The 60,948-nt window shown below is 34.1% G+C and overlaps 2 protein-coding genes across 2 annotated transcripts; both read right to left on the bottom strand.

Moving 5' to 3' along the window:
• Positions 1–21,163: 21,163 nt before the first annotated feature.
• LOC149409306 (MORN repeat-containing protein 4 homolog) lies at positions 21,164–23,204 on the bottom strand. Its single transcript, XM_089649873.1, has 3 exons — positions 23,011–23,204; positions 21,740–21,849; positions 21,164–21,318 (listed from the first exon to the last, which is right to left on the bottom strand). Exons 1-3 carry the CDS (start codon positions 23,202–23,204, stop codon positions 21,164–21,166), a joined length of 459 nt encoding a protein of 152 aa, XP_089505999.1.
• Positions 23,205–25,487: 2,283 nt separating this feature from the next.
• LOC149409305 (periodic tryptophan protein 2 homolog) lies at positions 25,488–28,431 on the bottom strand. Its single transcript, XM_089649764.1, has 5 exons — positions 28,342–28,431; positions 28,087–28,230; positions 26,740–26,992; positions 25,838–26,057; positions 25,488–25,659 (listed from the first exon to the last, which is right to left on the bottom strand). Exons 1-5 carry the CDS (start codon positions 28,345–28,347, stop codon positions 25,488–25,490), a joined length of 795 nt encoding a protein of 264 aa, XP_089505890.1. The 5' UTR covers positions 28,348–28,431.
• Between the last annotated feature and the right edge of the window lie 32,517 nt (positions 28,432–60,948).

The raw sequence follows: 60,948 nt of genomic DNA, 5'->3' as shown, positions 1-60,948 counted from the left end.
AATGAAATATCCACCGACATTCAATCAACGTTAATTGAAAAATTAAGGCTAAGTGGAGTTTTCGCGCTACAAGTCGACGAGTCTACTGATATCAGTGGTTACGCGCATCTCATCACAAATGTGAGGTACACGGATGGATATGAAATAAAAGAGGAGTTTTTTTTGTCTGCCACTACCTGGTTATACCACCGGAGAAGAAATATTCAGAGTAACAAACCAGTACTTCAGTGAACATAATTTGGAATGGCGCAACTGCTTAAGCATTTGCACAGACGGAGCAGCAGCTATACAGGAAAAAATAGGGGATTTATAACCAGGGCTTTTGAAAAAATCCTAATATTAAAAATTTACATTGCTTTTTACATAGAGAGGCACTGATGACGAAGTCTCTGCCTGATGAATTGTTGTCTGTCTTACAAGAAGTCATCAAAATTGTCAATTACATCAAGTCACGACCGCTTAACTCTCGTCTGTTTAATGCATTGTGTCAGGAAATGGGAGCAGATCATCAGTCACTTCTGTTTCATACAGAAGTACGATGGCTTACTCGCGGAAAAGTGCTTTCTCGGATTTACGAGCTGAAAAATGAGACCCAGACATTTCAAGAAACCCAGGGTTCAGACTTTGCTTCTCTATTTAAAAAAGAAGAATGGGTAGCAAAACTTGCATATCTGGCGGACATATTCGCTCAATTAAATGAGCTGAACAAAAAAATGCAAGGAAGAAATTGTAACATTTTAGCTGCTATGGATCAGCCACGCTACCAATGGTAGTAACGAAATGTTTCCAAATGTCATGGCTGCCGATTCAGAAAAAAAAGTGCAGGCTTTGATAGAGAGTGTGACCTGCAACCTATGGACTGGAAAAGAAATCCATTTTCGGAAAACATTTCCCTTGGACATTTACCAATAAACGAGCAGGAAGAATTCATGGAGCTTAAAACTGATCGGACACTAAAATTAAAATTTTCTGAAACAGAGTTAGCACATTTTTGGCTCCACGTAAAAAATGAGTATCCACTGCTGTCAAAGCGAGCTATTGCAATTCTATTACCATTTGCCACGACCTATTTATGCGAATTGGGGTTTTCAACTCTCACAACGATAAAGTAAAAAAAAAGAGAACGCCTGAGGACGATCGACGAAGAGATGCGAGCAGCTTTATCAACGATTGTTCCAAATTTTGATCGTCTGTGTTCAGTTAAACAGGCTCACATTTCGCATTAAACATCTTTTCATGTTATATTGATTTTAATAATAAATATTAATAAAATATTTTTTTTGGTAAATTTTGGTTCGGAGTGGCCACGTTAATTACGAATAATTTTTAGAAAAAAAAATTAGATATGCCGTAATTACTATAAAAGGAAACTTTTTGGCTTGGTGGCGGCGGAAAAAGATGCATTTTAATTATCAATTGCGTAAAATTAAAATTCACTTCTCGAACCGATTCGGTGACAGTTCGCGGTCATTCTGTCACTGTTATGTGATAAACATCAATCATAATTACACAAACCCGGCTAGACAAACCCTGCTTTGCCAAACAAACCATTCAAAACCTGGGATGTTTTTTTAAATTATGATGACATGCAGCTTTCGTAGTTTAACCTCAAAGTTCGCCGTAATTCGTAATAAGCCTAGCCAATCCTATCCAAAATTAACCTTGTTTTTTTTTCTTTGGTGTACCGTTAAAATTTCTTGATTAGTTAGGTGTACCGTGAACATAAAAAGTTTGCGGAACACTGCCCTAAGTGACGGTGCTAGAATAACCATATCATCTGCGTAATTAATATTGTTTACACATACTCCTTGAACATGGCAACCTATCTTACTGTCTTTGAATTAATTCATCAGTATATATATTAAACAGTGTTGGAGACATGCTTCCTCCTTGCATTACGCCACTTTTCAAATAAAATGGGTTGGATAATTCGCCAGACCATTTCACCACATTTTCTTGCTGCGTGTGACAAATTGAAAGAATCGCTATTATATCTTCCGAAACTGCTCGTTTCCTGAGTTTTTCCCAGAGTTTATTGTGACAAACACGACCAAACGCTTTGCTTAGATCTAGAAAGCAGGTATAGATTGGCTTTTTCCTTTGTTTATAATAGCTGATGGTTTCTTGGAATATATTGCCATAGATGTTGACAGTGCAGATTTAAATCCGAACTGGTTATCCTCTGTCTTTAGATGGTCTGTTACGACCGTCGATAAAATTTTTTCAAATATTCTTGCCAGTGCGGTCGAGAGTGAAATCGGTCGGTAGTTATTGATAACGGATGGATCAAGTTTATTAGATTTAATTATGGGTATAATTACCGTTTTTGTCATTTCGTTCGGGATGTACCTATAACGCATAATATTTGAAAATAGTTTTGCTAGGATAATATGTATCGCTGGCCCAGCATACTTAATGTGCTCAAGAGCTATTGAGTCATGTCCTGTGGCTTTTCCTGCAGCCATTTCTCTTACAGCTCTTTCTACCATATGTGGAGTAATGCTGTTAGTGGTAATATTACCTTCGGTTTTCAAACTAAAATTTACATTCAGAGATTTTTCTGCTACTTCTTCACCTGCCATGGAGGGGAAGTTACGAAATTCATTGATTCGAAGAGGTTTTTTGCCAAAATTTATAGAAATCTTTATTTATTAGTGAGGTGGCAATACCATCCATTCGCTGTTAAATTTCTCTTTGTTGGCATTTTTTCAGAGCTACTTTGAAAATCGATCGGTACTTCTTCCTGCCTTCGGCAGCCGGCCCTGAGAGTGGGTTTTCCGGCCTCGAGCCATGAAAGAAAGTCGCGTCTCGATGCTGCAAATTTGGCTGCAACCATATGATTCCATCCTGCGTGCAGTTAAATAGATCTGCCACATCTGCGTATCTATTACTAACTTCATGCAACCTAGGTACAAGCGAGTGTTTGGAATACTCAGTCCTGATATTGTTGCATTTAAACAAAATTTTAGAACGAGTAGCTCTCGTGGGTATATGAAATTCAATGAGGTTAATTAAATCAGGACTGTCTATACTACCATTTACAATTTTGAACATAAATATTAAGTCGGATATAATTCTTCGATCTGAGAGTTTTAATAAATTTAGATTTTTCATCAATTTTTCAATGAGAATACCGAGTTTAAAATTAATGTGTCTTAGGAATTTATGTTGATTTTTTTCGATTGAATCTGAATGTAATTTGTAGTGGGGGGACCAGATCGAGGAGTTATATTCGACTTGACTACGAACCAGGGATGTATACAAAATTTTTAATGTTGAAATATTCTTGAAACCTCTGGAATTTCGAAGAATGAAGCCTAGCATTTTCATTCCTTTATTATTAATATTATTTATATGCGATATTAAGTTTAATTTAGAGTCGAAAGTTATCCCCAGGTCGTTAATTTGTTCGACAGAGTTAAGGATTGAGTTATTGAGTTTATATGAATGAATAATTGGTTGATTTCATAGACATATGAATATTAGTAGACCTGCCCTAAGTGATTAAAAGCGTATTATCCCCACTCCCCATACCGGTTCCATTGGAGCCGGCTGTGCTCGCGTATGGCCTCAAGTGAAATTTGAAAACGTGACGTCATCATTCTTGTGCGAACTATGGTCGAGGCATCATCGGTTCATTTTACGAAATAACACGGCAAAATGTTGACTTGTGATATGAAAACTTGTAAAAATAGATGTGAAAAAGAGAATAAACCCAATTGTCGTATTACATTCCATATATAAGCATTATTTTACTTTATTTTAAGCATATTCACATCGTATAATATGGATCAGTTGTAGAAACATATACTATCACATCGAGAAACGTCTGGACGCGAAACACAAAGCTGGTTGGTTGCTGAGAAGTAAATTATGAACATTTATAAAAGTGTCTTAACTAAATACTTAAACGAAATATTCGACTCTGAAAATAGAAGAAATTTTTTGCCGAATTTGGACTTCGCAAATTTGTTCATAACGTGGCGAGTAATTTGCGCTCCCATGTAAAAATGTCTATTCATTCAAAAGCAGATTTTAATTTTAAGAACTAAATGGTGATATTATAATGCGAGATGCCTATTTACTGTCAGATTGATTTATTGACGAATCACAGTCAGCTTTACCCCCTTCGTTCTTCAACAGTTGATTTTACCCCTCGCCATTATCTTCTCGTCTATTAATTCCTATGTCTGTGGTTGATTTATTCTGTAAAATATTATTGAATAACACTTATTTATGTTCAGATGAAGTTTGTTAAGAGAACACCAATTAATTAACCTGTTCAAATTATTTTGTAGACAGATACAATCTTCAGCGCTTTTGATTATTTTAAATATTTTTAGATCATCTGCGAAAAGTAACGCAATAATATCTTCATCAAATATATTTACAATATCATTTATAAACAGGAACGGTATATAATAATTAGTTAAGGTTTATTTTTTTTATGCTTCCGATTTTGTTGTCCGGGTTAAATCTTCCCCATAGGAAAAACTAAACCCTTCCACTCACTTTTCCACAAATGATCATCTAGTCCAGGGGTGTCCAAACTAGATGGGACCCAGGGCCAATAAAAAAGACTAAATACATTGGTGGGCCGCAAAATATTTATAAAAATAAAATACTGGTAATAATACGTAATATCGTTATTTTATTATCTACTTTTTCATTAATTTGTCTTTTACAATTCTGTCAACATCAACCTCAATACTAGTGGTAGCTAGGCGCAGTGCATGTACCTCGTATGCCGGGACCGCATATGCGCGGCCCATACAACTTAAAAAAAAAAAAAAAAAAAAATTATATGCGATTTTAACCCTTATGTACAAAGAATTTGTATGGAAAACAAGGTCTCAATCGCTTGGGCTATTCTCGTTCTTTAAGCATCATATTCTGGAAACACTTGTAGCTCCTTCGACATCTACATTTTAAATTTTCTATGGGATGCCACTCAACAAATAATAACTGTCGCAGGCAGGGGCATTTAACTAAGCTTTGGCCTCGAAACTCATTTGAAACCGCCACGCCCACCTCAAAATTCTTATAGAAAACGAATAATATGGCTAAAAGCTCAGATCTCATTGGTGAGAACAGAAGGATTGGTTTGATCTCTCGCTCTCTACCATAATGACTCGTGTAACAGAAAGAGATGACGGAATTTTGACGTTTGACAGTTCATTCAAACAAAATGACAGTGGTTTATTTATACACGCGGGTTGTCATTTTCTGCCGAAATACTATCATTTCCGTCGAAAATATTGCGTGTTAAAGTTGTTCGTGATAAAAATACAATATAAGCCAGTATAGTGTTAGCGAGTTACAAACATATTATATTCAACCTACCTACGTAAGTTCAAGTTTAAAGTGAATTAACAGTTTTAGGTTATTCGTTCGGTTTTTTGAACAATGCTTCATACTTGACATTATGTCTTCCTCCACAACGTATAAATGTTATTTATTATATCGATAAACTTATTCATGTTATTGATTAGTGTTATCCTGTATTATCTTATTGTTTTGGTGAAATTAAAGATTTTTAAACATATGTAACCATGAGTTCATGAGGCTGAAAAATGTCGGAATTTTTCGTCGTACTGTCGGACAATCATATTTTGGAAATTTTCTTCAGTGTTTTTGCAAATTTCTTGTCATTTTGGGTTTCTTCTTCTCAGATTAACAAGTTTCATCTTAAGGAAATGCATTGTAAAAGTTTATTTTCTTAGTCAGATGAACCTTGCCCTTGGAAAACATTTCGACATTTTTCTGCTTCAAGGACATTTTTATTTTTATAATAGTTTTTTTGGGCTAGTGAATGAATAGAGTAGGCTGAGAGCAATTATGTTGTCTATGGTCGCATCTTTTTTTAAATGGCCTTGAGTTTCCTCTACCTTGTCTACTGTTTTGCTCCGCACGGTAGGTACTGCTTGTATATCTGTGGTTAAGTACTGTATAATTCTGTTGGATACAAAAAGCCGGAAGATATCGATCTAGAGAGTGGTATATTTATGGTCGCAGGTGTCGCATCGCGGTTCTATTTTAAAGTGCCAAAACGAAGTAATTGATCAATAAAACGTAAGTAATGTTTTTTTTATACATAGTTTATTGTTCACGGCATGTGTTTCGGTAAATTTAAAATACGAAAACTCAAAATAACCGACAAAATATTACGTCAAAGTATAAGCCATGTTTTCGTGATAAAAATGTTCGTTTTATTTCTAGCTATGTTGGATCATATATTGTGTGATTTGCTTTGTTTCGTATCTCATTTTGCAGATAAATCAATTGAGAACATATAACACAGCCTTCGATTTGTCCATATTTAGTAAATATTTTACTAAAAATGATATTCCGATGTCTCCGACCGCTAAAAATCTGCCAACAAATATTTTTATGTTTCTCTATCGATATTTACGTAAATATTGCATAATCTAATAAGGATTGTACATTATTATGTAACGAAAACTATTGAGATTGTGTATAAAAGCCCTAGTTTCGTCAATATTTAGTTAATATTTTTTAATTAAATAAATACGAGACATCGGAAACCTGCACAAATACACGTGAACTGTTTATATGTATGTGTGAGAGGCCATCTTGAAATGACATTTGCGCGTGCGCCTAGCTGCGCGCGCAGATATCAACGTTTTTTACAAATTCAAATTTTGTATGGGACGTACAGGGTTCTTAAAAAATACATGATTTATTAGAAATATTTATTTCGAATAATTTTTATTAGAAATATTATTTTTTATTTATAAAAATAGTGATAAATATCACAAAATTAGATCAGTTATATAGGGTGTGCAAAAAAGTACTAACAAACTTTTTTTTGTTTAGGTATAAAATATTTATAAATACAGGCGTATTGATGATTATATTATATAATGATATACATGATTGTTTCTATTGTTATAGAATGGAGATTCCAAGCGTGTCAACGGAGGAAGACACTACAGAAGAAAGATTTGCAGTCATTGCGACGGTATGTTGTGTATTAGTAGTAGTTCTATAGTGGTTGTACGCTTCATCCTTTCCAAAATTGAAAGACATTCGTGTAACAATTAATGTTTACAGTTTCAGATTCCGGGATGGCAGGCTGACCCGAGACCATCAACCTCCTCTACGCATCGGGCTCCAAATACTCAGGTAATTATAATAACACTTGGCTAACTTTTACAGCGCCATTTTTGTCTTGTATTACCTCAAGGACGCTTTACATAGCTGTATATATATTTTTTTTTCTTTTCTTTCTGTCTATAGGAAACCGACCACATCGTTGCGGAGTTCTACGGATTCACTGATAGCGAGGATGAATCCCTCGCCGGTGATGTAGAACTTCCGTCAATGGTGGATATGGATGTTCCTGAGGATGAGTTGGAGCCTTTGGAGGAGGGGGAGGAGGAGAATCCAGAGGAGCAGACCTTCACCTGGTCCGAGGATTTCTCCACCTTCACGGGTCAGCGTGAGCATTTTGCCGTCCTTCAACCTGGCCCATCACCCGACGTGTTCCCTCCGACAGTCGCTACATCTCCATATGACATCTTCTCCAAAATATGGGACTTGGAAACAATGTCCTATATCGTGGAGGAGACCAATAGGCAAGCATGGAGCGCACTGGACGAGGTGAACACTGAGGATGGACTGTTGGATTTAACAACTTATTCCAGGCTGAAGGACTGGCAAGATGTTACAGTCGCTGAACTGTATGTATTCTTCGCGATGCTTATATACATGTCCATTTGTTACAGAGCTCAGTTATCAGAATACTGGACAACAGACATTTTAGAGATGCCTAAATTTAGGACTCTAATGTCGCGTAATAGGTTTCTTCTGATAATTCGGTTCCTACACTTTGTTGACAATAACACAATTTCTAAAGTCGGTTACCAAAACAAGCTTGCAAAAGTTAAACCACTATTGGATATAATGAATGAAAAGTTTTCCAGTCTGTATACTCCCTACGAAGATATTAGCATAGACGAGTCCCTGTTGCTCTGGAAGGGTCGCCTAGGTTTCAAGCAGTGCATTCGCACTAAGGCGGCTCGGTTCGGCATTAAAACCTATGAGCTGTGCGAATCGTCAACAGGGTACTTGTACCGCTTTATTATGTATGCGGGGAAGAATACAGAAGTCGAAGAGAACCATCTTGGGTTTTCGGGTAAAACTTCAAAAGTTGTACTCAAACTCATGGAGGGGCTCTTTGACAAAGGGTACTGCCTCTACATGGACAATTTTTATAATAGCATGCCATTGACTAGGTACCTGAAACAAAGGAATACCGATCTTATCGGTACCCTCAATCGCCGCCGAAAGATGGTACCTCAAATCATTAAAAGCATGAAGAAGAGTGTGCCACGGCTTACTATCATTGGTAGACACTATGGTGACATGTCAGTCGTTGCCTGGAATGACATTAAAATTGTCACCATGGTGTCTACCTACCACAACAGCGACACGGTTGAGGGTAAAAGAGGGTTAGAGAAATACCAAATGCCTCTATCTGTGGTCCAGTACAATCGCTTCATGGGGGGAGTGGATACCAAAGATTCGCTGTTATCCACTTACCGCATGGAGAGAACGCGGGGTTACAAATGGTACATTAAGGTATTTCGTCGCCTGCTCAATGTCAGCATCCTGAATAGCATGGTGATATTTAGGCAGCTTCACCAAGAAGACCCAGGGAAGCCAATATTGCACCGCGCATTCAGGATGAAATTGGCATCTGAGCTTGTAGAGCGACACTATCCCTCTTTGATTAAACCCGCACCGAGCGCTTCCATCGTCGGAGCCACTCTTAGATTAAATCGTTCTCTTGACCATTTTCCAGATGAAACCCCAAAGATGGACAGTAAGAATCGACGCATTCGCAGAAGGTGCTTACTATGTTCACATCGTAAAATACGCAAGGATGTTTCTACGATTTGCGTAGCGTGCGATGTTTTCCTTTGCATTGGGGGGTGTTTTAAACAATACCACACTCTAGAACATTTATAATTTATTTTTTCAAATCGTTTTTTTCCATTTAGATTCTTTTTTTTATACAAAATTTTAAAAATTGCCATGAAGAGGAAATTCATCATACCTAATAGTGGCAGTCCCATAATTACAGTTCAGGAATTGTATCGCTATTTCTTGCATTAGTGTTGTTGTTTGTTATAATGTTATTGTTTGTTATAATGTTATTGTTTGTTATAATGTTATTGTTTGTCATAATGTTATTGTTTGTTATAATGTTATTGTTCTTTGAATGTTGGTTGCGGTTGTTATTTGTTGAATGTGTGTTATCATTTGTTACTTGGATTTTGTTATCTGTGATTGTAATTTGGTACTGGTTGTTGTTATTTATGGTTTTAAATATTTATTGAATGGGTGTATTTGTGCATTATTTGAATAAAAATGTTTACTGAAACAAGTGCATTGTGCATCTTTGCATTGTTTGAATTTTCGTTTCCATTCATTGTATCTTCCACTTTTGAGGAGGACAGAAACAGTGTCTAAAAATTTGAATATTATAATAATAAATTTATGTATGTGAAAAATGATTTTTTTCGCAGTCTCTCGACCAAAGATTAAAAAAACGTGTTTCATGTACCTGTTCTAAAACTGAAATAAATATGATGATTTTTTTTTCTTATTTATTTTGAACCACACAGTATCTGAATTTAAAAAAAAACGTATTTAAATAAATAAATAAATATTAATAAAAAAATATTAGCAAATTTTATTTTTATTCCTCGAGTCATGATTTTTTTGTCACCCTGTTCTTTCGAACACATCTGTACACGGATGCCGGCGGCCATTTATAGCGGGCGAATTGACAACAATGCAGAAACGTCGCGAATTTTTATAAGGTAACCTCTTACTTCTTTCATTATTTTTTATATAAATTGATTGTGGAAATAATAGATTTGAGGTATCATCAGAAAGATAGTTTTATCTACATTATTTTGATGTAATTTTTATAATATTTCACCCAAGAAAAGTGATGAAAATTTACTTCGTAAGAAATGTCAAAATTTTTACGTCCTAATGAATAATTTTATTATTAGCATTATTTATTTACAGGTTTCTTGTACAAAATAATATTATTAGTAACAACAGTTGTATAAACTACCGAAATCTGGAAGAATTGTTATCATATACTTATAAAATACGACACAAAAAATTTTTAAGTGGACACTTGACGTTTGATTTTTTTTTTGAATAAATGAAAATATTTTACATTTTCAAAGAAGTGTCAATGGCATTACTTCTTCGAAAAAACCTTTGGATTATTTTTTTTCACGAGGGGTTTATTCAGGTTTGTGTAGAAATAAAAAAATCAGTTAATTTTCTTATGAATATATTTTTTTTACATTTGTTTGCCGAATGGGAAAATTTTTACACTTTTTTTTTGTTAAAGTTAGCTATTCTGGGAAAACTTGTAACAATATTATCATGTAATATATATGAATAATAAGATACATTATCTGATAAACAGAAAACAATCGCAAAATAAACAATTTCTTTGTTTTTAAACGGATGTTTGACCAAAAGGCAGGAGAGTAATTTGCGCGCGGCTTTTTTCAAAAAAGCTTGGAATTTCCGGGCATTCAACAGGTTGTGAAGTATCTGTCAATGAAGACCTGTATTTCGATTTAATAAACTTCATTGTTGAATATGCACTTTCACAAAGGTAGGTACTGCCCATCATCGAGCCCATTTTTTGCCCGAAATTCGTCAGTTTCGGGAAACGTTCAGCGAGGAGCTTAAAAAAATCAATTCCTGTTTCTGTTCTGCCCTTGTAAAAGGGGTCTGATTGCAGATCACACAGTTCCAATTGATAATCAATCTTCACACTCGCAACTGCGATCGTTAATGGATGAGTAAAGAGAGCTATATCACTCTCAATTTTTTTAAAATCTGCAAAACGCCGCTCAAATTCGACGATTATTTCGTCCATGTATTTGAGGTGGTCCAAAAAATTACATTCTTCAAAATTTTTCATCTCTAAATAATGTTCTTTACAACTTGAAAAAAAAGAAAAATCATTTTTTTTTTTTTTTTTTTTTTTTTTTTTTTATATTTACTCCACACAGGAGGCCCTGAAGAAAATAATTTCCCTCAGGGCCTATGTCATCTTTGGGGATGCTGTGTGGAGGGTCTTTTTGTGGAGAGGAAGGAGTGAACATGGGTCTTGAAGAGTCCCATGTTGTAGGAGGGAGGAAACACAGAGGCCGGCAGTTCGTTCCACAGCCGAGCTGTTGAACTTAAGAACGAATCGTAGAAGCGACCCGTTCTCATGTGACAAGTGTCAACTGTGTACAAATGTTGGGCGCGCGTTTGGCGTGTATCCCGGCTACGCACCGGTGCCGAAGGGATCAATGACGCTAGTTCCTCAGAGCATCTTCCATTGTAATACCGATAGAACAAGGACAGCATACCTACCTGACGCCTGTGCTCTAAAGAGTCCGTTTGTTAAGATTGGGGAATCTATCAAACGGACCGCCCGTTTCTGCACAGAGTCAAGGGTTTTTTTCAGGTATTTTGGGGCTCCAGACCAGAGATGGCTGCCAAATTCGACAGTAGGGCGCACTTGCGATTTGTACAGGGTGAGCAGTTGTGTACTATTAAAGTATCTGCGGGCCCTGTACAGTACGCCCAGCTTCTGAGAGGCCAACTTTACTCTGGCTTCGATGGAGCCCCCGTACCTGAGCTGGTCACTTATAGTTACACCAAGCATATCAATGGAAGGCCTGTTCGGAAGATTGCTTCCGTTGAAGGAGACTAGATTATCATTTGGATCCCTTTTAGACGTAATCAGACAGGATTGGGTCTTTGAAACATTAAATTCGACGAGATTATTTTTACCCCAGGAGGAAATACTCTCGAGATAACCGTCCATTCTCTGCTTCAAAGCCCTCCGAGCCGTTGGAGTTTGTGTGCCCTTTGGGGGCTTGTCAAACAAAAAGCTATCATGAACTGTACTGTCATCCGCGTAACAATGAATCGGTGCACATGTCAAAAGGTCATTGATGTGCAACAAAAACAAAGTCGGAGACAGAACCGATCCCTGTGGGACGCCAGCATTTATGGAGTGCGAGGAAGAGGTGAAACCGTCAGCAACCGCCTGAATCGACCTATCCCTTAAAAAGTCAGCAATCCACGTACACAGGGATGCGGGAAGTCCGTAAGAATGCAATTTGTTGACAAGTCCTCGGTGCCAGACCCGGTCAAAGGCCTTGGATATGTCTAGTGCGACCGTTTGGGTCTCACCGTGACGTTCCAGGCACCGCCCCCAAACATGCGTCACATACGCGAGAAGATCACCGCACGAGCGGTTCCGCCGGAATCCGTATTGACGGTCGTTGATAATTTTGTTCTTCTCGAGGTATGTGAGCAGTTTGTCGTTGATCACACGTTCCATCACTTTGGACAGAACTGATGTGATCGCTATGGGGCGGTAGTTGGCCGGCTGTTGTAGAGACGTTTTGAACAATTTCAGTTTACTTCTGAATCCATTCACATTTCCGTACATGTTGGCTATATTGAGGTTTTTACCTTGCAATTTTAAATTAAATTCATTCAAGTGTTGCGTCATATCAGTTAAAAACGCAAGATCAGCCAGAAACTGAGGATCTTGCATTTTATCTTGTAGTTCAGAAGTGTCAGATGATATCTCATTTTTTAGAAATAAAGGTATTTCTTTTCTTAAGGCGAAAAAGCGTTGCAAGCACTGGCCAGCACTTAGCCATCTGATTTCCGAATGCAATAGTAAATCTCCATAGTTTGCATCGATTTCACTTAAAAAGTCTCTAAATTTTCTATGTGTCAATGCCCTGTTTCCACCTCTAATCAAATTGGTTATCCTTATAACAACTTTCATAGCATTCATTTGACGCAAAGATTTTCCACACAAGGCTTCCTGATGTATAATACAATGCAACAACGGGCAATCAATGCCATTTTGTGTTAGAAGTCCCGCGAATCCTGTCACTGTCCCGGTCATAGCTTTTGCCCCATCGGTCACAATACAAGAACACTTACGAAATCCTCCATATTCTACTATAGTTTTGTTAACCGCTTCAAATATATCACTGCCTTTAGTTGTTCCATGAAATGGTATTAAATCCAGCATTTCTTCCGTGATTGTAAAATCTTTGGAAATGCAACGTATAAAGATTATTAATTGACTGACATCGGTCTGGTCGGTACTTTCATCCAAACATATTGAATAGTATTCGCAATCTACAAAGTAATCACATATTTTTTTTGTAATATAATTACCCATGTCCTCTATTCGTCGCGCCACCGTTTGATGAGATAATGCAACAGATTCAAACTTTTCCGCTAATTTCGGCTGCATAAAGCGTTTAGCCATTTCAACTGCGCATTTTTTTATTAAAACTCCATCACTAAATGGTTTTTTTGCTCTGGCTAATTGTAATGAAACTTCATATGAGGCAGCCAAGCTTTGTTCATTCTCAGTACTTACTTTTGAAAACATACTTGTTTGCTGTATTAGTTTTTTTTTGTACTCAGCCACCATAACTTTTCTTGCTTCACCGACATGTTTTTTATACTTTTCTTCATGTAAAGAAGTATAGTGTCGCTTAACATTATATTCTTTACTTACAGATAAAACTTGCATACAAATCAAACACTGAATTTTATTGTTATTGTTGGAGATAAAGTAGTCTAACTCCCATTTCGCATTGAATGTACGATTTTCTTCACTTAACTTCCTCTTCTTTGTAGACATGATGAAAAGTTCAATATACTCAAACACAAAGCGAACAACGTAATACCAAACTTTAAAATAATGTAAAAGTCTTTAATAACCTGAGAGTAACCTTGCGCAATCAAAACTTTCATTGCGTTGAATGACAAGTGACAAACAAATGCCCAATGAACGATGCGCGGTAGGTACCTATTTTGAGTTCGGGGAATTCCCCGAATTCTCGAGTCAATAGTGATGTGAGCGACGTGATCGAACATACCCAAAACGTTTGAATTTCGTCGCGAGAAAAATAGTTTGCTCATTAATGTATTTAAAACTTCGAACAAAGAAGATAATGAACTAAAATCTGAATAATAATTGCTTTCATACAAAATGTGACAAGAAATAAAGGTAAATTTTGGATAGGGCCTGACACGCTTATTACGAATAATTTTTAGAAAAAAACTTTATATTCGCCTTAATTACTATAAAAGAACACTTTTTGCATTTCGGGCGGCGGAAAATTATGCATTTTGATTTTCAATTGCATAAAACCAAAATTCACTTCGCGAATCGATGTGGCGACAACGCGACGCCATTAGGAACGCACTGTTATGTTGGTATCACTGATGCATTCAAGAGCTAAATACGACCGTTGCTATCTTCAATATGGTTTGTGATACAAAGGAAAGTGCCCCTTAATAACGCCTGCTCGCGTCAAGGCAAGAAAAACATCCCAGTTTTCAACTAGTTTACCGGCTACGCTAGGTTTGTGTAACATGGTTTGTGATACAAATCAATGTATCAGGGATACCAACATAACAGTGACGTACCTAATGGCAGCTGATTGCCGCTGCATCGATTCGCGAAGTGAATTTTGGTTAACGCAATTGAAAATTTAAATTCATAATTTTCCGCCGCCCGAAATGCAAAAAGTGTTCTTTTATAGTAATTAAGGCGAATATAAAGTTTTTTTCTAAAAAATATTCGTAATAAGCATGTCAGGCCCTATCCAAAAATTACCGAAATAAATAAAGGACTAAGTTAAAGCAATTATTAATTAAAATAAATATAGTTTAAAAAAACTAAAAAACACGCTTTTAAATAATATCGAACTAAAAACTTCAAAATAATTTTTAAAATAAGCTTAAAGCAATAATGAATGAAAAATGATAGTATTATTGTTAAAAAGCGTGGGCGCTTTGTGCCATATTTTTCGTATATCGTGCGCCCGACGCTTTTTCACAATAATACTATCATTTTTCATTCATTATTGCTTTAAGCTTATTTTAAAAATAATTTTGAAGTTTTTAGTTCGATATTATTTAAAAGCGTGTTTTTTAGTTTTTTTAAACTATATTTATTTTTCACTTTTTAGTTTCGTATGCTACAAAAGCGTGTTTTTTTAGTTTCTTTAAACTATATTTATTTAATGGTAGTTTCTTTATTACCGACTATGGTTCTAACAGGTAACTTTTATTCCGGAGAGGGAGCCTGAGAAACGGCTACCACTAGGGCCGAGGAAGGCAGCAGGAGAGTTACATACAAGCAAGCAAACAAGCAAGCAAGCAAGCAAACAAACATACATACAAGTGAAGTTAATAAAGTATTATTATATGCAGTGGGTACACCTACAGACCTCTTTGTAGTCGGTGTAACCGAACCGGACTTTTTTTTGAAGTCGGTTAAAAAAAGGTTCAATGGGCCGCAATAATCTAAACCGCGGCCCGCGGGCCGTGGTTTGGACAGCCCTGATCTAGTCAATCAACATTATGTAAGTGCATTATATAAGCAAAATAAATACAAGAACAACACGTCAACTCACAAGAGATCAAATGGGAAAATAATTCACCGACTCCAGATATTTTCATATCAGAGGGTTCGGCTCGGTAGAAATTCTAACAGGGCCTATAAATCCTACTGATCCCTCAACATAAATATTTAAAAAATCTTTTGTTATCCTACATGTATTCAAAATGACCGACTTTTGCATCTTTATATATAATTTTTTGAAAGATCTAATACGCCTAAATTTTTAATTAGAGAGCTAGGTATAATGCCAGTAGCCGAAATAACGAATGGTAATATTTTTATAGTCTGAGAATGCCAAATTCTTTTTATTTCATTTCCTAAATCTGTGTATTTTCTTAATTTTTCGCTAACAGATTTTTGAATATTACAGGAATTTGGTATAGCGACATCAATGATATAAGTTATTTTTTTAATTTTGTCATGTAAAACTATATCGGGTCTTTTATGACTTTATTTATTATACTGTTATACTTGGTGGAATTATATATTATTAAAATAGAAAATAAAACATTTTTTAACTTATTTCCACTTGTTTATTTTACCACTACCGGTTTCATCCTATTATGGACATCTTCAGGCTGGCAATTGAAATTCTTTTGTTACAGAATTTATACAAAATTAGGTACACAATGTCAAGGTAGGTACATATGATTGGGTTATTAAATTACAATGGTTCTTTAAGGTTAATATGTCATAAATAAGAAATAATATTTCTTCATATGAAGCTGTTACTTTGTGATGTGACATTATAATTTAAAATTAAACAGTAACTTTGTAAACACAAAGTTACTGTTTAATTTTAAGAAATAATAATATAACAATGGTCACTATAGCAGAATAATCGATAATTTAGTAAATAAAATAATGAATTTTCCTGCATACCATGCAGGACAATCCGGAAGAGAAGAATCAAACTGTACAAAAGAACACCTCCTTAGTTGAGCAAATCAAAAAGTGGGGGGGGGGGATTATGATCTATTGAACATAATTTTGCATTTACCAGAAAACAAAAATTATTTCTATCAAGATAGAGATGTCAAAACTCTTAACGTTTGTAACAAAGGATCAGAAGATTACATAATTAAATTACACAACTGTTATTTAAGGTAAATAAGTCATGAATATCAAAATGTTCAATAATCATCAATACATACATCGCAAATTACTTAGAATAAAATGTTACCTCAGAGTCTAAGGTAACATTATTAAAATTAATTACAATGGATATATTAATGGTGACTGAGCACCATGTTCCAACTGTTTATTCATGACATATTTACGATCAATTTTCTTCGTTAGGCGATTAATTTCTAGTAATTCTAATCTGTCTAATTTCTGTCCCTTTTCACAAACGTGAAGAACCTTGACATCTCTATCCTTGTCAAAAGTATGTTGGTTCTCTAGCAAATGCAAGGCTACGTTCGATAAATCTCCCTTTCGATTTACCCAACATGCGAAATGCTCCTTTATACGGGTCGATACTGCTCTTCCTGTCTGTCCCACGTAACATGCAGGGCAATTCGAGCAATTCACTTGGTAAATTCCAGAGTTCTCCAATTTATCTCTCTTATCCTTATTGTTTATTAATATCTTACCCAAAGAATTCACGCTACAAAAAGATGTCTTACACTTCTTGTCACTGTCTATCAATTTCGAAACTTTATTTGATACTTTCCCAAGGTATGGTATTTTACACCATTGTTTTGTTTCAATTTCATTTTCTGGTGTAAGGCCATATGTAATTGAAGTTATAGTGAGTTTTTTATTTTTCTTTTTTATTAAATTATCTATTATTCCGCTATCGTAACCATTATTCACCGCAATAGCTTTGATAACATTCAATTCATTATTGTAATCTATATCATTCAATGGTACATGTAACAGTCTATGGATTAGACAATGGAATATCGACATTTTGTGTGAGATGTGATGTCTCGAAGAGCTGTGGATGATATTATCACTATATGTAGGCTTCCTGTATATTGAAAATTCCAACTTGTTATTAACAATCCTAATTCCTACATCTAAAAAGTTGATTCTATCTCCTCCTATCTCCATAGTGAATTGAATCGACCTATTGATTTGATTTATCTCCTTGATGAAGATATCCAGCTGCCTCTGTGTACCAGTCCATACGATCAAAATGTCATCCACGTATCTCCGATAGAAAACAACATTCTTAAAGGACACTAACCTCTCAATGGTCTCTTCTAAGTGGTCCATCATGATCTCTGCTAAAATTGGAGAGATTGGGCTACCCATTGCCAACCCTTTCGATTGTAAATAGAATTTATTATCAAATCTAAAAAAGTTTTGTTTTATGCACACATTTATTATTTGATTAATTTCTCTCTTTTTTATAATATTTATGTTGGATTTCTCCATGTAGTTATTGATTATTATTTTTAATTCATCTGTAGGTACACTTGTGAATAGACTAACAACGTCAAATGACACTAGAGAGGCGTTGTTTGGTATATTTATATCTTTTATCAGGTGTATTAGTTGTAAACAATTTTTAATACCATATTTTGGTTTGAAATTTAAAGTATTTTTAATGATTCTATTGGCGTATTTTGCTAGTTTGTAGGCTGGTGCTGAGTTATAAGCTACGACGGGTCTCACTGGTATATCTAATTTGTGAACTTTAGGTTGTCCATACAATCGTGGACATTGGGGGTTCATGACAGTGAGGTAGGATTTTTGGAATTTATCTTTAACAAGTGTTTTGCATGTACTAAGAATTGAATTTATTTCTGCGGTAAATTTTGGGGTTGGATCTTTATTCAATAAAATTACATCACTAGAGTTTAGTACATTTTGCACTTTTTCAATATAAATATTTTTTGGTAGAATTACTGTGCTATTCCCTTTATCAGCTTTTGAGATAATTAAATTATTGTCTTTAATTTTATTTTTAATTGATTTTATTGTATGAGCTTCATTTGAAAACTTATTATTAATTATAGCATTTTTTATTATTTTTGAAAGTGACCATTGTTATATTATTATTTCTTATTTATGACATATTAACCTTAAAGAACCATTGTAATTTAATAACCCAATCATATGTACCTACCTTGACATTGTGTACCTAATTTTGTATAAATTCTGTAACAAAAGAATTTCAATTGCCAGCCTGAAGATGTCCATAATAGGATGAAACCGGTACTGGTAAAATAAACAAGTGGAAATAAGTTAAAAAATGTTTTATTTTCTATTTTAATATATCGGGTCTATTATGACTAATCGCTCGGTCTGTTAGTATAGTTTTATCATAATATATTTTATAAAATTCGTTTTCTATCTACCATCTTTTGAGACTCTTCGTACGAATAAAATTACTTTCCCTGTCTCATATCCAGATCATTATAGTTTGGTAAATATTGAAATAGTTTGCTAAATCATTACAATCCGCATAGCTTCTTAACGGGAATTGCATGGAAATTAGGCCTAGAAGGAGGCGATTACTCTTACGATGAACTTGTAGTAAAATTAATTATTTCTTCTTCAGAAAAAACTTAGGACGGACTTTGATCTCATCTGCATTTTGTAAATTATTAACAGTATGATTGACTCATATCCATCAAAACCTTCACTTGACATTCTCTTTAATTATTATAAGTGTTTTGGTGCCCTATGCTGTATTGTAACATTTCTCCTTGCAATTAACTTCCCGTAAGTTAGTAAATACATAAATAAGTCATACAGCAGTCAATTCAAATCTCCCGGTAAAATGCGGACTTCAAGCTACGACTTTCTAACCAATCAGCGATCTACACCATGTATGAGCGAACCTTGTTTAATATTCTTTCGAACCTTGAGCTTACACCGTGGACCTAAAATGCCCTCAGATAAGTTTGCAAGTCGGTAAATTATAATTAACGTTAAGTAAATATAAGTACTAACCGGCTACAACCAGAAAATCCAAAATGGAAAAATCGATCAAATTTTTGGTCATCACGGCACACGCAGCAAGATATAATGGCGTGTCTCCTCTCGATGTCGTGGTATTTATATCCGCACCTAAATATATTTAAGTGATAAACATTGCCTGCATCTAAGCACAACATTTACGTACCTATTAGAACTTATTGTGAAACTCTGCAAAATATTTTCACAAGGGAAATATTTTTAAATACCAGATAAGAAATTTTTATTCCTTTACCTTTTTTAAGCATTAACAGCACTATTTCTTTGCACCCGGAGGCGCATGCTTTCTGAAAAATAACATGTCAGTAAACAAATAAAACAAAATAATAATCAATTAGTCCTAGGATGTGGCAAATGAGTAACACAACATATCTAAATATTATTAAATTTTGTAAAATAAATATTATTTTTTTACCAGGAATGGCGTGCTGCCTCCGATTTTAAAATTAATTGTCTCTGGACGTGTTCCAATGTGGTATAAACAGTGTTCTTTTTGATCATGGTTGTGGAAAGATAGCTGAAAACAATAGTAGTAACAAAAAATTAAAACGATAACATGTATAAATAAATCGATAAACTTGTTACAAAACGATTTACTTACACCAATGGTTCTGATCATTTTTGATGCATTCTTTCTCAATATTTCAGTTTTTTTATTTTTATTTTTATTAAATTCTATAACCTTTTGAATAATTTTGAAAAGTGCTGCAATTATAAGTAATGAAATAAGAATATTCAAAAACATATTTCTTTAGGCCGGAATTTGCTGTGGAATAAAACATTAATTATTAATGTTTCTTTTTTGTCACTTTATTGAAATATTTAAAGAAAGATTATGTTTGCCAAACAATCTACCTGTGTATATGTTTATAAATTGTTTATAAAATGCTGTGTATATGTTTATAAAAGCACACACGAAGATGTGAAAAATAAAAAATAAAGCTAACTCGAAAATAAATAAATATGTAAACTGTCAGAAATATTGAAAAAACATTCTCGCTTTAGGTACATTCGATTCCAGAGAAATGTTTTGAAAATACTTCTAAATAAAATACTGACATTCAAAACAAGTACTGTTTCTGATTTTAGTATAACAATCACATATTATGCAACTGAAAATATTCTGCTTGTTTTTGCGTTTATTATGGGCCGGTATGTCAGTTGCTCTGGCTAGCTAAGATTCATATTGCCCGTCGAGGTGCTCTCCCGTAGAAGTCATTAGCCTAGTTATACTATTACCAAGTAAGTATAGTAAATAATATAGAGGCAAAAAAAATAGTGCTCGTAGATTACATTCCTGAAAAACACAACAAAAATTAATCCAACAACCCTCCCACGTGAATGCTACAGCTATACGCCCTTGACAATTGCAAAAAATACCTTTGTTCCGGGCCATCAGGTCTATAATATTCGCCATTTTTTTCTGTATTATGGGCCGGTACGTCGGATTCTCTTTATCCTCGTTAGCGAGATATTTACGTCCGTCAAGTTGCTATGTGGTAGGAGCCCTGGCAAGGTAAGCCTGGTGATACTATTACGAAATTTTAATGTAACAGACCATGGTATAAGTTCGTTAACAATACAATAGTTAATTAATATTTTTGTTTTGTATCTTAAATTGGGTATACTTTTTGTGAACAGACGAACAATTTATAACTACCTTATATAAGTTAGGAATGATTTACGAATCCCAGATATAAATAATACGATGTTTGTTTGTTAAATAGGTTGGCATTGCGCTCTGGCCATGTATGCTACTTTCTGTGCACGCTGAATTATTTCTGCACATCGTTTCTTTCTCATGAGTCGACAGTCTTGGAAGAAACCTTCGTTTCTAGGGAATCCATTGCTTCCGTCACTGAATGTGACTATGCCTGCAATCCAAAAGATTTAATGTGTTAATTTAGACCTTAACAATCATTTTTATAACAATAATTTGATACCTGGCTTTGCCGGAGTTTTAAAACCTACTTTTTCATAATACTTTCTTACTGCACAGTGAAAAAATATTGAATAATAATATAAAATATAATGTCTCATCTTATTTTTTATTTAAACGGTTATTTCTCAGCTACACAGCTTATATTGGGATTGAATGATCTTGCGGGCTGAAAGTTCCTAATGAACCTTAGAAATTATCACAGCAAAAACACTATGCAAATTTCAGACAGATAGATTATAATATCCTTTATAGATAAGTAAATTATTATCAATTTGGACATCAATGTCAGATTTAAATGTGGATTAATTTTCAAGGATTAACTATCAGATTTAAAATAAGAAAGACAATATTACCAAGACCCCAAATCCTCCCTCCTCTGAATTCCCCTTCGTACTTCATTCCATCTGCTCTCCAAAACACCCCGTGGCCGTGGAACCACCCCTGCATGAACTCGCCTTCAAATCTAATCAAACAAACACAACATGATTACAATCAGCTGGTGGTTGGGCCAATTATTAATAGTGTCACATTTCCCCTCAAACTCTATTGTCACTGACTGTTTGCCTTTATTTGGAACAACAATACGTGACCGCACCAGGACTAAATAAAGTCCTTGAGTCGTTTTCCAACATAAAGTCTTCCAAGAAAGTCTAGAATTTTAATAAAATGGCATTAAAATTTTACGTTACTGTGGCAACACTGAGTAACACCGATTTGGAAAAAATTTTAGAACATTCAGTGTGAGGTTATGCTTGACTCCAGAATTTGATAATTGACATTTACAGGAAAATTATCATAATTTTTTTTTTTTTGCTAATGCTGTGTGTTTCTTCCACTCAATTTAATTAATTTATATTGAACTTCGGAATGCCGAGCTCCTGTCAACTAATCCATATGGATACGCCAGCGCTCAAGGGATACAATTTTTTTATCCAATGGGTACTTTTGGCGCTTGAGAAGTTAAACATCTTAAAATTGCTTCATTGATAAATTCATTATGTACCTACATCAAAAAAAAACTTCCATGCAATGGCCATTCTACACGCTAATATAAAACAATGAGGTAGTTAGAATATGATGTAGGATTATTTCCTTTTAGAAAGTGGCACTAATTTCTAAACCCCGTTTTACGTTGATGTGAAAAATATTCACTTGGACCGTAGTTCTTTTTTAAAGTTACAAGTGCTGTTGGCTGTTCAACACACTTCGTTAGTATGACAGAAGTAAAAGTTCCCATAGCCGTTCCGTACAACGAGCACATAAACCAAAAAAAAGTGTGGGACGCGGACTAGCATCACCAGATCCAACTTCGGGTAGGTGGATTTATTAACCTAAACTTCCCATCTCGATAACACGAAATTTATTTACAGTCAACTCCTTTAAACTACCACTGGCAGGTTCCTGCTTTTTGACATACCTTAATACTAAGGTTTAAGAATCATAATATGAAACAGAAACATTGACATAACGAAAATATGCACACACAGTAAAACAATCTGATAACAAAAGCAGTTGTGATCTGTTAACAAGTCATCAATAACGAATAATTATTGTATGAAAAACAAATGTGAAATCTACGCAAGTTTAAGGGCAGTTTATTAGTACGAGAAACTTTAAAACTTACTTGGCACCATCGGGGAATGTCATAACACCCAAGCCGGAAGACAGTCCATTAGTAAAGGCTCCGTCGTACCTAGTACCGTCTGGCAACACCAGGTGTCCCATCCCGTGCTTCTGTCCTCGGGAGTTCCATTCCCCGATATAGCGAGTCGTATCCTCGTATTTATAGGCCCCTGTCTTTGCCACTCCTGGATCCATCACTGCCAAACAGATTTATATACATAAACACGTCACTATTCAACTATCTCAACCGTTTGGAGCCAGTGAGACTACGGCATATGCAATTGGCGTATTTTGTGAGGTGGAAGGTAGTGGGGAAGGGAAGGTGATGGGGAAGAAGAAGGTTGGGAAGTACCTACCTGGCTATTCAGACCTGGTCACCAAACAAAGCTATTTGAAGCAACATTTTAATTCTGAACGGTGGTTTTACATATTTTAAATATAGTAAAAATATATTATTTTTAATTGATAAATTGTAAAATGAAAAAAAGTAATCAAAGAAAATTTACTTGCGACCTCCGAATTCGTAGCCGAGGATTGTAACCACTCGGCCACGGAAGCCGTTAGATAAATGTAAGTATGAAGTGAACGTCTTCACTAATCAGAAGTTTACACTAACAATCAATTGAAGATTATTAGTTAATATGAGCTACTACCTAGTACCGTCTGATTTTTATCTTTTTAATAAAGTAAATTAATGTAACAACACACACCACAATAAATTTATGAAAAAATCTTCAGAATGTATTTTATTTCACCATCTGAATGCTTATAACTATTCAATTTTAAATATTTGCAAAGAAAGTTAATGAAAATTTTCCATACCTTCAACCATTTTGGATGTTTGTAGGTTAGCTGCACAAATGACAGTGGATATTCATCGATACAAACATTGAAGTGTTTTTCTAAGGTTTCCCAGCGGACAGCCTTGTAATCGAATTAAGTACACAGACTTAGCCCATGTAAACTTCATCACCCTACTTTAAATAATGCTACTAATTGGAAACATTCATATAACTATCTAGAATATTGCTTTTTATGTGGATATCATTAGTTATGTATTAGACAAGGATGGGTTGTTTCACAGAATTTGAAAAATTCATCAAATTTATAAGTTTCCTATTTACGTTCTGTTTTTATCGAAGTCAATTTTGTCAATGTTTAATTAATTATTTATCACATAAAATATTAACTGAATCGGAATTGTATAACTCACTATAATTATGAATAATATTAAAATCTTCAATCTGTAAAATTCACTCGCCATAACAGAGGCATCCATCACATGGCGGTTGAAATAATATTCAAAATGTATCATCCAATGCAAATTTTCTTTGAAATAAAAATAAATAAAAAACGGCGTAACAACCGCCCCATGACTTGTATTTTAACATTGAAATTTGATGAATTTTCCAATTCTGTGAAACAATTCGTTTTTAGTGTTATCTATGGGTTGTCTCGCAAATTTTTTTAAATAATCAACATCTAATAATTTCCAATGGTATTTACCTCTCAATCCCTGCATTATAGACAGCTTTTGGTTCTTCGTACGCAAAGATTTTTACAAGACTGTTACGCAACCTACCAATATATGCTACTCTTTAAAGCTGGTTTCTTTACACGGCACTGCCTGAATTATACTGAACTTGATCATTCTTTAAGTGCAGTCATGGAATTAATACAATGTCAAGGGACTCTAGCGACGAAGACAATAATATTGTTCGTCTTCATACATATTTACAAGCATAAAAAACGATATAAAGATGATTTAAGGTTCATCCAAACAACGAAATAAATGTTAATTGGAGGACATTTGTCGCCACCAAGGAACTACATGAGAATGATGTCAAATTGACTTTTCTTTCGAACCTCAATCCACAACATGTATTCTGGTAAATTATAGTTATATAAACATGGATATTTTCCTACCTCCAGAATGAATTTAACATTCAAATCGTGTTCGAACATCATCTCTGACAAACGAGTAGTAGATGCGAATGCAAGACGTGTAGTGTGCTACCAGTACTATCAGCAGCGTGCAAGTGACGTCAAACCAATAGTCAATGCGTAACATTGTGTGCGAACACTAGCAAAATAGTATGAAGGACACTCACGAGCAGCATGTATGCTACACGACAAACTCGAGTCGCTTGTAAGTATCTCCTTGTATGAATGGCCTTATTGTTACCAATGCCATCTATAAGTAACCTCTTAAACTACTATCTAAGATATCACACCTAGTATTTTATATTTAAGAATATTCTCAGAGGAGCAAATTCCCTTCAATAAAGCTCACCCAGGTTGTACCTGGATATAATTATGGTAAAAAAATTTAAAATAAAAACACAACAGGTTAATAAAATTAATAAAAATACTAGATAGAGATTGAGAAGTAAAAAAATATATAATTTATGTTTAGTTTTTTACACAATACATAATGCCTTTTCATATATTTTTTTAATTAAGATGCAAGTAGCCTATTCAAGTAGATTCTTCATCAACATCATCTTCTTCACTCTCCGAATCAGCAGTTCCTCTTCCACTAGATTCACTTCCCGAATGGTGCTCATCTACTTCCATTTGTTCTTCATTCTGTCGATTGCGTTTCCCGAGATCCTGAATGTATTGCATTGTATACTTGTTAAAATCGCAGCTGTAAAAAAAAAGACAAATTTGTAATTAAGATCTGGGGTTCAAATGTCAATTTCACCAGTTTCACAATTTCAGAAAAATGAACATTTGATGCCTCCATTCGACAGACAAGCATTCAATCATCGAGTCAGCAAGTAATAACAAAATATTATCTGTTTAATTGTGCGGGAAGAACTCACATTTCAGACAGCTGTTGATATTTTCTAGAAAGTGTTTTTTCTAAAGCCAGAAGTGTGGGCATAGCGAACATTCCCTGCAGACGAGAATTGTGTATTGTTGTCGCATAGCTGATCCAATGCAGGTATAACTCTATGTGGCGGCTGTCCTCAAACAAAGTGGAAATCGCTTTGAGAAGCCGGTGCAAGTATTCATCGGGAAGACTTGCAATAGTAAGCTGGACTGAAATAAATTAAAAAAACTAATAAATAAACAATAATTAATTTATTTGTATTAAAAACTAAATCGGTTGCAAGTTCGATGTTACAACAAGGTGTCTGCGGGAAAAGTTGAATTGTTTATATGGGAAAATAAATAATCTTCTACAGAAAAATATTATGGGAAAAAAAGTTGGAATTTAAAAAAACTTATTTATACATTTTACTTGTACCATCATGTAAAATAATCACCTACCGAAGTCAGCGCACTTTACCCCTGGACACCCTGTATAATAATTTAGTGATATTCCATTTATAGATGGTTTTTAAGAAACAAACAGGAAAGATCTGTTCCAGAGCATGGAAAATACTAAGTAATGTGAAACAGTGTAATTTTATTTATGTAACCCTTTGCTTGTCCTTAATTACTATTGATTTATCTGCCACCAATTCATAATTAATAATTAATGAAGAATTTGACGTTTTTAGATTGTGTTACAAAGAATTCGGATATAATAAATCAGATTTAAACATTTTTAAATATTTTAAAATGTCGAGTTAGACTCGACATAAGAGTAGACGGAAGTGACAGCGACAGCACTATGTAATTCTACTATTGTTACTGATTTATTGTAATGATTCGATTTATTTTGGGATGGTTTGCAGCCATAGGTATACAAAAGTATTAACTGTTTGTGCAAACTTACTATCACTGATAGATACTCGTTCAACAGCCTCCTGAATGATTTTCATCTCATTCAGCTGCAGAGCGGCCATCAAGGCCTCCGTCCACTCCTGCTTATTGAGGGCCTCCTTCACCATCTGAGGAGTGGCATTGAGCTGAAGTTCAAACGGCTGGAACACTCCACCTGTGTTCAGGGAATACTGCATCAATCCTTCTGTTGTAGCCACTGAGAAGCTCTGACCAGTGGGAGAGAATTGTACACAGAATACTCGCACCTGAAAGGATTAAATTAAAAATAGTATAATTTACATTGCTATAAAATTAAATTTATAAGGCTGATATCGTGCAGAACAGAACTAAGAAATAAGCAGGGATTTCAATTAGGGAGGCGGGTATGGGTACCGCCGCTCCGGAACCATTTATTGGATAACCGACACATCTGTCATAGGTCACCTCAAGCAGTTCGTTTGGTGACTTAACAGGGCTTGCCGGGTTCATGGGATGAGGTTTATCCGGATCTTGGCGAGCGACGCGTCTGTCCACCAAACGCATGGTGGGCCAGATCAGGAGACTGGTTGAGGGAGAACTTTTGACCACTCCAACAGGGCTTTTTCGGAACAACGCATTCATGAATTTGTAGCAGAAGAATCCAGATTAATTCATTAATAATAAGCAGCTCGACGCTACTTAGGTACGTACTTGCTACTTAGGTACGTACTCGCAGTCGAAATCAAAACAGAGCAACCTACGTACTACAAGCACCTACTTGTCTAACGACGACAATAATATCGCAAGTCGGTCTTTCACATTATGAGAACTCGCCAGAAGGTTCAAGTCTGCCGCCTAGGCATAATTGCCACGCCGCCGAAACTTCGGGAAAGGGCCAGACCGAGCGAGTGGCCTCGATTTAGTTGCCATTTAACTACCTGCTGTTGCCACCAGCCGAACAATATAAATAAGCCCGACGCAGCGAGCATAATTATTAGTATTCAGTATTTACTATCGTCAACAGCTGCTACCTACGAGTACTACGACCTAGTTTCGCGAACATTCCATAGTATTTGTGCATAAATAAACGTGAAATATTGTGAGTGTAAATCAGCTTTCAACTTATAAATAAACACTATACCTGAGTTGGAGAGATCTTTCATTTATACACCACGATAACCACAAATTCATATGTCTGTCAATCCTGGACACACTCCTTCTCCTTCTTTTACTAAAAATACCCTCCACACAGCATCCTAAAGATGACATAGGCCCCGAGGATAATTATTTTCCTCAGGGCCTCCTATGTGGAGCTAATGTAACAAAAAAGAAAATGGCATCTAAAAGAGCCTGATTGATTCTATAATATTATTTAACAAACCTCTGGTTTAAAGTTTCTATCGGCCATGTCGCCTTGCTTCACCCCTGGTAACCTTAGTTTAACATCGCCTCCTTCTAATTCACTCCTTTTCTCCACAAGCATCAGATTTCCAAATTCCGTCAGGTTGCGCCGACTCACAAAATCCTGAAAATATTCAATATTAATTTCTAAATAAAAACATTACATGGATGTAGGTTATAACATGTTATGTTAATGTGAATTTACGGAATTTGTAAAAATAAACTGTATACTTACGCCCATTGCATCTAATGATTTGTTTAATGTGATTTGGAATTTCTTTAAAAGTACTGATTCGTTAATACTGTAAATGCAGATATTCTTGGATTGTCCTCCGGCTAAAACACATTTCCCGTCAGCCGAATAACATAGAGATGTGTCCAAATGGACAAAATTCAATTGTATCAATGTCCAAATGGACAAAGTTCAATTGTATCAATGTCCAAATGGACAAAGTTCATTTGTATCAATGTCCAAATGGACAAAGTTCCAATGGATGAATGTCCAAATGGACAAAATTCAATTGTATCAATGTCCAAATGGACAAAGTTCAATTATATCAATGTCCAAATGGACAAAATTCAATTGAATCAATGTCCAAATGGACAAAGTTCAATTGTATCAATGTCCAAATGGACAAAGTTCAATTGTATCAATGTCCAAATGGACAAAGTTCAATTGTATCAATGTCCAAATGGACAAAGTTCAATTATATCAATGTCCAAATGGACAAAATTCAATTATATCAATGTTCAAATGGACAAATTTCAATTGTATCAATGTCCAAATGGACAAAGTTCAATTGTATCAATGTCCAAATGGACAAAGTTCAAATGGATCAATAACCGAATGGATAAAGTTCAAATGGATGAATGTCCAAATGGACAAAGTTCAATTGTATCAATGTCCAAATGGACAAAGTTCAATTGTATCAATGTCCAAATGGACAAAGTTCAATTGTATCAATGTCCAAATGGACAAAGTTCCAATGGATGAATGTCCAAATGGACAAAGTTCAATTGTATCAATGTCCAAATCGACAAAGTTTAATTGTATCAATGTCCAAATGGACAAAGTTCAATTGTATCAATGTCCAAATGGACAAAGTTCAATTGTATCAATGTCCAAATGGACAAAGTTCAATTGTATCAATGTCCAAATGGACAAAGTTCAATTGTATCAATGTCCAAATGGACAAAGTTCCAATGGATGAATGTCCAAATGGACAAAGTTCAATTGTATCAGTGTCCAAATCGACAAAGTTTAATTGTATCAATGTCCAAATGGACAAAGTTCAATTGTATCAATGTCCAAATGGACAAAGTTCAATTGTATCAATGTCCAAATGGACAAAGTTCAATTGTATCAATGTCCAAATGGACAAAGTTCAATTGTATCAATTAATGAAGGTCTAAATGGACAAAGTTCAATTGCATCAATGTCCAAATGGACAAAGTTCAATTGTTTCAATGTCCAAATGAGCAAATTTCAATTGTATCAATGTCCAAATTGATACAATTGAATTTTGTCAAGTTTTGTCAAATTTTGGACAAAATTCAATTGTATCAATGTCCAAAGACAAAGTTCCAATGAATGAATGTCCAAATGGACAAAATTCAATTGTATCAATGTCCAAATCGACAAAGTTCAATTGTATCAATGTCCAAATGGACAAAGTTCAATTGTATTAATGTCCAAATGGACAAAGTTCCAATGAATGAAGGTCTAAATGGACAAAGTTCAATTGTATCAATGTCCAAATGGACAAAGTTCAATTGTTTCAATGTCCAAATGGACAAAGTTCCAATGAATGAAGGTCTAAATGGACAAAGTTCAATTAAATCAATGTCCAAATGGACAAAGTTCAATTGTATCAATGTCCAAATGGACAAAGTTCAATTGTATCAATGTCCAAATGGACATATTGATACAATTGAATTTTGTCCATTTGGACATTGATACAATTGAACTTTGTCCATTTAGACCTTCATTCATTGGAACTTTGTCCATTTGGACAATGATACAATTGAACTTTGTCCATTTGGACATTGATACAATTGAACTTTGTCCATTTGGACATTCATTCATTGGAACTTTGTCCATTTGGACATTGATTCCATTTGGACATTGATTCATTGGAACATAGTCCATTTTGATACAATTTAACTTTGTCCATTTGGACATTGATACAATTGAACTTTGTCTATTTAGACCTTTATTCATTGGAATTTTGTCGATTTGGACATTGATACAATTGAACTTTGTCCATTTGGACATTGATACAATTGAATTTTGTCCATTTGGATATTCATTCATTGGAACTTTGTCCATTTGGACATTGATACAATTGAACTTTGTCCATTTGGACATTGATTCATTGGAACATTGTCCATTCGGACATTGATACAATTTTACTTTGTCCATTTGGACATTGATACAATTGAACTTTGTCTATTTAGACCTTCATTCATTGGAACTTTGTCGATTTGGACATTGATACAATTGAACTTTGTCCATTTGGACATTGATTCAATTGAATTTTGTCCATTTGGACATTCATTCATTGGAACTTTGTCCATTTGGACATTGATGCAATTGAACTTTGTCCATTTGGACATTGATACAATTGAACTTTGTCCATTTGGCAATTGATTCAATTTAACTTTGTCCATTTGGACATGATCTTTCAACTGTCAAAAAAACAAAATGGCATTTGATGACAAAGTTACATTTGAATTTCTCTGAAACAACCCGCCTTAAATCTTTTAGAAGTGAGCACTTCTTCCATGGGAACCTTATGTGCGGTTTTAATTAATACTCACTGCCAAAATGGAAAGTCTCCAATTAGCCTCCATAAAAAAGATGGTTTTTCTAAAAATACAACTTTATGGAGATTTTGTGACTGAGTTCGATTTGGATAACGATTCTTATCACTATTCCAATATTTCAGCCAGTTTGGTCCCATAGAACCTGAAAAAACTGCTTCTAAAGTTCGAACCCAAGTCTGAAATTAGCGTCCATAAAAATCATGATTTTTCTAAAAATACAACTTTATGGAGATTTTGTAACTGAGTTCGATTTGGATATCGATTCTTATCACTATTCAAAAAATTCAGCCATTTTGGTCGCATAGAACCTGAGAAAACTGCTTCTAAAGTTCGAACCCAAGTCTGAAATTAGAGTCAGTAAAAATCATGATTTTTCTAAAAATACAATTTTATGGAGATTTTGTGACTGATTTCGATTTGTACCATGCTTCTTATCACTTTTCCTAAATTTCAGCCAATTTGGTCCCATAGAACCTGAGAAAACTGCTTCCAAAGTTCGAACCCAAGTCTGAAATTAGCGTCCAAAAAAATTAAAAATTTTCTAAAAATACAACTTTATGGAGATTTTGTGACTGAATTCAATTTGGTTAGCGATTCTTATCAATATTAGAAAATTTCAGCCAGTTTGGTCCCATAGAACCTGAGAAAACTGCTTCCCAAGTTCGAAGATTTTGTGACTGAGTTCGATTTGGTTAACGATTCTTATCACTATTCCAATATTTCAGCCCGTTTGGTCCCTTAAAACCTGAGAAAACTGCTTGCAAAGTTCGAACCCAAGTCTGAAATTTGCGTCACTAAAAATCATAATTTTTCTAAAAATACATTTTTATGGAGATTTTATGACTGATTTCGATTTGTACCATGCTTCTAATAACTTTTCCTTAATTTCAGCCAATTTGGTCCCATAGAACCTGAGAAAACTGCTTACAAAGTTGGAACCCAAGGCTGGAATTAGGCTCCATAAAAAAGATGGTTTTTCTAAAAAGTTAACTTTATGAAGATTTTGTGACTGAGTTCGATTTGGATAACGATTCTTATCACTATTCCAATATTTCAGCCCGTTTGGTCCCTTAAAACCTGAGAAAACTGCTTGCAAAGTTCGAACCCAAGTCTGAAATTTGCGTCACTGAAAATCATAATTTTTCTAAAAATACAACTTTATGGAGATTTTGTGAATGATTTCGATTTGTACCATGCTTCTTATCCTTTTTCCTAAATTTCAGCCAATTTGGTCCATAGAACCTGACAAAACTGATTCAAAAGTTCGAACCCAAGTCTGAAATTAGCGTCCATCAAAATAATAATTTTTCTTAAAATAAAATTTTATGGAGATTTTGTGACTGAATTCAATTTGGTTAGCGATTCTTATCAATATTAGAAAATTTCAGCCAGTTTGGTCCCATAGAACCTGAGAAAACTGCTTCCCAAGTTTGAACCCAAGGCTGAAATTAGGCTCCATAAAAAAGATGGTTTTTCTTAAAATTAAACTTTATGAAGATTTTGTGACTGAGTTCGATTTGGTTAACGATTCTTATCACTATTCCATTATTTCAGCCAGTTTGGTCGCATAGAACCTGAGAAAACTGCTTCTAAATTTCGAACCCAAGTCTGAAATTAGCGTCCATAAAAATCATAATTTTTCTAAAAATACAACTTTATGGAGATTTGTAACTGATTTCGATTTGTACCATGCTTCTTATCGCTTTTCCTTAATTTCAGCCAATTTAGTCCCATACAACCTGAGAAAACTGCTTACAAAGTTCGAACCCAAGGCTGAAATAAGGCTCCATAAAAAGGATGGTTTTTCTAAAAAGACAACTTTATGAGAATTTTTGACTGAGTTCGATTTGGATAACGATTCTTATCACTATTCCAATATTTCAGCCCGTTTGGTCCCTTAAAACCTGAGAAAACTGCTTGCAAAGTTCGAACCCAAGTCTGAAATTTGCGTCACTAAAAATCATAATTTTTCTAAAAATACATTTTTATGGAGATTTTATGACTGATTTCGATTTGTACCATGCTTCTAATAACTTTTCCTAAATTTCAGCCAATTTGGTCCATAGAACCTGACAAAACTGCTTCAAAAGTTCGAACCCAAGTCTGAAATTAGCGTCCATCAAAATAATAATTTTTCTTAAAATAAAATTTTATGGAGATTTTGTGACTGAATTCAATTTGGTTAGCGATTCTTATGACTATTTCGAAATTTCAGCCAGTTTGGTCACATAGAACCTGGGAAAACTGCTTCTAAAGTTCGAACCCAAGTTTGAAATTAGCGTCAGTAAAAATCATAATTTTTCTAAAAATACAACTTTATGGAGATTTTGTGAATGATTTCGATTTGTACCATGCTTCTTATCACTTTTCCTAAATTTCAGCCAATTTGGTCCATAGAACCTGAGAAAACTGCTTCAAAAGTTCGAACCCAAGTCTGAAATTAGCGTCCATCAAAATAATAATTTTTCTTAAAATAAAATTTTATGGAGATTTTGTGACTGAATTCAATTTGGTTAGCGATTCTTATGACTATTTCGAAATTTCAGCCAGTTTGGTCACATAGAACCTGGGAAAACTGCTTCTAAAGTTCGAACCCAAGTTTGAAATTAGCGTCAGTAAAAATCATAATTTTTCTAAAAATACAACTTTATGGAGATTTGTAACTGATTTCGATTTGTACCATGCTTCTTATCACTTTTCCTTAATTTCAGCCAATTTAGTCCCATACAACCTGAGAAAACTGCTTACAAAGTTCGAACCCAAGGCTGAAATAAGGCTCCATAAAAAAGATGGTTTTTCTAAAAAGACAACTTTATGAAGATTTTTTGACTGAGTTCGATTTGGATGGCGATTCTTATCACTATTCCAATATTTCAGCCCGTTTGGTCCCTTAAAACCTGAGAAAACTGCTTGCAAAGTTCGAACCCAAGTCTGAAATTTGCGTCACTAAAAATCATAATTTTTCTAAAAATACATTTTTATGGAGATTTTATGACTGATTTCGATTTGTACCATGCTTCTAATAACTTTTCCTTAATTTCTGCCAATTTGGTCCCATAGAACCTGAGAAAACTGCTTACAAAGTTGGAACCCAAGGCTGGAATTAGGCTCCATAAAAAAGATGGTTTTTCTAAAAAGTTAACTTTATGAAGATTTTGTGACTGAGTTCGATTTGGATAACGATTCTTATCACTATTCCAATATTTCAGCCCGTTTGGTCCCTTAAAACCTGAGAAAACTGCTTGCAAAGTTCGAACCCAAGTCTGAAATTTGCGTCACTGAAAATCATAATTTTTCTAAAAATACAACTTTATGGAGATTTTGTGAATGATTTCGATTTGTACCATGCTTCTTATCCTTTTTCCTAAATTTCAGCCAATTTGGTCCATAGAACCTGACAAAACTGCTTCAAAAGTTCGAACCCAAGTCTGAAATTAGCGTCCATCAAAATAATAATTTTTCTTAAAATAAAATTTTATGGAGATTTTGTGACTGAATTCAATTTGGTTAGCGATTCTTATCAATATTAGAAAATTTCAGCCAGTTTGGTCCCATAGAACCTGAGAAAACTGCTTCCCAAGTTTGAACCCAAGGCTGAAATTAGGCTCCATAAAAAAGATGGTTTTTCTTAAAATTAAACTTTATGAAGATTTTGTGACTGAGTTCGATTTGGTTAACGATTCTTATCACTATTCCATTATTTCAGCCAGTTTGGTCGCATAGAACCTGAGAAAACTGCTTCTAAATTTCGAACCCAAGTCTGAAATTAGCGTCCATAAAAATCATAATTTTTCTAAAAATACAACTTTATGGAGATTTGTAACTGATTTCGATTTGTACCATGCTTCTTATCGCTTTTCCTTAATTTCAGCCAATTTAGTCCCATACAACCTGAGAAAACTGCTTACAAAGTTCGAACCCAAGGCTGAAATAAGGCTCCATAAAAAGGATGGTTTTTCTAAAAAGACAACTTTATGAGAATTTTTGACTGAGTTCGATTTGGATAACGATTCTTATCACTATTCCAATATTTCAGCCCGTTTGGTCCCTTAAAACCTGAGAAAACTGCTTGCAAAGTTCGAACCCAAGTCTGAAATTTGCGTCACTAAAAATCATAATTTTTCTAAAAATACATTTTTATGGAGATTTTATGACTGATTTCGATTTGTACCATGCTTCTAATAACTTTTCCTAAATTTCAGCCAATTTGGTCCATAGAACCTGACAAAACTGCTTCAAAAGTTCGAACCCAAGTCTGAAATTAGCGTCCATCAAAATAATAATTTTTCTTAAAATAAAATTTTATGGAGATTTTGTGACTGAATTCAATTTGGTTAGCGATTCTTATGACTATTTCGAAATTTCAGCCAGTTTGGTCACATAGAACCTGGGAAAACTGCTTCTAAAGTTCGAACCCAAGTTTGAAATTAGCGTCAGTAAAAATCATAATTTTTCTAAAAATACAACTTTATGGAGATTTTGTGAATGATTTCGATTTGTACCATGCTTCTTATCACTTTTCCTAAATTTCAGCCAATTTGGTCCATAGAACCTGAGAAAACTGCTTCAAAAGTTCGAACCCAAGTCTGAAATTAGCGTCCATCAAAATAATAATTTTTCTTAAAATAAAATTTTATGGAGATTTTGTGACTGAATTCAATTTGGTTAGCGATTCTTATGACTATTTCGAAATTTCAGCCAGTATGGTCACATAGAACCTGGGAAAACTGCTTCTAAAGTTCGAACCCAAGTTTGAAATTAGCGTCAGTAAAAATCATAATTTTTCTAAAAATACAACTTTATGGAGATTTGTAACTGATTTCGATTTGTACCATGCTTCTTATCACTTTTCCTTAATTTCAGCCAATTTAGTCCCATACAACCTGAGAAAACTGCTTACAAAGTTCGAACCCAAGGCTGAAATAAGGCTCCATAAAAAAGATGGTTTTTCTAAAAAGACAACTTTATGAAGATTTTTTGACTGAGTTCGATTTGGATGGCGATTCTTATCACTATTCCAATATTTCAGCCCGTTTGGTCCCTTAAAACCTGAGAAAACTGCTTGCAAAGTTCGAACCCAAGTCTGAAATTTGCGTCACTAAAAATCATAATTTTTCTAAAAATACATTTTTATGGAGATTTTATGACTGATTTCGATTTGTACCATGCTTCTAATAACTTTTCCTTAATTTCTGCCAATTTGGTCCCATAGAACCTGAGAAAACTGCTTACAAAGTTGGAACCCAAGGCTGGAATTAGGCTCCATAAAAAAGATGGTTTTTCTAAAAAGTTAACTTTATGAAGATTTTGTGACTGATTTCGATTTGGATAACGATTCTTATCACTATTCCAATATTTCAGCCCGTTTGGTCCCTTAAAACCTGAGAAAACTGCTTGCAAAGTTCGAACCCAAGTCTGAAATTTGCGTCACTGAAAATCATAATTTTTCTAAAAATACAACTTTATGGAGATTTTGTGAATGATTTCGATTTGTACCATGCTTCTTATCCTTTTTCCTAAATTTCAGCCAATTTGGTCCATAGAACCTGACAAAACTGCTTCAAAAGTTCGAACCCAAGTCTGAAATTAGCGTCCATCAAAATAATAATTTTTCTTAAAATAAAATTTTATGGAGATTTTGTGACTGAATTCAATTTGGTTAGCGATTCTTATCAATATTAGAAAATTTCAGCCAGTTTGGTCCCATAGAACCTGAGAAAACTGCTTCCCAAGTTTGAACCCAAGGCTGAAATTAGGCTCCATAAAAAAGATGGTTTTTCTTAAAATTAAACTTTATGAAGATTTTGTGACTGAGTTCGATTTGGTTAACGATTCTTATCACTATTCCATTATTTCAGCCAGTTTGGTCGCATAGAACCTGAGAAAACTGCTTCTAAATTTCGAACCCAAGTCTGAAATTAGCGTCCATAAAAATCATAATTTTTCTAAAAATACAACTTTATGGAGATTTGTAACTGATTTCGATTTGTACCATGCTTCTTATCACTTTTCCTTAATTTCAGCCAATTTAGTCCCATACAACCTGAGAAAACTGCTTACAAAGTTCGAACCCAAGGCTGAAATAAGGCTCCATAAAAAGGATGGTTTTTCTAAAAAGACAACTTTATGAGAATTTTTGACTGAGTTCGATTTGGATAACGATTCTTATCACTATTCCAATATTTCAGCCCGTTTGGTCCCTTAAAACCTGAGAAAACTGCTTGCAAAGTTCGAACCCAAGTCTGAAATTTGCGTCACTAAAAATCATAATTTTTCTAAAAATACATTTTTATGGAGATTTTATGACTGATTTCGATTTGTACCATGCTTCTAATAACTTTTCCTAAATTTCAGCCAATTTGGTCCATAGAACCTGACAAAACTGCTTCAAAAGTTCGAACCCAAGTCTGAAATTAGCGTCCATCAAAATAATAATTTTTCTTAAAATAAAATTTTATGGAGATTTTGTGACTGAATTCAATTTGGTTAGCGATTCTTATGACTATTTCGAAATTTCAGCCAGTTTGGTCACATAGAACCTGGGAAAACTGCTTCTAAAGTTCGAACCCAAGTTTGAAATTAGCGTCAGTAAAAATCATAATTTTTCTAAAAATACAACTTTATGGAGATTTTGTGAATGATTTCGATTTGTACCATGCTTCTTATCCTTTTTCCTAAATTTCAGCCAATTTGGTCCATAGAACCTGACAAAACTGCTTCAAAAGTTCGAACCCAAGTCTGAAATTAGCGTCCATCAAAATAATAATTTTTCTTAAAATAAAATTTTATGGAGATTTTGTGACTGAATTCAATTTGGTTAGCGATTCTTATCAATATTAGAAAATTTCAGCCAGTTTGGTCCCATAGAACCTGAGAAAACTGCTTCCCAAGTTTGAACCCAAGGCTGAAATTAGGCTCCATAAAAAAGATGGTTTTTCTTAAAATTAAACTTTATGAAGATTTTGTGACTGAGTTCGATTTGGTTAACGATTCTTATCACTATTCCATTATTTCAGCCAGTTTGGTCGCATAGAACCTGAGAAAACTGCTTCTAAATTTCGAACCCAAGTCTGAAATTAGCGTCCATAAAAATCATAATTTTTCTAAAAATACAACTTTATGGAGATTTGTAACTGATTTCGATTTGTACCATGCTTCTTATCACTTTTCCTTAATTTCAGCCAATTTAGTCCCATACAACCTGAGAAAACTGCTTACAAAGTTCGAACCCAAGGCTGAAATAAGGCTCCATAAAAAGGATGGTTTTTCTAAAAAGACAACTTTATGAGAATTTTTGACTGAGTTCGATTTGGATAACGATTCTTATCACTATTCCAATATTTCAGCCCGTTTGGTCCCTTAAAACCTGAGAAAACTGCTTGCAAAGTTCGAACCCAAGTCTGAAATTTGCGTCACTAAAAATCATAATTTTTCTAAAAATACATTTTTATGGAGATTTTATGACTGATTTCGATTTGTACCATGCTTCTAATAACTTTTCCTAAATTTCAGCCAATTTGGTCCATAGAACCTGACAAAACTGCTTCAAAAGTTCGAACCCAAGTCTGAAATTAGCGTCCATCAAAATAATAATTTTTCTTAAAATAAAATTTTATGGAGATTTTGTGACTGAATTCAATTTGGTTAGCGATTCTTATGACTATTTCGAAATTTCAGCCAGTTTGGTCACATAGAACCTGGGAAAACTGCTTCTAAAGTTCGAACCCAAGTTTGAAATTAGCGTCAGTAAAAATCATAATTTTTCTAAAAATACAACTTTATGGAGATTTTGTGAATGATTTCGATTTGTACCATGCTTCTTATCCTTTTTCCTAAATTTCAGCCAATTTGGTCCATAGAACCTGACAAAACTGCTTCAAAAGTTCGAACCCAAGTCTGAAATTAGCGTCCATCAAAATAATAATTTTTCTTAAAATAAAATTTTATGGAGATTTTGTGACTGAATTCAATTTGGTTAGCGATTCTTATCAATATTAGAAAATTTCAGCCAGTTTGGTCCCATAGAACCTGAGAAAACTGCTTCCCAAGTTTGAACCCAAGGCTGAAATTAGGCTCCATAAAAAAGATGGTTTTTCTTAAAATTAAACTTTATGAAGATTTTGTGACTGAGTTCGATTTGGTTAACGATTCTTATCACTATTCCATTATTTCAGCCAGTTTGGTCGCATAGAACCTGAGAAAACTGCTTCTAAATTTCGAACCCAAGTCTGAAATTAGCGTCCATAAAAATCATAATTTTTCTAAAAATACAACTTTATGGAGATTTGTAACTGATTTCGATTTGTACCATGCTTCTTATCACTTTTCCTTAATTTCAGCCAATTTAGTCCCATACAACCTGAGAAAACTGCTTACAAAGTTCGAACCCAAGGCTGAAATAAGGCTCCATAAAAAGGATGGTTTTTCTAAAAAGACAACTTTATGAGAATTTTTGACTGAGTTCGATTTGGATAACGATTCTTATCACTATTCCAATATTTCAGCCCGTTTGGTCCCTTAAAACCTGAGAAAACTGCTTGCAAAGTTCGAACCCAAGTCTGAAATTTGCGTCACTAAAAATCATAATTTTTCTAAAAATACATTTTTATGGAGATTTTATGACTGATTTCGATTTGTACCATGCTTCTAATAACTTTTCCTAAATTTCAGCCAATTTGGTCCATAGAACCTGACAAAACTGCTTCAAAAGTTCGAACCCAAGTCTGAAATTAGCGTCCATCAAAATAATAATTTTTCTTAAAATAAAATTTTATGGAGATTTTGTGACTGAATTCAATTTGGTTAGCGATTCTTATGACTATTTCGAAATTTCAGCCAGTTTGGTCACATAGAACCTGGGAAAACTGCTTCTAAAGTTCGAACCCAAGTTTGAAATTAGCGTCAGTAAAAATCATAATTTTTCTAAAAATACAACTTTATGGAGATTTTGTGAATGATTTCGATTTGTACCATGCTTCTTATCCTTTTTCCTAAATTTCAGCCAATTTGGTCCATAGAACCTGACAAAACTGCTTCTAAAGTTCGTACCCAAGATTTTTACTGACGATAATTTCAGACTTGGGTTCGAACTTTAGAAGCAGTTTTCTCAGGTTCTATGCGACCAAAATGGCTGAAATTTTTGAATAGTGATAAGAATCGTAATAGCAATAAACGCCCGGGTTTCCGGCAATTAATTAATAATAATAATAATAATCGATATCCAAATCGAACTCAGTTACAAAATCTCCATAAAGTTGTATTTTTAGAAAAATCATGATTTTTATGGACGCTAATTTCAGACTTGGGTTCGAACTTTAGAAGCAGTTTTTTCAGGTTCTATGGGACCAAACTGGCTGAAATATTGGAATAGTGATAAGAATCGTTATCCAAATCGAACTCAGTCACAAAATCTCCATAAAGTTGTATTTTTAGAAAAATTATGATTTTTATGGACGCTTATTTCAGACTTGGGTTCGAAATTTGGAAGCAGTTTTCTCAGGTTCTATGGGACCAAACTGGCTGAAATTTTGTAATAGTGATAAGAATCGCAATCAAAATCGAACTCAGTCACAAAATCTCCATAAAGTCGTATTTTTAGAAAAATTATGATTTTTATGGACGCTAATTTCAGACTTGGGTTCGAAATTTAGAAGCAGTTTTCTCAGGTTCTATGCGACCAAACTGGCTGAAATAATGGAATAGTGATAAGAATCGTTAACCAAATCGAACTCAGTCACAAAATCTTCATAAAGTTTAATTTTAAGAAAAACCATCTTTTTTATGGAGGCTAATTTGAGACTTGGGTACGAACTTTAGAAGCAGTCTTCTCAGGTTCTATGCATCCAAACTGGCAGAAATTTTGAAATAGTGATAAGAATCGCTATCCAAATCGAATTCAGTCACAAAATCTCCATAAAGTTCTCTTTTTAGAAAAACCATCATTTTTATGGAGCTTTTCCAGCCATGGGATCCGACTTTGGAAGCAGTTTTCTCAGGTCGTATGGGACTAAATTGGCTGAAATTAAGGAAAATTGATAAGAAGCATGGGACAAATCGAAATCAGTTACAAATCTCCATAAAGTTGTATTTTTAGAAAAATTATGATTTTTATGGACGCACATTTCAGACTTGGGTTCGAACTTTGAAAGCAGTTTTCTCAGGTTTTATGGGACCAAACGGGCTGAAATATTGGAATAGTGATAAGAATCGTTAACCAAATCGAACTCAGTCACAAAATCTGCATAAAGTTTAATTATAAGAAAAACCATCTTTTTTATGGAGCCTAATTTCAGCCTTGGGTTCAAACTTGGGAAGCAGTTTTCTCAGGTTCTATGGGACCAAACTGGCTGAAATTTTCTAATATTGATAAGAATCGCTAACCAAATTGAATTCAGTCACAAAATCTCCATAAAGTTGTATTTTTAGAAAAATTTTAATTTTTTTGGACGCTAATTTCAGACTTGGGTTCGAACTTTGGAAGCAGTTTTCTCAGGTTCTATGGGACCAAATTGGCTGAAATTTAGGAAAAGTGATAAGAAGCATGGTACAAATCGAAATCAGTCACAAAATCTCCATAAAATTGTATTTTTAGAAAAATTATTATTTTTATGGACGCTTATTTCAGACTTGGGTTCGAAATTTGGAAGCAGTTTTCTCAGGTTCTATGGGACCAAACTGGCTGAAATTTTGTAATAGAGATAAGAATCGCAATCAAAATCGAACTCAGTCACAAAATCTCCATAAAGTCGTATTTTTAGAAAAATTATGATTTTTATGGACGCTAATTTCAGACTTGGGTTCGAACTTTAGAAGCAGTTTTCTCAGGTTCTATGCGACCAAACTGGCTGAAATTTCGAAATAGTCATAAGAATCGCTAACCAAATTGAATTCAGTCACAAAATCTCCATAAAATTTTATTTTAAGAAAAATTATTATTTTGATGGACGCTAATTTCAGACTTGGGTTCGAACTTTTGAAGCAGTTTTGTCAGGTTCTATGGACCAAATTGGCTGAAATTTAGGAAAAGTTATTAGAAGCATGGTACAAATCGAAATCAGTCATAAAATCTCCATAAAAATGTATTTTTAGAAAAATTATGATTTTTAGTGACGCAAATTTCAGACTTGGGTTCGAACTTTGCAAGCAGTTTTCTCAGGTTTTAAGGGACCAAACGGGCTGAAATATTGGAATAGTGATAAGAATCGTTATCCAAATCGAACTCAGTCAAAAAATTCTCATAAAGTTGTCTTTTTAGAAAAACCATCTTTTTTATGGAGCCTTATTTCAGCCTTGGGTTCGAACTTTGTAAGCAGTTTTCTCAGGTTGTATGGGACTAAATTGGCTGAAATTAAGGAAAAGTGATAAGAAGCATGGTACAAATCGAAATCAGTTACAAATCTCCATAAAGTTGTATTTTGAGAAAAATTATTATTTTGATGGACGCTAATTTCAGACTTGGGTTCGAACTTTTGAAGCAGTTTTGTCAGGTTCTATGGACCAAATAGGCTGAAATTTAGGAAAAAGGATAAGAAGCATGGTACAAATCGAAATCATTCACAAAATCTCCATAAAGTTGTATTTTTAGAAAAATTATGATTTTTAGTGACCCAAATTTCAGACTTGGGTTCGAACTTTGCAAGCAGTTTTCTCAGGTTTTAAGGGACCAAACGGGCTGAAATATTGGAATAGTGATAAGAATCGTTATCCAAATCGAACTCAGTCACAAAATCTCCATAAAGTTGTATTTTTAGAAAAACCATCTTTTTTATGGAGGCTAATTGGAGACTTGGGTTCGAACTTTAGAAGCAGTTTTCTCAGGTTCTATGCGACCAAAATGGCTGAAATTTTTGAATAGTGATAAGAATCGATATCCAAATCGAACTCAGTTACAAAATCTCCATAAAGTTGTATTTTTAGAAAAATCATGATTTTTATGGACGCTAATTTCAGACATGGGTTCGAACTTTAGAAGCAGTTTTTTCAGGTTCTATGGGACCAAACTGGCTGAAATATTGGAATAAAGATAAGAATCGTTATCCAAATCTAACTCAGTCACAAAATCTCCATTAAGTTGTATTTTTAGAAAAACCATCTTTTTTATGGAGGCTAATTTGAGACTTGGGTACGAACTTTAGAAGCAGTTTTCTCAGGTTCTATGCAACCAAACTGGCTGAAATTTTGAAATAGTGATAAGAATCGCTATCCAAATCGAATTCAGTCACAAAATCTCCATAAAGTTCTTTTTTTAGAAAAACCATCTTTTTTATGGAGCCTAATTCCAGCCTTGGGTTCCAACTTTGTAAGCAGTTTTCTCAGGTTGTATGGGACAAAATTGGCTGAAATTAAGGAAAGGTGATAAGAAGCATGGTACAAATCGAAATCAGTTACAAATCTCCATAAAGTTGTATTTTTAGAAAAATTATGATTTTTATGGACGCTAATTTCAGACTTGGGTTCGAACTTTAGAAGCAGTTTTCTCAGTTTCTATGGGACCAAACTGGCTGAAATATTGGAATAGTGATAAGAATCGATATCCAAATTGAACTCAGTCACAAAATCTCCATAAAGTTGTATTTTTAGAAAAATCATGATTTTTATGGACGCTAATTTCAGACTTGGGTTCGAACTTTAGAAACAGTTTTCTCAGGTTCTATGGGACCAAACTGGCTGAAATATACGAATAGTGATAAGAATCGTTATCCAAATCGAACTCTGTCACAAAATCTCCATAAAGTTGTATTTTTAGAAAAACCATCTTTTTTATGGAGGCTAATTTGAGACTTGGGTTCGAACTTTAGAAGCAGTTTTCTCAGGTTCTATGCGACCAAACTGGCTGAAATTTTGAAATAGTGATAAGAATCGCTATCCAAATCGAATTCAGTCACAAAATCTCCATAAAAGTGAATTTTTTAAAAAATTATGATTTATATGGGCGCTTATTTCAGACTTGGGTTCTCGAACTCTAAAAGCAGTTTTCTCAGGTTCTAAGGGACCAAATTGGCTGAAATTTAGGAAAAGTTATAAGAAGCATGGTACAAATCGAAATCAGTCATAAAATCTCCATAAAAAAGTATTTTTAGAAAAATTATGATTTTTAGTGACGCAAATTTCAGACTTGGGTTCGAACTTTGCAAGCAGTTTTCTCAGGTTTTAAGGGACCAAACGGGCTGAAATATTGGAATAGTGATAAGAATCGTTATCCAAATCGAACTCAGTCAAAAAATCTTCATAAAGTTGTCTTTTTAGAAAAACCATCTTTTTTATGGAGCCTTATTTCAGCCTTGGGTTCGAACTTTGTAAGCAGTTTTCTCAGGTTGTATGGGACTAAATTGGCTGAAATTAAGGAAAAGTGATAAGAAGCATGGTACAAATCGAAATCAGTTACAAATCTCCATTAAGTTGTATTTTTAGAAAAATTATGATTTTTACTGACGCTAATTTCAGACTTGGGTTCGAACTTTAGAAGCAGTTTTCTCAGGTTCTATGCGACCAAACTGGCTGAAATTTCGAAAAAGTCATAAGAATCGCTAACCAAATTGAATTCAGTCACAAAATCTCCATAAAGTTGTATTCTTAGAAAAATTTTAATTTTTTTGGACGCTAATTTCAGACTTGGGTTCGAACTTTGGAAGCAGTTTTCTCAGATTCTATGGGACGAAATATTGGAATAGTGATAAGAATCGATATCCAAATTGAACTCAGTCACAAAATCTCCATAAAGTTGTATTTTTAGAAAAATCATGATTTTTATGGACGCTAATTTCAGACTTGGGTTCGAACTTTAGAAACAGTTTTCTCAGGTTCTATGGGACCAAACTGGCTGAAATATACGAATAGTGATAAGAATCGTTATCCAAATCGAACTCAGTCACAAAATCTCCATTAAGTTGTATTTTTAGAAAAACCATCTTTTTTATTGAGCCTAATTTCAGCCTTGGGTTCGAACTTTGGAAGCAGTTTTTTCTGGTTTTAAGGAACCAAACGGGCTGAAATATTGGAATAGTGATAAGAATCGTTATCCAAATCGAACTCATTCAAAAAATCTTCATAAAGTTGTCTTTTTAGAAAAACCATCTTTTTATGGAGCCTTATTTCAGCCTTGGGTTCGAACTTTGTAAGCAGTTTCCTCAGGTTGTATGGGACTAAATTGGCTGAAATTAAGGAAAAGTGATAAGAAGCATGGTACAAATCGAAATCAGTTACAAATCTCCATTAAGTTGTATTTTTAGAAAAATTATGATTTTTACTGACGCTAATTTCAGACTTGGGTTCGAACTTTAGAAGCAGTTTTCTCAGGTTCTATGCGACCAAACTGGCTGAAATTTCGAAAAAGTCATAAGAATCGCTAACCAAATTGAATTCAGTCACAAAATCTCCATAAAGTTGTATTCTTAGAAAAATTTTAATTTTTTTGGACGCTAATTTCAGACTTGGGTTCGAACTTTGGAAGCAGTTTTCTCAGATTCTATGGGACGAAATTGGCTGAAATTTAGGAAAAGTGATAAGAAGGATGGTACAAATCGAAATCAGTCACAAAATCTCCATTAAATTGTATTTTTAGAAAAATCATGATTTTTACTGACGCTAATTTCAGACTTGGCTTCGAACTTTAGAAGCAGTTTTCTCAGGTTCTATGCGACCAAAATGGCTGAAATTTTTGAATAGTGATAAGAATCGATATCCAAATCGAACTCAGTTACAAAATCTCCATAAAGTTGTATTTTTCGAAAAATCATGATTTTTATGGACGCTAATTTCAGATTTGGGTTCGAACTTTAGAAGCAGTTTTCTCAGGTTCTATGGGACCAAACTGGCTGAAATATTGGAATAGTGATAAGAATCGTTATCCTAATCGAACTCAGTCACAAAATCTCCATAAAGTTGTATTTTTAGAAAAACCATCTTTTTTATGGAGGCTAATTGGAGACTTGGGTTCGAACTTTAGAAGCAGTTTTCTCAGGTTCTATGCAACCAAACTGGCTGAAATTTTGTAATAGTGATAAGAATCGCTATCCAAATCGAACTCAGTCATAAAATCTCCATAAAGTTGTAGAAAAATTATGATTTTTATGGACGCAAATTTCAGACTTGGGTTCAAACTTTAGAAGCCATTTTCTCAGGTTCTATGGAACCAAACGGGCTGAAATATTGGAAAAGTTATAAGAAGCATGGTACAAATCGAAATCAGTCATAAAATCTCCATAAAAAAGTATTTTTAGAAAAATTATGATTTTTAGTGACGCAAATTTCAGACTTGGGTTCGAACTTTGCAAGCAGTTTTCTCAGGTTTTAAGGGACCAAACGGGCTGAAATATTGGAATAGTGATAAGAATCGTTATCCAAATCGAACTCAGTCAAAAAATCTTCATAAAGTTGTCTTTTTAGAAAAACCATCTTTTTTATGGAGCCTTATTTCAGCCTTGGGTTCGAACTTTGTAAGCAGTTTTCTGAGGTTGTATGGGACTAAATTGGCTGAAATTAAGGAAAAGTGATAAGAAGCATGGTACAAATCGAAATCAGTTACAAATCTCCATAAAGTTGTATTTTTAGAAAAATTATGATTTTTACTGACGCTAATTTCAGACTTGGGTTCGAACTTTAGAAGCAGTTTTCCCAGGTTCTATGTGACCAAACTGGCTGAAATTTCGAAATAGTCATAAGAATCGCTAACCAAATTGAATTCAGTCACAAAATCTCCATAAAATTTTATTTTAAGAAAAATTATTATTTTGATGGACGCTAATTTCAGACTTGGGTTCGAACTTTTGAAGCAGTTTTCTCAGGTTCTATGGACCAAATTGGCTGAAATTTAGGAAAAGTGATAAGAAGCATGGTACAAATCGAAATCATTCACAAAATCTCCATAAAGTTGTATTTTTAGAAAAATTAGGATTTTTAGTGACGCAAATTTCAGACTTGGGTTCGAACTTTGCAAGCAGTTTTCTCAGGTTTTATGGGACCAAACGGGCTGAAATATTGGAATAGTGATAAGAATCGTTATCCAAATCGAACTCAGTCACAAAATCTCCATTAAGTTGTATTTTTAGAAAAACCATCTTTTTTATTGAGCCTAATTTCAGCCTTGGGTTCGAACTTTGGAAGCAGTTTTTTCAGGTTTTAAGGAACCAAACGGGCTGAAATATTGGAATAGTGATAAGAATCGTTATCCAAATCGAACTCAGTCAAAAAATCTTCATAAAGTTGTCTTTTTAGAAAAACCATCTTTTTATGGAGCCTTATTTCAGCCTTGGGTTCGAACTTTGTAAGCAGTTTCCTGAGGTTGTATGGGACTAAATTGGCTGAAATTAAGGAAAAGTGATAAGAAGCATGGTACAAATCGAAATCAGTTACAAATCTCCATTAAGTTGTATTTTTAGAAAAATTATGATTTTTACTGACGCTAATTTCAGACTTGGGTTCGAACTTTAGAAGCAGTTTTCTCAGGTTCTATGCGACCAAACTGGCTGAAATTTTGAAATAGTGATAAGAATCGCTATCCAAATCGAATTCAGTCACAAAATCTCCATAAAAGTGAATTTTTTAAAAAATTATGATTTATATGGGCGCTTATTTCAGACTTGGGTTCTCGAACTCTAAAAGCAGTTTTCTCAGGTTCTAAGGGACCAAATTGGCTGAAATTTAGGAAAAGTTATAAGAAGCATGGTACAAATCGAAATCAGTCATAAAATCTCCATAAAAAAGTATTTTTAGAAAAATTATGATTTTTAGTGACGCAAATTTCAGACTTGGGTTCGAACTTTGCAAGCAGTTTTCTCAGGTTTTAAGGGACCAAACGGGCTGAAATATTGGAATAGTGATAAGAATCGTTATCCAAATCGAACTCAGTCAAAAAATCTTCATAAAGTTGTCTTTTTAGAAAAACCATCTTTTTTATGGAGCCTTATTTCAGCCTTGGGTTCGAACTTTGTAAGCAGTTTTCTCAGGTTGTATGGGACTAAATTGGCTGAAATTAAGGAAAAGTGATAAGAAGCATGGTACAAATCGAAATCAGTTACAAATCTCCATAAAGTTGTATTTTTAGAAAAATTATGATTTTTACTGACGCTAATTTCAGACTTGGGTTCGAACTTTAGAAGCAGTTTTCCCAGGTTCTATGTGACCAAACTGGCTGAAATTTCGAAATAGTCATAAGAATCGCTAACCAAATTGAATTCAGTCACAAAATCTCCATAAAATTTTATTTTAAGAAAAATTATTATTTTGATGGACGCTAATTTCAGACTTGGGTTCGAACTTTTGAAGCAGTTTTCTCAGGTTCTATGGACCAAATTGGCTGAAATTTAGGAAAAGTGATAAGAAGCATGGTACAAATCGAAATCATTCACAAAATCTCCATAAAGTTGTATTTTTAGAAAAATTAGGATTTTTAGTGACGCAAATTTCAGACTTGGGTTCGAACTTTGCAAGCAGTTTTCTCAGGTTTTATGGGACCAAACGGGCTGAATTATTGGAATAGTGATAAGAATCGTTATCCAAATCGAACTCAGTCACAAAATCTCCATTAAGTTGTATTTTTAGAAAAACCATCTTTTTTATTGAGCCTAATTTCAGCCTTGGGTTCGAACTTTGGAAGCAGTTTTTTCTGGTTTTAAGGAACCAAACGGGCTGAAATATTGGAATAGTGATAAGAATCGTTATCCAAATCGAACTCAGTCACAAAATCTCCATTAAGTTGTCTTTTTAGAAAAACCATCTTTTTATGGAGCCTTATTTCAGCCTTGGGTTCGAACTTTGTAAGCAGTTTCCTGAGGTTGTATGGGACTAAATTGGCTGAAATTAAGGAAAAGTGATAAGAAGCATGGTACAAATCGAAATCAGTTACAAATCTCCATTAAGTTGTATTTTTAGAAAAATTATGATTTTTACTGACGCTAATTTCAGACTTGGGTTCGAACTTTAGAAGCAGTTTTCTCAGGTTCTATGCGACCAAAATGGCTGAAATTTTTGAATAGTGATAAGAATCGATATCCAAATCGAACTCAGTTACAAAATCTCCATAAAGTTGTATTTTTAGGAAAATCATGATTTTTATGGACGCTAATTTCAGACATGGGTTCGAACTTTAGAAGCAGTTTTTTCAGGTTCTATGGGACCAAACTGGCTGAAATATTGGAATAAAGATAAGAATCGTTATCCAAATCTAACTCAGTCACAAAATCTCCATTAAGTTGTATTTTTAGAAAAACCATCTTTTTTATGGAGGCTAATTTGAGACTTGGGTACGAACTTTAGAAGCAGTTTTCTCAGGTTCTATGCAACCAAACTGGCTGAAATTTTGAAATAGTGATAAGAATCGCTATCCAAATCGAATTCAGTCACAAAATCTCCATAAAGTTCTTTTTTTAGAAAAACCATCTTTTTTATGGAGCCTAATTCCAGCCTTGGGTTCCAACTTTGTAAGCAGTTTTCTCAGGTTGTATGGGACTAAATTGGCTGAAATTAAGGAAAGGTGATAAGAAGCATGGTACAAATCGAAATCAGTTACAAATCTCCATAAAGTTGTATTTTTAGAAAAATTATGATTTTTATGGACGCTAATTTCAGACTTGGGTTCGAACTTTAGAAGCAGTTTTCTCAGTTTCTATGGGACCAAACTGGCTGAAATATTGGAATAGTGATAAGAATCGATATCCAAATTGAACTCAGTCACAAAATCTCCATAAAGTTGTATTTTTAGAAAAATCATGATTTTTATGGACGCTAATTTCAGACTTGGGTTCGAACTTTAGAAACAGTTTTCTCAGGTTCTATGGGACCAAACTGGCTGAAATATACGAATAGTGATAAGAATCGTTATCCAAATCGAACTCTGTCACAAAATCTCCATAAAGTTGTATTTTTAGAAAAACCATCTTTTTTATGGAGGCTAATTTGAGACTTGGGTTCGAACTTTAGAAGCAGTTTTCTCAGGTTCTATGCGACCAAACTGGCTGAAATTTTGAAATAGTGATAAGAATCGCTATCCAAATCGAATTCAGTCACAAAATCTCCATAAAAGTGAATTTTTTAAAAAATTATGATTTATATGGGCGCTTATTTCAGACTTGGGTTCTCGAACTCTAAAAGCAGTTTTCTCAGGTTCTAAGGGACCAAATTGGCTGAAATTTAGGAAAAGTTATAAGAAGCATGGTACAAATCGAAATCAGTCATAAAATCTCCATAAAAAAGTATTTTTAGAAAAATTATGATTTTTAGTGACGCAAATTTCAGACTTGGGTTCGAACTTTGCAAGCAGTTTTCTCAGGTTTTAAGGGACCAAACGGGCTGAAATATTGGAATAGTGATAAGAATCGTTATCCAAATCGAACTCAGTCAAAAAATCTTCATAAAGTTGTCTTTTTAGAAAAACCATCTTTTTTATGGAGCCTTATTTCAGCCTTGGGTTCGAACTTTGTAAGCAGTTTTCTCAGGTTGTATGGGACTAAATTGGCTGAAATTAAGGAAAAGTGATAAGAAGCATGGTACAAATCGAAATCAGTTACAAATCTCCATAAAGTTGTATTTTTAGAAAAATTATGATTTTTACTGACGCTAATTTCAGACTTGGGTTCGAACTTTAGAAGCAGTTTTCCCAGGTTCTATGTGACCAAACTGGCTGAAATTTCGAAATAGTCATAAGAATCGCTAACCAAATTGAATTCAGTCACAAAATCTCCATAAAATTTTATTTTAAGAAAAATTATTATTTTGATGGACGCTAATTTCAGACTTGGGTTCGAACTTTTGAAGCAGTTTTCTCAGGTTCTATGGACCAAATTGGCTGAAATTTAGGAAAAGTGATAAGAAGCATGGTACAAATCGAAATCATTCACAAAATCTCCATAAAGTTGTATTTTTAGAAAAATTAGGATTTTTAGTGACGCAAATTTCAGACTTGGGTTCGAACTTTGCAAGCAGTTTTCTCAGGTTTTATGGGACCAAACGGGCTGAAATATTGGAATAGTGATAAGAATCGTTATCCAAATCGAACTCAGTCACAAAATCTCCATTAAGTTGTATTTTTAGAAAAACCATCTTTTTTATTGAGCCTAATTTCAGCCTTGGGTTCGAACTTTGGAAGCAGTTTTTTCTGGTTTTAAGGAACCAAACGGGCTGAAATATTGGAATAGTGATAAGAATCGTTATCCAAATCGAACTCATTCAAAAAATCTTCATAAAGTTGTCTTTTTAGAAAAACCATCTTTTTATGGAGCCTTATTTCAGCCTTGGGTTCGAACTTTGTAAGCAGTTTCCTCAGGTTGTATGGGACTAAATTGGCTGAAATTAAGGAAAAGTGATAAGAAGCATGGTACAAATCGAAATCAGTTACAAATCTCCATTAAGTTGTATTTTTAGAAAAATTATGATTTTTACTGACGCTAATTTCAGACTTGGGTTCGAACTTTAGAAGCAGTTTTCTCAGGTTCTATGCGACCAAACTGGCTGAAATTTCGAAAAAGTCATAAGAATCGCTAACCAAATTGAATTCAGTCACAAAATCTCCATAAAGTTGTATTCTTAGAAAAATTTTAATTTTTTTGGACGCTAATTTCAGACTTGGGTTCGAACTTTGGAAGCAGTTTTCTCAGATTCTATGGGACGAAATTGGCTGAAATTTAGGAAAAGTGATAAGAAGGATGGTACAAATCGAAATCAGTCACAAAATCTCCATTAAATTGTATTTTTAGAAAAATCATGATTTTTACTGACGCTAATTTCAGACTTGGGTTCGAACTTTAGAAGCAGTTTTCTCAGGTTCTATGCGACCAAAATGGCTGAAATTTTTGAATAGTGATAAGAATCGATATCCAAATCGAACTCAGTTACAAAATCTCCATAAAGTTGTATTTTTCGAAAAATCATGATTTTTATGGACGCTAATTTCAGATTTGGGTTCGAACTTTAGAAGCAGTTTTCTCAGGTTCTATGGGACCAAACTGGCTGAAATATTGGAATAGTGATAAGAATCGCTATCCAAATCGAACTCAGTCATAAAATCTCCATAAAGTTGTATTTTTAGGAAAATCATGATTTTTATGGACGCTAATTTCAGATTTGGGTTCGAACTTTAGAAGCAGTTTTCTCAGGTTCTATGGGACCAAACTGGCTGAAATATTGGAATAGTGATAAGAATCGTTATCCTAATCGAACTCAGTCACAAAATCTCCATAAAGTTGTATTTTTAGAAAAACCATCTTTTTTATGGAGGCTAATTGGAGACTTGGGTTCGAACTTTAGAAGCAGTTTTCTCAGGTTCTATGCAACCAAACTGGCTGAAATTTTGTAATAGTGATAAAAATCGCTATCCAAATCGAACTCAGTCATAAAATCTCCATAAAGTTGTATTTTTAGGAAAATCATGATTTTTATGGACGCTAATTTCAGACATGGGTTCGAACTTTAGAAGCAGTTTTTTCAGGTTCTATGGGACCAAACTGGCTGAAATATTGGAATAAAGATAAGAATCGTTATCCAAATCTAACTCAGTCACAAAATCTCCATTAAGTTGTATTTTTAGAAAAACCATCTTTTTTATGGAGGCTAATTTGAGACTTGGGTACGAACTTTAGAAGCAGTTTTCTCAGGTTCTATGCAACCAAACTGGCTGAAATTTTGAAATAGTGATAAGAATCGCTATCCAAATCGAATTCAGTCACAAAATCTCCATAAAGTTCTTTTTTTAGAAAAACCATCTTTTTTATGGAGCCTAATTCCAGCCTTGGGTTCCAACTTTGTAAGCAGTTTTCTCAGGTTGTATGGGACTAAATTGGCTGAAATTAAGGAAAGGTGATAAGAAGCATGGTACAAATCGAAATCAGTTACAAATCTCCATAAAGTTGTATTTTTAGAAAAATTATGATTTTTATGGACGCTAATTTCAGACTTGGGTTCGAACTTTAGAAGCAGTTTTCTCAGTTTCTATGGGACCAAACTGGCTGAAATATTGGAATAGTGATAAGAATCGATATCCAAATTGAACTCAGTCACAAAATCTCCATAAAGTTGTATTTTTAGAAAAACCATCTTTTTTATGGAGGCTAATTGGAGACTTGGGTTCGAACTTTAGAAGCAGTTTTCTCAGGTTCTATGCGACCAAAATGGCTGAAATTTTTGAATAGTGATAAGAATCGATATCCAAATCGAACTCAGTTACAAAATCTCCATAAAGTTGTATTTTTAGGAAAATCATGATTTTTATGGACGCTAATTTCAGACATGGGTTCGAACTTTAGAAGCAGTTTTTTCAGGTTCTATGGGACCAAACTGGCTGAAATATTGGAATAAAGATAAGAATCGTTATCCAAATCTAACTCAGTCACAAAATCTCCATTAAGTTGTATTTTTAGAAAAACCATCTTTTTTATGGAGGCTAATTTGAGACTTGGGTACGAACTTTAGAAGCAGTTTTCTCAGGTTCTATGCAACCAAACTGGCTGAAATTTTGAAATAGTGATAAGAATCGCTATCCAAATCGAATTCAGTCACAAAATCTCCATAAAGTTCTTTTTTTAGAAAAACCATCTTTTTTATGGAGCCTAATTCCAGCCTTGGGTTCCAACTTTGTAAGCAGTTTTCTCAGGTTGTATGGGACATAATTGGCTGAAATTAAGGAAAGGTGATAAGAAGCATGGTACAAATCGAAATCAGTTACAAATCTCCATAAAGTTGTATTTTTAGAAAAATTATGATTTTTATGGACGCTAATTTCAGACTTGGGTTCGAACTTTAGAAGCAGTTTTCTCAGTTTCTATGGGACCAAACTGGCTGAAATATTGGAATAGTGATAAGAATCGATATCCAAATTGAACTCAGTCACAAAATCTCCATAAAGTTGTATTTTTAGAAAAATCATGATTTTTATGGACGCTAATTTCAGACTTGGGTTCGAACTTTAGAAACAGTTTTCTCAGGTTCTATGGGACCAAACTGGCTGAAATATACGAATAGTGATAAGAATCGTTATCCAAATCGAACTCTGTCACAAAATCTCCATAAAGTTTTATTTTTAGAAAAACCATCTTTTTTATGGAGGCTAATTTGAGACTTGGGTTCGAACTTTAGAAGCAGTTTTCTCAGGTTCTATGCGACCAAACTGGCTGAAATTTTGAAATAGTGATAAGAATCGCTATCCAAATCGAATTCAGTCACAAAATCTCCATAAAAGTGAATTTTTTAAAAAATTATGATTTATATGGGCGCTTATTTCAGACTTGGGTTCTCGAACTCTAAAAGCAGTTTTCTCAGGTTCTAAGGGACCAAATTGGCTGAAATTTAGGAAAAGTTATAAGAAGCATGGTACAAATCGAAATCAGTCATAAAATCTCCATAAAAAAGTATTTTTAGAAAAATTATGATTTTTAGTGACGCAAATTTCAGACTTGGGTTCGAACTTTGCAAGCAGTTTTCTCAGGTTTTAAGGGACCAAACGGGCTGAAATATTGGAATAGTGATAAGAATCGTTATCCAAATCGAACTCAGTCAAAAAATCTTCATAAAGTTGTCTTTTTAGAAAAACCATCTTTTTTATGGAGCCTTATTTCAGCCTTGGGTTCGAACTTTGTAAGCAGTTTTCTCAGGTTGTATGGGACTAAATTGGCTGAAATTAAGGAAAAGTGATAAGAAGCATGGTACAAATCGAAATCAGTTACAAATCTCCATAAAGTTGTATTTTTAGAAAAATTATGATTTTTACTGACGCTAATTTCAGACTTGGGTTCGAACTTTAGAAGCAGTTTTCCCAGGTTCTATGTGACCAAACTGGCTGAAATTTCGAAATAGTCATAAGAATCGCTAACCAAATTGAATTCAGTCACAAAATCTCCATAAAATTTTATTTTAAGAAAAATTATTATTTTGATGGACGCTAATTTCAGACTTGGGTTCGAACTTTTGAAGCAGTTTTCTCAGGTTCTATGGACCAAATTGGCTGAAATTTAGGAAAAGTGATAAGAAGCATGGTACAAATCGAAATCATTCACAAAATCTCCATAAAGTTGTATTTTTAGAAAAATTAGGATTTTTAGTGACGCAAATTTCAGACTTGGGTTCGAACTTTGCAAGCAGTTTTCTCAGGTTTTATGGGACCAAACGGGCTGAAATATTGGAATAGTGATAAGAATCGTTATCCAAATCGAACTCAGTCACAAAATCTCCATTAAGTTGTATTTTTAGAAAAACCATCTTTTTTATTGAGCCTAATTTCAGCCTTGGGTTCGAACTTTGGAAGCAGTTTTTTCTGGTTTTAAGGAACCAAACGGGCTGAAATATTGGAATAGTGATAAGAATCGTTATCCAAATCGAACTCAGTCACAAAATCTCCATTAAGTTGTCTTTTTAGAAAAACCATCTTTTTATGGAGCCTTATTTCAGCCTTGGGTTCGAACTTTGTAAGCAGTTTCCTGAGGTTGTATGGGACTAAATTGGCTGAAATTAAGGAAAAGTGATAAGAAGCATGGTACAAATCGAAATCAGTTACAAATCTCCATTAAGTTGTATTTTTAGAAAAATTATGATTTTTACTGACGCTAATTTCAGACTTGGGTTCGAACTTTAGAAGCAGTTTTCTCAGGTTCTATGCGACCAAAATGGCTGAAATTTTTGAATAGTGATAAGAATCGATATCCAAATCGAACTCAGTTACAAAATCTCCATAAAGTTGTATTTTTAGGAAAATCATGATTTTTATGGACGCTAATTTCAGACATGGGTTCGAACTTAAGAAGCAGTTTTTTCAGGTTCTATGGGACCAAACTGGCTGAAATATTGGAATAAAGATAAGAATCGTTATCCAAATCTAACTCAGTCACAAAATCTCCATTAAGTTGTATTTTTAGAAAAACCATCTTTTTTATGGAGGCTAATTTGAGACTTGGGTACGAACTTTAGAAGCAGTTTTCTCAGGTTCTATGCAACCAAACTGGCTGAAATTTTGAAATAGTGATAAGAATCGCTATCCAAATCGAATTCAGTCACAAAATCTCCATAAAGTTCTTTTTTTAGAAAAACCATCTTTTTTATGGAGCCTAATTCCAGCCTTGGGTTCCAACTTTGTAAGCAGTTTTCTCAGGTTGTATGGGACTAAATTGGCTGAAATTAAGGAAAGGTGATAAGAAGCATGGTACAAATCGAAATCAGTTACAAATCTCCATAAAGTTGTATTTTTAGAAAAATTATGATTTTTATGGACGCTAATTTCAGACTTGGGTTCGAACTTTAGAAGCAGTTTTCTCAGTTTCTATGGGACCAAACTGGCTGAAATATTGGAATAGTGATAAGAATCGATATCCAAATTGAACTCAGTCACAAAATCTCCATAAAGTTGTATTTTTAGAAAAATCATGATTTTTATGGACGCTAATTTCAGACTTGGGTTCGAACTTTAGAAACAGTTTTCTCAGGTTCTATGGGACCAAACTGGCTGAAATATACGAATAGTGATAAGAATCGTTATCCAAATCGAACTCTGTCACAAAATCTCCATAAAGTTGTATTTTTAGAAAAACCATCTTTTTTATGGAGGCTAATTTGAGACTTGGGTTCGAACTTTAGAAGCAGTTTTCTCAGGTTCTATGCGACCAAACTGGCTGAAATTTTGAAATAGTGATAAGAATCGCTATCCAAATCGAATTCAGTCACAAAATCTCCATAAAAGTGAATTTTTTAAAAAATTATGATTTATATGGGCGCTTATTTCAGACTTGGGTTCTCGAACTCTAAAAGCAGTTTTCTCAGGTTCTAAGGGACCAAATTGGCTGAAATTTAGGAAAAGTTATAAGAAGCATGGTACAAATCGAAATCAGTCATAAAATCTCCATAAAAAAGTATTTTTAGAAAAATTATGATTTTTAGTGACGCAAATTTCAGACTTGGGTTCGAACTTTGCAAGCAGTTTTCTCAGGTTTTAAGGGACCAAACGGGCTGAAATATTGGAATAGTGATAAGAATCGTTATCCAAATCGAACTCAGTCAAAAAATCTTCATAAAGTTGTCTTTTTAGAAAAACCATCTTTTTTATGGAGCCTTATTTCAGCCTTGGGTTCGAACTTTGTAAGCAGTTTTCTCAGGTTGTATGGGACTAAATTGGCTGAAATTAAGGAAAAGTGATAAGAAGCATGGTACAAATCGAAATCAGTTACAAATCTCCATAAAGTTGTATTTTTAGAAAAATTATGATTTTTACTGACGCTAATTTCAGACTTGGGTTCGAACTTTAGAAGCAGTTTTCCCAGGTTCTATGTGACCAAACTGGCTGAAATTTCGAAATAGTCATAAGAATCGCTAACCAAATTGAATTCAGTCACAAAATCTCCATAAAATTTTATTTTAAGAAAAATTATTATTTTGATGGACGCTAATTTCAGACTTGGGTTCGAACTTTTGAAGCAGTTTTCTCAGGTTCTATGGACCAAATTGGCTGAAATTTAGGAAAAGTGATAAGAAGCATGGTACAAATCGAAATCATTCACAAAATCTCCATAAAGTTGTATTTTTAGAAAAATTAGGATTTTTAGTGACGCAAATTTCAGACTTGGGTTCGAACTTTGCAAGCAGTTTTCTCAGGTTTTATGGGACCAAACGGGCTGAAATATTGGAATAGTGATAAGAATCGTTATCCAAATCGAACTCAGTCACAAAATCTCCATTAAGTTGTATTTTTAGAAAAACCATCTTTTTTATTGAGCCTAATTTCAGCCTTGGGTTCGAACTTTGGAAGCAGTTTTTTCTGGTTTTAAGGAACCAAACGGGCTGAAATATTGGAATAGTGATAAGAATCGTTATCCAAATCGAACTCAGTCAAAAAATCTTCATAAAGTTGTCTTTTTAGAAAAACCATCTTTTTATGGAGCCTTATTTCAGCCTTGGGTTCGAACTTTGTAAGCAGTTTCCTCAGGTTGTATGGGACTAAATTGGCTGAAATTAAGGAAAAGTGATAAGAAGCATGGTACAAATCGAAATCAGTTACAAATCTCCATTAAGTTGTATTTTTAGAAAAATTATGATTTTTACTGACGCTAATTTCAGACTTGGGTTCGAACTTTAGAAGCAGTTTTCTCAGGTTCTATGCGACCAAACTGGCTGAAATTTCGAAAAAGTCATAAGAATCGCTAACCAAATTGAATTCAGTCACAAAATCTCCATAAAGTTGTATTCTTAGAAAAATTTTAATTTTTTTGGACGCTAATTTCAGACTTGGGTTCGAACTTTGGAAGCAGTTTTCTCAGATTCTATGGGACGAAATTGGCTGAAATTTAGGAAAAGTGATAAGAAGCATGGTACAAATCGAAATCAGTCACAAAATCTCCATAAAATTGTATTTTTAGAAAAATCATGATTTTTACTGACGCTAATTTCAGACTTGGGTTCGAACTTTAGAAGCAGTTTTCTCAGGTTCTATGCGACCAAAATGGCTGAAATTTTTGAATAGTGATAAGAATCGATATCCAAATCGAACTCAGTTACAAAATCTCCATAAAGTTGTATTTTTCGAAAAATCATGATTTTTGTGGACGCTAATTTCAGATTTGGGTTCGAACTTTAGAAGCAGTTTTCTCAGGTTCTATGGGACCAAACTGGCTGAAATATTGGAATAGTGATAAGAATCGTTATCCTAATCGAACTCAGTCACAAAATCTCCATAAAGTTATATTTTTAGAAAAACCATCTTTTTTATGGAGGCTAATTGGAGACTTGGGTTCGAACTTTAGAAGCAGTTTTCTCAGGTTCTATGCAACCAAACTGGCTGAAATTTTAAAATAGTGATAAGAATCGCTATCCAAATCGAATTCAGTCACAAAATCTCCATAAAGTTGTCTTTTTAGAAAAATTATTATTCTTATGGACGCTTATTTCAGACTTGGGTTCGAAATTTGGAAGCAGTTTTCTCAGGTTCTATGGGACCAAACTGGCTGAAATTTTGTAATAGTGATAAGAATCGCTATCCAAATCGAACTCAGTCACAAAATCTCCATAAAGTTGTAGAAAAATTATGATTTTTATGGACGCAAATTTCAGACTTGGGTTCAAACTTTAGAAGCCATTTTCTCAGGTTCTATGGAACCAAACGGGCTGAAATATTGGAATAGTGATAAGAATCTTTATCCAAATCGAACTCAGTCACAAAATCTTCATAAAGTTGTCTTTTTAGAAAAACCATCTTTTTTATGGAGCCTAATTTCAGCCTTGGGTTCGCATTTTGTAAGCAGTTTTCTCAGGTTGTATGGGACTAAATTAGCTGAAATTTGGGAAAAGTGATTAGAAGCATGGTACAAATCAAAATCAGTCATAAAGTTGTATTTTAAGAAAAATCATGATTTTTACTGACGCTAATTTCAGACTTGGGTTCGAACTTAAGAAGCAGTTTTCTCAGGTTCTATGCGACCAAACTGGCTGAAATTTCGAAATAGTCATAAGAATCGCTAACCAAATTGAATTCAGTCACAAAATCTCCATAAAATTGTATTTTTAGAAAAATTATTATTTTTATGGACGCTAATTTCAGACTTGGGTTCGAACTTTTGAAGCAGTTTTCTCAGGTTCTATGGACCAAATTGGCTGAAATTTAGGAAAAGTGATAAGAAGCATGGTACAAATCGAAATCATTCACAAAATCTCCATAAAGTTGTATTTTTAGAAAAATTATTATGTTTAGTGACGCAAATTTCAGACTTGGGTTCGAACTTTGCAAGCAGTTTTCTCAGGTTTTATGGGACCAAACGGGCTGAAATATTGGAATAGTGATAAGAATCGTTATCCAAATCGAACTCAGTCACAAAATCTCCATTAAGTTGTATTTTAAAAAAACCATCTTTTTTATTGAGCCTAATTTCAGCCTTGGGTTCGAACTTTGGAAGCAGTTTTTTCAGGTTTTAAGGGACCAAACGGGCTGAAATATTGGAATAGTGATAAGAATCGTTATCTAAATCGAACTCAGTCTAAAAATCTTCATAAAGTTGTATTTTAAGAAAAACCATCTTTTTTATGGAGCCTAATTTCAGCCTTGGGTTCGAACTTGGGAAGCAGTTTTCTCAGGTTCTATGGGACCAAACTGGCTGAAATTTTCTAATATTGATAAGAATCGCTAACCAAATTGAATTCAGTCACAAAATCTCCATAAAAAGGTATTTTTAGAAAATTTTTAATTTATTTGGACGCTAATTTCAGACTTGGGTTCGAACTTTGGAAGCAGTTTTCTCAGGTTCTATGGGACCAAATTGGCTGAAATTTAGGAAAAGTGATAAGAAGCATGGTACAAATCGAAATCAGTCATAAAGTTGTATTTTTAGAAAAATCATGATTTTTACTGACGCTAATTTCAGACTTAGGTTCGAACTTTAGAAGCAGTTTTTTCAGGTTCTATGCGACCAAACTGGCTGAAATTTTGAAATAGTGATAAGAATCGCTATCCAAATCAAATTCAGTCACAAAATCTCCATAATGTTGTATTTTTTAAATAAATTATGATTTTTATGGACGCTAATTTCAGACTTGGGTTCTCGAACTTTGGAAGCAGTTTTCTCAGGTTCTATGGGACCAAATTGGCTGAAATTTAGGAAAAGTGATTAGAAGCATGGTACAAATCGAAATCTCCATAAAGTTGTATTTTTAGAAAAATCATGATTTTTATGGACGATAATTTCAGACCTGGGTTCGAACTTAAGAAGCAGTTTTCTCAGGTTCTATGGGACCAAACTGGCTGAAATATTGGAGTAGTGATAAGAATCGTTATCCAAATCGAACTCAGTAACAAAATCTCCATTAAGTTGTATTTTAAGAAAAACCATCTTTTTTATTGAGCCTAATTTCAGCATTGGGTTCGAACTTTGGAAGCAGTTTTTTCAGGTTTTAAGGGACCAAACGGGCTGAAATATTGGAATAGTGATAAGAATCGTTATCCAAATCGAACTCAGTCAAAAAATCTTCATAAAGTTGTATTTTAAGAAAAACCATCTTTTTTATGGAGCCTAATTTCAGCCTTGGGTTCGAACTTGGGAAGCAGTTTTCTCAGGTTCTATGGGAC

This window comes from Hesperophylax consimilis, chromosome 31 (genome assembly GCF_061612785.1).
Source record: "Hesperophylax consimilis isolate HC1 chromosome 31, BYU_Hcon_1.0, whole genome shotgun sequence".
Classification (NCBI taxonomy): Eukaryota; Metazoa; Arthropoda; class Insecta; order Trichoptera; family Limnephilidae; genus Hesperophylax; species Hesperophylax consimilis.
The sequence above is the reverse complement of the archived record's forward strand: the minus strand, read 5'-3'. Positions and strand labels throughout refer to the sequence as shown.

Bases quoted from the DNA above. Each gene is read 5' to 3' on its own strand.
- LOC149409305 (XM_089649764.1), bottom strand. The intron at 26,993-28,086 runs GTTTGTTAAATA...TAATCCTTTCAG, and splicing joins ATAGAAACTTTAAACCAGAG to GTGCGAGTATTCTGTGTACA. The intron at 26,058-26,739 runs GTAAGTTTGCAC...AATTTATTTCAG, and splicing joins ACGAGTATCTATCAGTGATA to TCCAGCTTACTATTGCAAGT.
- LOC149409306 (XM_089649873.1), bottom strand. From the start codon at position 23,204: ATGGATCCAGGAGTGGCAAAGACAGGGGCCTATAAATACGAGGATACG. The intron at 21,850-23,010 runs GTAAGTTTTAAA...TTGTTTGATTAG, and splicing joins ACATTCCCCGATGGTGCCAA to ATTTGAAGGCGAGTTCATGC. The intron at 21,319-21,739 runs GTAATATTGTCT...TTTGGATTGCAG, and splicing joins AGGGAGGATTTGGGGTCTTG to GCATAGTCACATTCAGTGAC.